This window comes from Phoenix dactylifera, chromosome 9 (assembly GCF_009389715.1).
Source record: "Phoenix dactylifera cultivar Barhee BC4 chromosome 9, palm_55x_up_171113_PBpolish2nd_filt_p, whole genome shotgun sequence".
NCBI classification, from domain to species: Eukaryota; Viridiplantae; Streptophyta; class Magnoliopsida; order Arecales; family Arecaceae; genus Phoenix; species Phoenix dactylifera.
Window position 1 is genome coordinate 7,178,845 of NC_052400.1, and position 72,089 is coordinate 7,250,933.

Here is a 72,089-nt window from a genome sequence, read left to right on the forward strand (position 1 = left end):
TACTGCAAATCATGTTCATGCCAGTCAGTTCGAGATACCACAGCATACGATGCCCTCCATACAAAGGATGACAACTCAGCATTAACTGCTTCAGTGGCATGCAGCATGGCCCTACTTTTCTATAATCTAGACTAATTGTATTGCCGTCATGCCCCTAGATCAGGTTGGTAGGGTAATTGTGCCCGACCGCTCAGGTCGGTTCAAGCTAGGAGCATCTAATGGTGAAGATCAAAAATGGTCAAATCTAGCTGGGGTTAGAGTATTGGGTCGGTCTATCACTCGGGTATCGAGGCAGTGCAAGGTGTCTACCCAAGGGTCAATTTGGATTTGAGCAAAAAGGAAGCAAGGGCTTTAACTAAGATCCCTAAGTATGGCTTAGAGAGAGAAAGAGGTTTAAAGAAAGAATCTCGGTCCAAGTCTTGGTCTAATCCTGATCACGGGCCCGATCCGAGTGGTTCGAGTCGACCATTAGGGAAAATGTCCAGATCTACTCGGTTAAGGAGAGTTGGGGACTATTTTTTATTTTATTTTTTTTCTCTTTGCCCAAGATGGGGTTGAACATGGCCTAAAATGAATGGACTCGGCCCACAATGGATAAACAAGGCCCAAAATGAATGAACACGTCTCACAATAATCATGGCCCACAATAGATGGACAGGGCCCAAAATGAATGAACTTGGCCCAAAATGAACACGACCCATAATGGATGAACAGAGCCCACAATGAATGATCACGGCCCAAAATGAGCATGGCCCACAATAAATGAATAGGGCCCAAAATTAACACGGCCCCAAAATAAACAGGGCCCAAAATGGGTACGGCCCACAATGGATGGACAAGGCCCAAAATGAATAACCACAGCCCACAATGGATGAATATGGCCCAAAATAAATGCAGTCCACAATGCATGAGCAGGGCTCAAGATGAATACGGCAAACAATGGATGAACAAGCCCAACACGACCCCAAATGAACATGCCCAATAATGAACAGGGCCCATAATAAATGAACAGGGCCCAAAATGGGTACGACCCACAATGGATGGACAGGGTCAAAAATGAATGAACACGAACCAAAATGAGCACGGCCCACAATAGATGAATAGGGCCTAAAATGAATAGACTCCGCCCACAATGAATAGCGATCTTGTGGCAGCAGCGACGACGCTTTCGATGGAAAGATGGATCTCGAAATAGGGGAAGCATGGGAAATCGAACAGCTAGAAAAAGGAGGAAGATCTGGGGTGGCGGAGCTCGACTGAGGTTGTGCGTGGCCACTGGAGGAGGGAGGGGAGGGAGAATTTATAGGAGGGCTTCTTGAAGGGATTAGGCAAGTGGCTCGTTCACCGCTGCGACTCTCACGGCAGTTGAGCGTAATCGGCGGCCGTTCAAGGAGTCCGCGGAGCTCCCACAAGTTCCCGAGGAAGAAAATCGCGATCGCCATCCTCTGTCCCTCATCTTCCTTCAACCATGGGCTAAAGTCGGCTGGGTCTGTCGATCTTAGTCCAATAAGGCCCATCAGGGTCCGGCAAGGCCCATTCAAGGCCTATTCTGACAATCAAAAAACTTGGCCTCATCCCATCTAGTTAATTAAAATCTTGTGATATTTTCGTTCTTACTTATCTTGGTAATTCTTAGCCTATTTGCCTTTTGGATGATTCAATTATTACACTTCTGCCTAGTTTCGTAGCCAACATAACGTCCTAATTGCAGTCCCACATCGGACAATAATAGAATTCCAACGTGGTATGATGCAGTCTCGGTTAGGAGCCCTGAGGGCCACAGGACTCGGCTTGGGACTCTGGTAGGAAATCGTCTTCCTGGTACAAATGCAAAAAAAAATTAAAAATTTGAAAAGATAATAATTTATTTTTACTATATATTGTTCTTCCTCAATTAAAATATATAGAAAAACTGCATACAGTCGATCAAAAAGCCATCGAATACACTTTATGGTTCCGGAGTCCGTAGTTGTCTTTTAGTTTTTTGTCAAAATTATAACCTTTACTCCCAATTTTGTGAACCTACGAGAACCTAATTATCGTGGTACTTCCCACACCGCATGGAAGGGATTGATGAATATTTTAAATTTTAGACACAGGATTCAAATTTATTATTTAAATAGTCAAACAAAGTGAAAATATTGTTATCATCCGAAGTGCATACATATTAGCCTCTCAATTTAAGATGTGTCTAGGAGTAGTGCTTTGAGATTTGTACAGTGAGTGATCTTTAACTATAGGCCATATGTTGAGGATTCTTTTAAGTTTTATGTAGAAGGAATGAAGGAGTTTAGAGTACTTTGATATCTATGTGAGGGGTGATCTTTAACTATAGGCCATATACTAAGAGTACTTTGAGATCTGCATGAAAGGATAAATGGAAAAATTTAGAGTATTTTGAGATATGTGCAATGAGTGATCTTTAACTATGTGCCATACACTAAAGATACTGTAAGATTTATGTAAATGGATGATTGTAGAGATTCAGAATGCTTTGAGATCTATATTGTTGGTGATCCTTAACTATGAGTCATATACTAATGATGCTTCAAGAACTGTGCATGTTAATAAATGAAGAAATTCGGTATGATCTATACTGTGGGTGATCCTTAATTATGAACCACATGCAAAGGATGCTTTGAGATCTATGCAATGAATGAATGAAGAAGCTTCGAGTGCTTTGGGATCTGTGTAGTAGGTGATCTTTAACTGTTGGCTATACACTAAGGGTGCTTTGAATTCTATACAAGCGGATAAATGAAAGGGTTCAAAATACTCCGATATCTGCATGATGGGTATTCCTTGACTATGAGACATATATTAAGGATGTTTTGAAATTAGTGCAAACATATGAATAAAAAAGTTTGAAGGGCTTTGAGAAGCCTTTGATGGCATTTCGATTGAGCTCCTTGAGCTTCTTTTAGAGGAGGAGTTTCGCATGGGTCTCGGCAATCTTGAGAACAAGCTAGGGTTTTGGGCTTCGTAGGGTAGGGGATCGCAAAGAGAGATTATGGTAGATTTATAGGATGGTCGAGGCCCTAAGTTTTCTAAGAGAAAATGAAGAACGTTGTTCCTATGATGATCTATACGTAGAGGCTTGTGAGTCACAATGGCGGAGATTCAAATTGGCATAGACTTTTGAGAGAGGAAGAACTTGTTGAGAATCATTGTTAGTTTTATTCTACAAGAATCCTCATCGTTTAGTAGTGATAAGTCTTATCCTTATCTTTTAGTAGTGATAAATCTTATCTTTTAGTGGGTGTTGAATTTAAGTAGAAATCAAAATGGTGAAAGAAATTTTTTTTTGTTTAGTTCTTTTGAGAGAGAAAGAACTTGTTAAGAATCATTGCTAGTTTTATTCTACAAGAATCCTTATCGTTTAGTAGTGATAAGTCTTATCCTTATCCTTTAGTAGTGATAAATCTTAACTTTTAGTGGGTGTTGAATTTGAATAGAAATCAAAATGGTGAAAGAATTTTTTTTGGTGGTAACCAAACATTAGAAGAAGTTGAATAGAAAAAGGCCATGCTGTATTTCATGTAAAAGCTCTGGGCAAGTTTTTTTTTTTGGTAAATAGCTCTGGACAATGTTTCAAAAAAGAAAAAGAGAGTTTTCTAACGTAGAATTGAAAACAATGTTCCTACAACAATCAAGATTGTGAGTCAGAATGGCCGAGATTCCAATTAACAAGGACTTGTGAGATTGGAAGAACTTTGAAGATTTATAGCAAAGTCATTGTATATTCCTTCATTCTTAGAAGAAATTATTAGATGGATTTGAACCAGTCCATATCCCAAGGCATGCGTACTATAGTTAACAGGATAAATTCTCACCTCTATTTTGATATTGAATTGTTTAAATACAAGGAAGGATGCTATGGCAAGTGGCTATTGGACTAGTCTGCTGGATCTAGTTCATGTAATAATATTTTGGTTGGCCTTGAGTGGATTGCCTTGTCCCAAGCCGGCAAGTAAGACCCATGAATGGAGTAGGAGGTTCTTATGGTAAGCTCATGGTCTTCACCATCCTCCTCCAACGGTCACGGCCTAAAGGACATAGAGAGGAAGTCTCTTCTAATAATGCCACTACTTTATAGTCTAAAAATATCCTCTCTTTCTGGGAAAATGGCAATAATCTTGTGGGAGATGTTTGACCATCCAAAAAACAGCAATAATCTGGAGGCCCTCATCTCCCACCTTAAGGCCTCCACCATGCATGTCCATCTGGGCCTCGCCGATGCCGAGTGCACCTGCCTTAAGGTCGAGTTTGGCTTCGCCTTCTTCTCCGATCTCCATGCCATCCTCACCCTCGGCCTCCCCAACTGGCACTCCCTCCCCCACCCTCGCGCCTCCCTTGACCTCCATCGAAACTATCTATAAGCAATGAGTTTCAATGTATTAGGTGTATCCGTTCTTTATTTGAAGATTTTATAACCAGAAAGAAAGACCTCTTTTTTGAAAGTGAATCAGGCATTTCTCAATCAGGCCTCCGATTCCAAAGAGTTGATTCGGCAACTTCCCTTTGCTTCCCTCACCTCCATCTTTCTCCCGCACCAACCTCTGACCCTGCTCCAGGGAAGAGGACCGCTGATAATACAAAGGAAAAGGGAGGCGGGGGGAGAGAGAGAGAGAGAGAGAGAGAGAGAGAGAGAGAGAGAGAGAGAGGAGGGTTTGGAAGGTTGAGGAAAATGAATATGAGAGAATGGTTGAGGTGGCGGGATTGCTGAGGTGGTAAGCAATTATTGGCCATATGAGTAGATTAACTCTAGGCAATACTCTATTTTACGGGCAGTTATAAACAAGTCAAGCTAAAGAAAGTTGCCTAGCTAGCTCAAACTTTCCTCTTTTTGTAACCAACTCAACCCTGACATAAATCATTTAATTTTGAATCAAACTCAAGCTATTCTCAAATAGCTTATTTAAAAGATCCAATAAGATCAAGAGGCCTCTCTAGGCTTTCGTGTATATACTTCAAGCTACTATTCACCATAATATCTCAATATTATAGCTTCTCTTTGAAAAAAAATGGAGTCTGTAGTTGAAATGTATACATGTAACTTGTATTGGTCTTTAACAACTATGATATGAAATAAGCTCTTATTTATTAATAATAGCTACAATAATATAAATATATTAATTGTTTATTTCAATTTAAATAAAATTACTTGGAGAATGAAGACCTATCAAACCAATTCCAAATAGTTAGGAAAAACCAGATGGTTGTGGCTATGTTTATATAAATGAGTCAGCTCAAGCATGAGCTTGCCAAACCTAATACTAGCTTGACTCGTTTTCAAGTCAAGCAGTCTAAATTTGAGTCCAACTTGAGTTGCTCAAAAACAGCTCACTGCTTGATAGTTTTAATCACGAACAACTATTAGAGATGTCTAGGATTCAAATCCTGAGTATCACTCAAAAGGGGGGAAAATGTCAAGACAATGCACTACAAAGAAGCAGCATCACAAGATCGTTCAAAATCTTACCTTCAGCAGGATTGTGCTCCTACTAATTTTTATATCATCTTTTTTACCTTTTTTTTTTCAAATCTATCAAAAATGGCTTGAACTGGCAGGTTGGTTGCAAGGAGGTTAATTTAGTTATCTTTTAGAAACTCCACATAAAATATGTGATAAATGTGGAAGAGGTTGAGTTTCTTGTTCAAGAAAAAAGGGCATGTCCTGCTTATTCTCAAAGCAGTTCATATCTCCCCTGGATGATTACAAGTTTCTATTTGGCATGCAAAAAGATTTTGACCGCTCTCATGCTGCATTAGATAAAAGGCAAGTGAATGAGTATAACACGTCTCCAATGCAGAATGAACTGAATACCTAGTACACTGTGATAAAATCTTAGAAGATGATTCATGCATTGCTGCATTTAGAGAGAGATTGATCTTACATGGAACTTGGTGACCTCTATTTGATGTTACCAAAAATTCTGTGGCATGACAAAAAGTCTGTTCGGCTGCCCGAGGCATTCAAATTCAATTTGGGCCAAGACTCAAGAGTACCCACCCCAATTAGGGCATGTTTCGTTAGAGGACATTAGACTCTAAAATGGGAACATGAATAAATGAGTCCAATTACAGGCATTTGGTATGGAGAGATTCTGATACCTATTTTGATTCCAAAAAGATTAGGGGATGCTCCAATCCTCCAAAACCAAATATCTACTCTTCCTTAACATCCAAATTTCATTTCGATTCTGATTCCAGTCATGAACTAAATATGTTGAAAAATATAGCCATTCCGATCCCTATTCTGATTTATTCTAATTTAGATTCTAGTGGCAAACCAAACACGTCCTTATTTGATTGGTCCGAAGAGAATCTCACCTGAATACCTAATGGCCCAATTTCAGAAGAAAAAGTGGGAACCGGCTCTAGCCAAGAGCCGAATAAACTGCTGTGATCTGGGCTTCTAAGCAGCCCACTTACACCAAACCAAGCAGGCCGAAAGCCATGTCACATACAACAGAGGTAAACAAGATTTCTACCAACGGATCATAAATGGAACTATATATCAAAAAATAAAGAAATGACGAAAAAACAATTATAAATGGAATTGATATTTAACCCAAAAACTGAAATTATACCGTTCTCCAGAATCAGTTGAGTGCTTTAGCTAGGCACTCCATGAACCTTTTCGTTCAAGCTGAGACGGATGCTAAAGTTGTGGAGAAAAGCCACGAGATGGTTCGACTGATCTGATTCCTACCTGAAGCGGGATTAAGATTTCATAGGCTATTTCGTATAGGTGACAATCAGTTTGCACATAATGTTTTCAGAGCAGATCTCCGCAAGATCACCAATCCCAACTTCCATTAGAATATTTTACTCAGACTCAGCCAACTAAATATAGTCTTCAACCACAATCTCTTTCCCCAAAGATAAGGGCAAATAGAAACATTTCTGTCAAATTCCCAGGTTTTCATCAATGAGCATACGTGGCCTTCTTTTGACTGAAGTTGACATGCTGTGGATTTGAAAACCACGTTTTCTCCAATTCCCCCACTATGTGCAGGTGATAGAAGACTTCGGCATCAGCATGCAGGATGCTTGGTTCCAGCACTGTAACAGGAAAAAGATCTTAGAGCATTAACTCGCAGCCCAGGAAAGAAGTGCAGATAGAACTGTCCTTCTATAGAAGGATGATTCACATTCTTTTGTTCCCCCTTGAGAACTTGCATAGACATCCAGAAAGGGAAAGAAAAGTGCACTTTATTGCAGATAATTTACCAGTATCTGTCCAGTATCAGCGGATGCCTTTCTGCATCTTGAACCTGGAGACAGGCTTGGACGGATATGACCCAGAAGCCTGCAAAACAACATTAGTTTCATGAGGATTTGAAGTAGCCATCCAGGGCACCTAGGTTTCAGTTAATTAGGTGTAATTCCTTTGCAAAGATCAGAGGCTAGACCAGTTCTGTTGTACTGGACAAGCTGTGCTGGAATTTAGCTGCTAGAATTTGTAGCGGAGGAATAGCAAGAAGAAAACTTCATGAAAGGAATAATAAATTTTTGTCACTAATAGTTCAAAGTGGTAAGAGGAACCAGAGTGCAACCATGGTCCAGGGAATACATGTAACACCTCATTGTAGGGGTCCCTGATTTTGTTACTGCAAAAGAAGTGGAGAATACACACAAGAAAAATATTGTGCAGTTGTCAGTGTACCTGTTCTGGGGTGGGGCTTTTGGCTGACTGGACGGGTGCGAGTCCATGACTATGTTCAACAATAGAGCCTGTAAATGCCTGCACATGGCAGTCGGTATACTCGTAATGAGATTTAAATCCTCAACATGAGTGGAAGAATTTAAGGCATAGAAGGGACAGGAGACACACCCTGTGACTACTTGAACCAATCTTAGAAGTTTGGCTTGCAGAATTTTCAGAAGAATCCTGCAAAATAGCTCCTGCATCAGTTGCCGGATTTGACCAGAAGAGATCACTGATGAAGATACAGATCTCAATAAAAGCAGAAACCAGAACTGGCACACAATACATATAAGCATGTTAAGAAGAAAATCATAGACTCCTATTGCTTCAATAAATTTAAAAATTTCCACGCAATCATGGAGATCATCCAGCGCAACACAAGTTCTTCCTACATTCATGCCAGCCATCTGTGCTGGCCTGTCATATGTACTCAAAAGGTCAAATGCCATTGTTACCAAAAAAAAAAGTCAAATACAATTCAATAAAAATCCACGAATCAATATAAACACTTGCCTCCAGCTTCGGGATAGAAGCTTTGTGAAGATTTTCCTTTCGCTCAGGTGGCAACGGAGACTTCTGCATACTGTCAGGCTGTTCTTTGTCACACTGAAAGGAACCAGCTGAAAGAAGAACATGACAGAAACCAGTCAAGAAGTTTCAAGAAGAAAATTTAATGTTAACATTATGTCGCTTTAGCCAACTGAAAAAATTATCTCAGCTGGTCAGCAACACTCTTCTCTTTGGGAAGTCCTGAGTTTAAGTCAGGATGGTGATGCTCACCATATTTCCCAATAAAACAAAGGAAAATGTTACTTTGATACCTGCACTGCTAGAATTTTTTACTTTCCTTTTTTCTTTTTAAGTGAGATTTGGGATAGATTCAAGAGAGATGACCATTTTAGGAGCCCTTAGAAATATAGGTGATCTACTTCTCTGGCATAAAGAGGACAGGCTAGATAAATGATTATTCTAAAGCTTGTTTATTACTTCTCTCTCTACTCTCATCTCCTCTTTCTATCATCTTCTTCTAACCCTGTTCATCTACCTCTTCCCCCTTCCGAGCCCTTCACTACTACATAACCAGCCATTTGCACAATTCTGCTGTCCATTGGGCCCTTGTGACCAGCAAAGCGAGGCACTACAATCAACTGAAACCTTCTGATTAACCTAGATTGAATCAACATCCACCAGTGCTACTTTTTCTTCCCCATCAACCAGCACCATGGTATCACTTCATACATCAAAACCTAGTCCTGGGGACTATATAATACAGCAATCAGAAAAACTTCTTTCAATACTTCAAATTACCTTGTACAGATTATAAACTTAAAAGAAAAAGCAAAATATCATGATAAGCAATCACTACATATCATTATGTTCAATCTGTTTACATATAAGTTTGATATGATGATATGCAAATTTCAGAATGCTGAACATAACATGACTCATATGACAAAAATGAATAGTTAATAAATTGCGTTCAACTCCCACCAATATAAACAGATTGTAAGACAAGTAATGTAGGGTATGCAGGATACTGTTGAACTAACCTTTGGTAGAAAATTGCATGCTTAAATCTGCAATCTGAATTCAAAAACATACACATAATAAGTTAATGCAATGAAAAATTTGGGACAAAATAGAAGTCATCAATGAGAGCCAAGCAGTAGAATTGGGCATTTCCTGACCTCTAAACTTTTGTATTGTGTTCGATGACTTATTTTTTATGTCATCATACATGGAAACCAACTCAATCACAACACACAAGATTCTGGACTGATCAATCACAAAAGCATGTCTTCAATTCAGGCAATCAAACCTTACCTTTGAAGCTTCATTTTTGTCATCATTAACATTACTCTGAAAACTATCCTCAGCATCTTCATCACTGCCAGATGCACTTCCATCTTCAATTTCTTCCTTTTCAAGTTCATCTAGCTTTGCCATAATTCGAGCATGCACCTCGTCTTCATCAGGCTTTCCTGAATTGTCTTCTTTGGAAGAGTCCAGAGGATTTGAAACTGATATGCCCGGAATCCAACAGAGCAAGAACTCAGAATTATCCCTTGCATATGCAGACCATTCATAACTAACCATATGCACATACTAACTTAACTTAAAACTTCCTTCACATCTTTTAGACATCTCTATACAGATAAAGTTTCCTTCTCATTTTTTTTTCATGTCCTGAATAAAATTTTGTGGAGTCACTAATTCAAAGTTTTTCACTTGACCAACTTATTACAGACTGATGGAGATACCTAGTCTGTACTGTTGTCATGTGCATACACACACATTAGTTGGTCATGTACTATATTCACATATAATAGAAAAAAGAACCATATCTTAGTATAATCACAAAAGCTTGGTGAGCACCTCAAAATAAACTACCAAATTACTGCAATATGCTTATCAAGTTACATGGCCAGAGAGTATGAGAACTTTATTTCAGATTAGTTACAAAGATTGGAAATATGACCTAGGACCTTGGATCATCAGCTGCCAATTTCCACCACTTAATCTGATAATGCACAACATTACCTTTGCTAGCTAACCTTGTTTAATTTTTACTGCATCGAGTTAAGCTATAAAAATTGCCAAAAAGGTTTCTCAATTCCAATACTGACATGGTTTTCCTGTTCAACACCTTAATAATAACTTTGATTTACAACTTAAATTAGAAGTGAAAATTTTTGACCTGACTCGTCAACCCCACCCACAAACGACCTGCGTTAGGCGGGTTTGGGTTTCACTCGTTTAACCTATTTTGACCCATTTAATAATTGGGTCGGGTCATGACCGACCCATTTAACCCATTTAAAACCAGCTTAACCCATTTCTGTCTCGTTTAACCGAACCCACTTAACCTGTTTAACCCGTTTAAATTGATTTAATCTATTAAAAACCCACTTGACCTATTTAACCAGATTTGAGCTGCTTAATAAACAGGTTATGCAGGTCGGGTCAGGTTATCTATTTAATAAGCAAGTCAGGTTTAGATCCAAATTTTTGACCTGTTTAATAGACACTTTGGGTGCGGGTTAACAAATTTTTTACCCAACCCGAGTCCAACCCGACTCTATCTAACCCGAACGCACCCGAATTGCCACCCCTCCTATATGTTGGATGATATTAACTTGAGAAAAATTTCTTGTGGACAACAAATAACAATTAAACTATCTTCTTTAGTTTTCCCGATCATCAGTTGTCAACATTGACTGTAATCTACTGTGTAAGATCTGTTATGAATTATGATCCTTCCCTACCTCCTGCCTCCAAATGCACTTTGAGCTCTAATTAGAGTGAAGTAATATTGCTAATAGCCAGCAAAATGCATCCATGTCTCTAGAATGTCAGGAATTTATTTCTACTTGGTTTGCTTGAAACATCAAATTAAACATCCTATGGCTCCTCTTTTCTCTCATTCTATTTTTAAGAACTTTTAAAGTTAATTGTTCCTACTAACTTTCCCTTGTTCTTGTACTGATTTGACTAGTGCTTTGAATTCAACTATTATGACTCTTTTATTTATGCTATGCATGGAGACTTAGTTTTCAAACTATTTAGGGTCTTTTCAGACCATCATGTCTCTTATTTTGAAGTTGTGTATCCTTTTTCGGCGTAATATTTCTTGTTTTCTAGTTATTTCTTCAACAAATTACCTTCAACCCGTGGTCCTTGAACTGTTACATAATCTCTTTCAGTGTGTACAGGTTTTTCACACAGTAATGCTCAACATTGTCTTTTTGAGCCATTAACCCTCTTCTTTCTTAAAATCTACCTTCTAAGATTCACATTGCCTTTCGGATGCAGAATATTTTTATCTATCTGGTATGTATGTTCAATTGGTTGAGTGCAATAGCATGCCAAGTTGGTCTGTCACTTTGCACTTCCATATCTTTAGACACAAGTTGCAGAGTCATCGTGATAATTACAACCAAAAAATTATTGCTTTTTCTTGCCTTACAACCAACTTTCAAGACACCTGGTTTCATTTGGCCTCCACTTTCACTTCAAGTATCAAAAAGAATATAGACAGACTTATTGCAACATTTAGCTGGTGAAGCTACATGTCTGTCCATACCATATCCAATGAACATCTGGATGGATATGAACCTCTCCCAGAGCTTGTAGTGTGGCCCAGGCTAGCACAGCCAAGTATTGAATATCAGATTGCGTGACAACAAACTAGTTTAGCCATAACTTTATGCTTGGCAATGAAGAAAGATATAAAATAAACTATTTTGACAAGGAAAAGCACCATTAAATCAATAATTTTAACAACATTGTGATCTGTTAATGCATCTTTGTCACTAGTTTGAGCCAATTCAAGGCCAGCTCATTCATGTGAAGCTGTGCCTCATCTTCAGTCTTCCATTATTAGATCAATAACTGAGGATATATGTGTTCATACTTTAGCAAGAAGCAACTACCATGTATATTGATCGAGATTCAAGTTCATGCCCTGATACATAGGAGGGCTGCAACTTAGAGACTCCTCTTATATTTACTATTACCTTTGTTGTCAATCTGCAGTATTTACCTTTTCTTTCTAGTTATCTTTAGTTTCTATTGAGTTATGCTGAATAAAGGGCTGACAGCAAACGATCACAGATCTTATTTGACAGCTTGATGGGAGGGGGTGGGGGTGGTAGGGTTTCTTGCTGTTATAAATGAGGGTACTGTTTGTGTGATAGACTTAAGACAGTTGATCAATGAAGATTGGTAATCTACAGAACATATCCTTGTTATTTTGTTCTGATCCCGTAAGAGGCATTAGACCTTCAAAACCTATGTGCAATAGGCCCCAAAGTGTGTGTAGTAGCTCTTCCCAGTGCCCTTCTTTGTATAGTCATAACCTGCTCTTTTTCTAATAGATCTTAATCATAGATATACCTTTATTCCTATAGCTCTTTCATGTCATATGAGTATCAGATTTACTCTAGAAAATCCCAACCAGCACCTGATTTTTGTTTTTGATTGCAAAAATGAATCTTTAATGCTAGATCAGAACATTCATCCATTACTTATTTTCCGTAAGAATATTACCTTTTGAGTTCATCTTTATGAACAATTGTGGTCAAACTTTAGCAAAAGAAAAAAAAACTGAGGTCAAAACATGAAATTCTGGCAAGCCCTTATATCAGACCTAGCATCCTAAGATCCTACCAGCTTTAATTTTGTGTTCCCCTCTTTTCTAATACAACATTCTTCCCACACCTGGTTCGAAAAGAGTTGATAATTGCTGGTTACATTATCCTAGCTTGTGAACTTCCACTTCATTTTGATCTAACTGGGAAAGTCACACGATCACTAACAGCAAGCCACAGGTGGCTCAGAAAGCAGGCACATACTGGGCTTGTCAACCTATTGAGCAGTTACAACAAATAAAATTGATTCTTTATTTTCTTATAAGTGGATGCTTTGCATGTTGCCTCAGCATATATTTGTCTGCTTGAAAGTTGATCTTTAAGGCCACATGCTAGCTGGCACAACATGCTTCAAGTCTAAATATTGCACCCACATGAACTCTATTTTGCCTAATCCTGATCATATGTGTCACCCTTACCTCTCTTGGAGCATGGTTCATACTCGAAATTTGCTATAACAATGACAACGAAACCAAATTTTCAATGGAAAAATGAAGCCAAATTTTCAATGGAAATGCAAACAGAATACAACAAAGAGGGAAGGAGCAAAATGAAAATGATGAAAAGAAAAGCACGCACGAAACCAAAATTCAAAACTCATAGGATCAACATAATTGAAGACTTAAACACTCAAAATAGATAGAAGAAAATAGACAAAAAGGTTAAGAAAGAGTGCCAATGTAAAAGGGGAGCTGCAGTTGCACAACAAAAAGGACCAAATTTGTCCCAATTTGGGTTCATATAATCTGGGATAAAGGCATTAGGAATGTAGGAAGAACAAAATGCCCTTAAGACGGATAAAAGCTTTTGAACAGTGACTTGGTTAAGATGAATAGGTCCAAATAACTCACATAATACTAATCTTAGAATCTCTAATTAACTGAAAAAACAAACATCTCAAGAGACCTATTTCAAGACACTATCTTATCACATGGAAAAGGAAAGCTTGATTCTAGTTGCTGACATCAGCTGAAAGTCAAACTTTAAATTTGAGCCCCTTAGAGAGATTATGAAAAGATTGAAGATTCCATACCTACAATGAACTGTTTGACAGATACTAAATGAAAAGTTGCGGGATCTAGCGAGTGGAACAAAAGAATAACAAGGAGTTTCAGGAATGCCTATAGATAATGAATAAAGGAAACCTCGACGCAAATGGTCATATCCATGTAAGACACCTTCAAAGGTTTAGTAAAGGTCAAGATAAAATATTCCAATTATCTGACAGTACACAAACACAACAATACTTCTAACACATGGTTAATGACAGCCGCAACTAGAAATTTATCACAAGTCATACCCTATTATTAAAGCATGTACACACAATATACGAAATTGTGGAATAGACACTACAACTAACAGTACTTTTAACACATGCAAACTAAACATTTCTAGATGATTGCTAAAACAAGTGCATTGCACATAAGCTAATACAGATGGCGAGAGAAGAAACAAATGAGCAATTGAGGCTTACAATATCTACCAGATTCAGACACATCTTTTGGAGCATCTTCAATGTATTCCTCCCTTATTTCTACAAGACCTTCCTGTTTGAGAGGAAATGAATGAATTTTCAAGCATACGAAATTAAACTACGATTCTACTCAAAAAAAAAAAAAAAAAAATCTAATGAGAGAAGAATGGGTCGAGTGGATGAATATGTACCAATGCTTCATATTCTCAACCAAAACCAAATGGCACAAACATACAAAATATTCGTTTTTTCCAAATGTAAAAGAATCACAAGCAAAACGACAGGACTGTTTCCTTTCCAAAAAAACTTCATAAACCGCAAGACTTACAGCAGCCTCGGTAGCCGTTGAATTGAAGAACTTAGACTCCGCTTCGAGATCCGACATCATCGCCTTCAAAAACTCAACCTGAGCTTCCAAAGCCTTTCCCCTCCTCTGCAGTATCTCAATCGTCTGCTTCGCTGTTCTGTCCGCATAATACCCCTCCCCTAATAGCACCTAAGATGCCACAAACAATTCACACCAAATATTAAAAATAAATACAGACCAAAAAAAAAGAATCGATTCTTGAATAGAACTGAAGAAAAGAAAACTAAAAAAATACCAGGAATTCATTCGTATGAATCAAACGGCCAGGGAAGAAGGCCGCGCTCCCAAATGGGACCTGCCGAGGGATTCAATCACCAAAAAGATCTCAAATTGGAGGTTGTGACGATGAAATCGATAGATTGGAAAGGAAAAGAGATCGAAAAGAGGAAAGAAAAGAGGAGCCTTCCATGATGTCATGGGAGAGCTCGTCAGGGAGCTTGCGGACGAGGTGGATGAGGGCGGAGTTGTCGGAGATGAAGCCACGGAGGCGGTCGAGCTCCTTCCGGCGGTCGGCAATGGCGTCCTCGACACGCAGCGCTGCCTTCTGGACCTCCTCGGGGGAGAAGAGGGAATCGAGGGAGGCGATGGTGCCCTTCGCTCCGTCTCCCATCGAGAAAATGGAGTCGGAGAAGAGAAGGAGATGGTCGGGAAGTCAGAGCTTTGCCGGGGGTTCATATTTGAGGGGTTAAGAGGCAAAGCCGCTCGCAGTCCCGGCTCGTTTTAGAGAAAGGGTCGGTCCCCGTTTGCGACGGGTTTTTTTCCTTTTTCTTTTTTTCTTTCGCACTAGCTGCGCCGGCTCGGTAGAAGAGTAGATGCATCGCAGGTCCATAAAATCTTTTCAAACTGTTAGACAAAAAAAAAAAAAAAAATTCAGTTGGCTGTCCTATTTATCCCAGTGTATATATACATGGCATGAAAGGTCTATACTCATCTGCCCCTTTTTTCGTATCCACTTGATCATCATGGCTGAGCCTCCCTCGAGAATTATACTCCCAGCCAGTAACATCCGTCTCGCATAGAAGATTTCCTCCCACGATACCCTGAGCTCCACCCGAAAAGCTGATACCTCAAAAGTGCATCGTCTTCCGCAGCAATCACCATGGAGTCATGGTTCCTGATCACAAAAACAGCTCCAACTTTGTCTCCACTAGAGGACATACTACCGTCAAAGTTTACCTTGAGATGGCCAAGGGATGGGAGGATCCTAAGAGATAAGGACAAACCCAGATGTGGTAACAGCTTCTGGAGTTATTTGATAGGATATTAAGTTATACCATCAGATTTTTTTAGAAAAATAAAAAAATTATTTGAAAGAAATTTTATTTTAAATTTTTTTCTTCAAACAATCTATTTAAAAATTATGTTTAATTTGATAAAAATTTTGTAGTGACCACAATATGCATAAATATTATACATTGTAATATTATAATAATATTATGATAATATCATACGACACAGCATTATATTGTCATAGTAATTAATAACACATTACTATATTATATCATATTATATTATAATATTATACTATAAATTATAATATTATTTTATATTATACAGTAATATTGTTATGTAATATTATATTACATTACATTATATTACATATATTAATATTATATTATGTAGTAATATTTTAATATATAATAAAACATTATTATTATATCATATCATATTGTTATATTATACAACATCATATTATATTACATTATGTTACAATAATAAAATACATAATATCGCATTATAATAATGTTATACTATATAATAATACTTTAATATATAATAATACATTAGTATATTGTATTATATGATATTATAATGTTATATTATATAGTATTTTCATATGATAATTATAATAATACTATATTATATTGTTTTGTTATGTTACGCCATAATTTTATATATTATATTATATTAATATTATACTTTGTAATAATATTTAATATATAATAGCATATAATATTACATTATATCGCACTATACTATACAATACTATGCAATATTGTTTATTATCATTTATCATACCAAAAGCACTTTTTCAATTTAATTACCAAACAAATGTCAAATTCTACAGTACTTTAGGAATATAGTTATGAAACAGTAAATAGCTTTTTGTAAAAGCTCTCGTAGCAAAAGTTCTACTTTGCAAAAGTTTTACTTCTAAAAGTTTTACTATCAACAACCACCTCAAATATGATCTCAAACTTCTAGACGATAATTTTGTCCAAACATAGCCACATTATGGAGTCAGAGTCGGGATCTTCTGTGGTTTGTATTTTGCACCACAAAAGTCTATCCATGCTTGGATGGCCCTTACTTTGCTTATCTATGGACTGCGACTCTTTTCTTAATCATCATGTTTGGCATCCTAATTCCCTACCACATCACCGATCTAGAAAATGGGTGGCTGTCATTCAACCTTTAACCCTTGTGTTTGGCATCCCAACATGATGCTTTCTATTCCTAGGATGAGTGTAAAGACTATGGGCTCGTTTGGTTCGCGGGAAAAGAAGGGGGGAAAGTGTGGTCAACGGAAAAGTAATGAGATGCCTCTTGTTTGGTTGGAGTTTTCAAAAGAGAGAGAAGGGAAAGTTATATTCCCATGGAAATGTGATTCCCACATTTCATGGAAAAGTCTTTCCCATGAGAAACATGGGAAAGTTACTTTCCCATGAGGCGGGAATCACTCTATTTTTACTTTTTCCCAAAAAGTCCCTTCAGCATTAAAGAAGCATTAAAGAGGCATTAAAAATCTAATTTTTATTAAGGGCATAATAGGAATTATATATAACTTTCCTAGGAAAGTGGATGGCCAACCAAACATAAGCATCTTGGAAATTTGTCACTTTCCCATGGTCAACCAAACATGCCAAAAATACTTTTCTAGGCATCCTCTTCTTAGGAATTTGTTTCTCAGGAATCATATTCCTAGGAAGGAAAATGCTTCCCGCGAACCAAACGAGCCCTATGTTCCAAGATGGGCAAAACATGATGGCTATTGTTGGGGAAAATATTAGGCACCTCAACCTCAAGGCAAACCTATCCTTTTTATCTCGAACATGAGCCGAGGAACAACCTTGGCCCTAGCTAAGTGAACCAAAGTGAACTACCTCAGCCTCGGCTGAGGAGCTAATCAACCAAGGAGCCATTAACTGAAAAGAACAATTAGCATGTATTGACAAGGACTAACAATCCTTGTAAGCGACAGCTCTGGCAGCCTACAGTCATGGCAACGCCACGGCCTGCGCCCCACCAATGCTGCCACCGCCCATACAGATTGGCACCAATGCCATGGTCGCATTAACAACTATTATTTGATTATCATTGCATGCCACATCAGGCCAGGTAACGATAAAATGGACTCTTCTATATAAAGGAGTAGGCCGGAGACGTTAGGTTCGCACACAATATTACTGATAGAGAGACCCTACTGAAATTCTCTTCCTTCCATGTTGTTGTCTCGTTATTCTAACTAAACATCTAAGGATCTCCTACTATATATCTTTCGACAAGCGAACTTCTTGTAGGCCATCTCTGGAGGAACCCAATATCAACATGTCAACTGGCCTGCTTAGCCCGCCTCTAGCCGACCTTAGGATCATTTGAGCTACACTCCCACCTCGGTCCAGATTCGACGATAACGGATTGGCGCTAAAGGAAGGGCACCAGCTCCCAGCAACATTAACATCCATCGAAGGGAGAGATAACCATCCCGAAGTTGTGAAGAACCTGCGGTGCATCGCGTGCTTTGCAATGCCACACTCCAACCTCCCATGGAAAATAGGAATAACCATATTTTATGGTATATTTAGTTCATGAAATCGAATTCAGAATAATAATAATAATAATAATAATAATAATTGGAATGAAAATGGCTGCGTTCGATTAAAGGAAACGGGTGAGGTGCGGATGATTAAAGGAAACTGGGCCGTTCCCAAATCCCCTCCTGTCGTGCGAAACCCTCCACCCTATTTCCTCGCTCTTGGGGGTTCACGGGACCGGCGGTCACCGGCGGACGGCGGAGAACGAGCACAGGTACTTGTTCTTCCAAATTTTTCTTCTTTTCCCCACCTCCCCCTCCCCTTTCACATCGCAACCTCCCCCTTCTCCGCCTCCCCTTCCCCTGATCCCTTCCCATGCCTCCATCTCCTCCTCCGCTTGCTTCCTTTCCCTCCTTCGACTCCCTCAATGAGTTCTCTATGGAGATTATGCTGCCTCCCGTTTTTTTTTTCTTGCTTAATTTGCTTCTGTTGCTATCTGGTCAATGAGATTAGCCTTGTCAATGGAAATCACCAACTGATCAATGTTTTGTGGACAGAAGTGGCTGAATCCTTTGCAAGTATTGAATTCAGTGCCCATATTGTGTTCTTAAAAAAACGTTGTTAGGTTGTTGCTAAGAGATTGTTGGTAGACTTGAACGGCTTATTTCTGGTGTTGATTGTTCCAGATCTAAAGAAACTTAAAGGCGAAAGGCTTCAATTGCTTTTCTTTTCTTCAAGCCATCCTTGCACTGGCTAATTTAATTGAATCTTTCATGTCCTTCCAGCTTTCAATTGTGGTATAATTAATTTAATGATAGTTATTTTCTATTAAAGCAATCCGTCCCCTTAAGTTTTTCCTCAATGAAGAGGAGTTCTCTCTCATTTAGCGTTCGAGGTCAATGGAAGAAGCTCTGGAGGTTATATGCCAAGTTGAGGAAGATTTCACATTATGATCTACAAGGAAATTTGCCACTTCAAACTTCCTCAATGATTTACATGTGCTACTTGTTACTCCCGGAGTTGAAGTAGATTGAAATTGAGCCACTTGGCTCGGGGATGCTTGTTGAGGGGGGGCTCCTCGACCCGAAGATGTAGCAGACTGCCAAGTGAACCCAAAAATGCAATTACTATAAAGGAAGTGTGGATGGCTTTTTGAGAAATTGGGGTGAGTACTTGAAAAGGATTGAAAACTTATAAGAATGAGTGCACCTTTAGATGTCACTTTGCACCTTTTTCATGGCTTTTGAGGGCACTACCAACAAGAATATCTAATGTGGATTTCTTAAAAGCCATGATAGACTCTAATGTTGCAGTATAAGTTTTCTCATATGCCAAGCCCTCTTGGTGATTTTGTCTGGTGCTTTCACTTCAAATTTTGAATCAAGTTCAATTTTGAAAACCTTGTTTTCCTAAGACAATAAAAAGGAAAAATGTTTGAAATTGAAGGAAGATGGAAGAGAAAGGAGAGAAGAATAACAAGAGCGAGCAAAATGTTTAGCTTTGTTACCAAGCATTAGCTTATTGCAATATCTCCTATGAATGATTCTGTGATGCACAAAAGGACTTAAAAATGCTTAACTTGGAGTTCTAAGTTAATTTAGTTGTTTGATATTCAAAATTTGAGAATAGGACAACAATGAAGAACAACTGGGATTCAAGGTTTGATTGATGAGGGAGGATGGTGGGAGTGAGATTATAAAAGATTTAATAACTTAATTTAAGGGTTTGTAAGTATCTTGTAACCAAATTCAGTAATTGAACGTCAAAGCTAATAAATAAATGAAATCAAATCATGTTTCTTGAAACAAATAATTCTGCTGAATTGAAGAGAAAGTGAGAAGAATTATATTTGCATAAATAAATAAAAGAGTAAGCACACCAATATTACAAATCACCAAAGATACATAAAATCAACAAATAACAAGGCATATGACATTAAAAAAGTAATATAGTTTGTTTTTATACTAGGGTAGAGGGTTAGCATTGGTGCAATGGTAAGGCTGCTCCATTGTGACTGAGAGGTAGCGGGTTCGAGACACAAAAACAACTTCTACACACACAGGGGTACGGCTGCATACATCTGATTCTTCCTGGACCTTGCAATGGTAGGAGCCTCATGCACTAGGCCATCCTTTTTTTATAGTAGAGTAACAATAATAATAAATAACTAAAGAAAATAAGGATCAAAGAGAGGAGGATTAGAAGGAAAAAGAATATAGTTGAGTAGAAAAGAAGAGAAGGGAGGAGGATCAGTCAGTCCTGTAATTCTGTAGAGATCCTGCCCTTTCTTCTGTAAGCCTATCCAATGGCAAAGTTTAAAAGTTGCTAAAAATTGGGACCTCTACCCTATCATATCCACTCAAACTTAGACTATGTATGTCCAAGTATCTAATTTAACTGGGATTTAGAGAAAGGAAAATGTGTCAATTAAACCTTGTCACTGTTAATGGAATTATAGTGTGAAGAGTACTCATAAACATTATTCTTTCTTTATTCTAAAGTTGTCCTTAGCACAATAGACTGACATTATGGACTTACAAACATGATAAGATATGAACCATCTTCACAAATGTGACTGCTTGTTGGATCTGGGCTCAGAACACCCTCCTATCATCCTCTTCGAGCAATGGGAAGCCTCCATTAGATAAAAAAACATATTTGAGATGTCTTTTGAGCTGGTTCTTTCCAATGTTTCTGGTCCTTGATCCATATCAATATTTGATCAATATGACATCAATTCTATTGACCAAATTGAATGAAGATGACATTCTTGATCTACACTCCAATTTGATAATTTTGAAGTTATCGTGCCTGGAGAGGGGGTGCAAATGGTCACTTCAATCGAAGTATGTTTGATGTAGATCAAAGGAGGGCAAAAAATGTGGAAGAATCAACTCAATGGAGCATTTAGATTGTCTTTCTAAGCAACAGAAGGCTCTGATTCTTTAATCTGGACAGGGAAGGTGTTTAATACCATACCGAGCAAAGGATTGCTAGTAGGAAGCCAATGGAAGTGAGCGAAGAAAGTTCAAATGTTATTGTGGTTTGAGTTTTAGTGTTTTAGTCTTTTGAAAAGGAATTTTTTAAGAAAAATCATATGATAGTTTATAATTTCAGTGAAAAGTTATCAATTATTTTCTCAATAGCTGCAAATCTTTATGTAGGGGGGGGAAGTATCGGGTTGAAACTTGAAGAGGTTGAGAATTATAAATTAAGCAATATACGCTTATGTACTGTATAAATAAGTAAAAGTCCTATTGAAATTTAGACATTTGAAAATATGTTTTCTGCATTTTAATATATGTATTTAAGCAAAAAAAAATTGATTGATATAAAATCTTGGAAATTAAAAGTTACCACTACTCTTGCTTAGATCCAACGTGCATGCTTGCTCTACTATGCCAATCAAGCAAGTTTTATGCACCATGTGCCATGAGCACTTCCTGATGAAGAATATTTAAAGGAAGTGGGTGGCAATTGGTAAGAAATGCTTCATATGCAACAATCTTTGGATCAATCCTCACCTTTTAATTAATTGACTTTTTATTTAAAGATCTTATCTTTTCCCTATTTCTTTCAATTGTCATGATAAAAATCAAAGCCTTTTTCATGGGAGAACAACAAAAAGCCAGCCAATTTTCTTTTGGCATAGATACTTTGACATAGTGCTAAGACATCATTTAATAAAATGGTAAATATTATCTTGAAAATGGCATGGTCGCCAAGAAGCTTAAAATTCAAAAAGGAAACAATTAGTATATTATCAAACAAAAAGAAATGCATGAAGCTAATGAGGCTCGAAGCGGACCATCTTTTCTTTTTCTTCTTTTTCTTTTTCCTTTTATTTTTTGAAACTTTTCGAGAAAAATGGTTGGAATGCTACAATCTGGGTACAAACTTGGGACCTACCCCAGCAGGATGGGGGTGCCAACCATGGTTTGCTATGCCAACTTGTATCACTCGGTGCTGAATATACCATACTATATTGTACCAATAAAGTACCAGTATAGTATCTAGATTTGATATTGGCACTAGGGCTAAACCAGCATGTATCGGGCAGAACATACCGGTTCTATCCACTTTCATGTTGTACTAACGCATACCATCTGATTTCAAGTGGTACAATGGCTGGGCATGAGAAAAGAATCTTCCGATCTTGTGTCAATATGGGGATGTATTGTACCATAGTGGGTGTGGAATGCTGTACTAGGCATACCATACTATATGCACCAGTAAGTACCAATACCAATACAGTGAATCTTGGTGACAATCCCCTTGTCTGGAAGAGGAACTTTTGGTACTTCTTTTTAAACAACACCATTCCCAGTTAGCATTATTCGGGTGAGACAACCTGCATTCAAAGTTATTTGGTTTGACTAGCCGGAATCATAGTCTTGAATCACAGACTAAATAGACTGGAATGTGAGGAAGAGAAGAAGGATCCACTTCATTGTAAAGTTAGGTGGAATTGATATGATTAGAAGAGCCAACCAATGGAGGGTTCTTTTGGGGGATGCAGGAAAATTTTGTTTGGGTTTTGGTTCTTTATATTATGCAAAATGATATGCTTAGAAGAGGAAAACAATGCAGATTTCTAGGAGGAAAATATTGTTTAGGTTTCAATTATGGGATATTACAAATAAAAAGATGTTGCACAAGCCACCTCATCTGGTTCTAGATGCTTAGGTGGGTATTCTATGTAACTGAATTTTCTTCTATTTTGCTTGATATCTTTTCACCATCCATACATCTATATGTGTGCATGCATGCATTCATAGATCCGTTGTTTCATTTATTGGCTAAGGTTTTTTGGAACTGCCATAACTATCAAAGATGTGCCGGAAAACAGGAAAAAAGTCCAAGTCAAGTACCTTGATGTCTTTAGGGAAAAATGGTTGTCTAGAATGTATCCCCTTCAAAACATTAGAGCTTAGAGCTCGGGTGGATTCATACTAGTTTAAGATCTTTCTTGCCTAGGGTTTAGTTTAGATGAAAAGCCAGTGTGAGGAAAATGAATCTTCTGTTTCTAAACCGGACAGCCTCAAAGATGGATTGGCTATCAAGTATCGATGATATGAAAGGATATGATATGGCAAGCATGTCATCTTCTTTGAGCATACTATAGAAAACCACAAAACATGTTTATCCATAGGGCTGGGGCATAAAATGTTGACAATCTGCTACTGCAGCTTTTGTTTATGCATATATATTCATTTGTTTATATCAAAAGATTAAATAAGGTAATTTATTTATGTGAATACACTGATGACAAAATTTTCCAAATTTTTTATGCATGAACACCAAGGGATGCATAGTTATGATCTGTTTAAAAGGTCACTGATTTTACCTGAATCATTCCCCCCTTGTTTTAATTATATCTGTAATACATTCTTATTTGATTCTTTTAAAGGAGAGTGCAATTTCAGTGTATATGATGTTGGATTGCTTTTCCAGTTTATTGTAGAACTATAATGGAAAGGCCCGGCTCAAATGATATATCATCTGCAAAAGCTGTGTTGCTGGGAGCTTTAGCATCTGGTGTTAATGTGTGTAAAATTTCTAAACCCTGATCAGCCATATCTTTTTAAATACTTTCATTCCAAACCATTGTCAGTGGCTTTAGTTCCTTATATATATATATATATATATATATATATATATATATATATATATATATATATATATATATATATATATATATATATATATAAACTGTTAGACTGTGAAGATATCTGATCTTCATTCTCTGTTGATTTCCAGGGTCCCACATGGCTTGCACTCAAAATTATATTTTTGCTGCTCGGAGTCTGTCTTACTGCCTTGCTTTCGCTAGCGTATTCATCAAGCGACTTCATTATTGCTGGCCATGTTCTTTTGCTTGTAATCATAGGTTCAATGCTTTTCATACTGCTGAATGGGTAATTATCACTCCCTTTTATATGTGAACTAGAATCTGGCATGTCCAATGCACATGTTATTTTATTTTTTTTAAAAATAAGAAAATACAAATAAATAATCAATATTAAAAAAGGACTGGAATCTTTGATCTTATGGTTAACATCCAATTGGAGAGAGGAGAAACATGTAGACAAAACGTGGGATAGGGTGAGGTGGGGCGAGGAAATGTTGGGGATAGAAAAAGTGGGGTAGGGAAACATGGAAGTAAGATGTCTTATGCATGGGGAGTTGGCATTGCATAGTAGAATAAATAGGCAAATTGGTGTCTAAAACTTGCCTTATATTTTAAATTCTTTTGGGTTATCAACCAAGATGATTTTGAGAATGCTACATATATTCATATTGTATGCTGAGTTTTTCAAAAATGTGGGATGTTTTACCATACCTAATAGTTATGAGAAATAATGCAATATAACAACAATGCTTTTGAGTAGTATCATTTCAATTTGCATTTGTGATGCTTCATTAAGGAGAAAAATTTGACTACGAGATTGTTGATGGTGTTTAAAATGACAACATAATTAAAATACTTCTTAACATCATAGTTTGGGAAAATAAAAGAAAATTCCTAAGTGAATAAGCAAAACTGGTGCATAAAACCTGCCTTATATTTTAAGTTATTTTGTGTTATAACATTTGCTGTATTGTGTTATAACCTGCCTAAAACCTTCTTAACATCATTGTTGAGCATTGCTGTATATATTTTCATGGACACTGTTTTTTTTAAAAAAATGGGATATTCTATTATACCTAAAAGTTGTGAGAAATGAACAGCATAGTATACCGGTAGTATCATTTCAGTTTGCGTTTATGATGCTTCGTTCAAGAGAATTTTGACCAGGAATCATAAGTTATGGTGATGTTTAAAATGATAAAACAATTAAAACACTTTTCTTGACCTCATATTTTGAGAAAATAAGAGGAATCATAAGTGATTAAGCGGACATGTTTAAAACCTGCCCTGTATTTGAAATTCTTTGTCCGTTATCTACCAATATGGTTTTGGGCAATGCTGCATATATTCACATGGACACTGAGTTTTTTAAAACACTTGGGATGTTGGGATATTTTGCTATACCTAGAAGTTGTGATAAACTAAAAGTGCAGTATAGCAACAAACTTTTGAGTAGCATCATTTTAGTTTGCATCTTGATGCTTTGTTGAATAGAAAATTTTGAGTGGGAGAATGATGGGGATGTATAAAATGATAGAACAACTAAAAAGCTTCGTAACCTCATATTTCAAGGACCAAAGAGAATTCCTAACCATAAAGAGAGCGGGAGCTAAGATTAATAACTAGAGGAACTAACTGGTAGGTTGAACTAATTGGTAGGTTATAAGCACACACACAAATACATACACACGTACGTACGCACGTTCATATGGACGTACCTACATATGTACGCACGTTCATATGGACGTACCTACATATGTACGCACGTTCATTTGGACATACCTACATACCTACCTACCTACCTACCTATCTACCTACCTATTGGTCGAACTTCAAAACTTCAAATCAGAATTGGTCAGTCTTGACTTGGATGATGGGGTCCCATATTCCGATCAGACTTCAAATCAGAATTGGTCAGTCCTGACTTGGGATGATTGGGTTCCACATTGATGATTCGAGTCATTGGATGTAATCAATTACATCTAACCTACTTACACAGAAAATTGTGATTGGAGATCCCTAGCCTATGCATCAAGTGGTCAAAAAAACATATATTGTTTCTTGTTATCTAAATTGTCCAATTTTTGACTACTAGATATATGTCTAAAGGTCTACAAATTACATGATTTTTAGTGCATAAGCAATTTACTCCCTACCTATTGGCCAGACTTCAAATCAGAAGTGGTTAGTCTTGACTTGGATGATAGGGTCCCATTTTGATGATTCGAGTCATTAGATGTGATCAACTCCAACTAAACTACTTACACGCAAAAATTATGTGATTGGACTTCAAATTAGAATTGGTCAGTCTTGACTTGGATGATGGGGCCCCACATTAATGATTCGAGCCATTGGATGTGATCAACGATATATAAACTACTTACACACACAAAAAAATATGTGATTGGAGATCTCTAGCCTATGCATCGAGTGGTCAAAAAACATGTATGGCTTCTTGTTATTTAAATTATCCAATTTTTGACCACTAGATGCATGTCTAGAAGTCTCCAAATTATATGATTTTTAGTGTGTAAGCAATTTAGAGGTAGCAGATTACACCCAACTAAGCATCGATGTGGGACCGCCATCGTCTAATCAGGACCTAATGGGATCTGAGTCGAAATCCAGTTGACCGGATTCTAGTGCACCGATATATATGTATATGCATATAAGTGTATTTTTGATAGCAGGACACTAGTAGGAACCCACATGAGAACATTCTCTCTAATTTTATCTGTTTCAGAGAGTTCTATGAAGGTCATAGCATGGAAAAGATATATTGAGTTGAGGTGGCATGTTATTCCTCTTGTGCTTTTACCTGGTTGTTTACCTCTTCCCATTTGGTTTTTTTCAGTAGTCACAACAATGCATTTTATAGTGAAACCATTCACCTGCATAATTATGTTTTGTGAGATCTTTCATTTATATTCCAATAATGCTTAATCTTCCCAGTTGCTGGCCCTTAGACAAAGAGCCATTAGTTTTTGCTCATTTCATTTGTTGAAGCTGAGGCTGCAGTCAGGTTAATGGGCTCCCTTTCCAATGGGGAAATTGTTATCTTTAATAAAAATGGTTGCTTACTTAGATATAAATGATAATAGGAAAAAGAATCAGAAGATAAATTAATAATCATTATAATTGGTGCCTTAGCTGAATAGATGCTTAAAAAATTATTTAGGTTTGCATCTATCATGCAGTGGTGGCTAAGGCAAGTGTGGAAGAAATATTAGCTCAGTTCTTTGTATTCCATATTCCAGAATAAAAAATTTACAGCTAAATTGTGATAATTTGTAAGATAATATTACACATTGATGCCTGCAATTTAGGTTAATTATAATGGTCTATCTTTTGTATACCTTCTTATGTTTTGTGTTCTGAAAGCATGTGCATATTAGTTGTTATTTTTAAGTAGTGGTGTTAAGATTTACCATATCATCCTCAATCTACTTCAATTAACCTGATCCAACTCGAGGTTGCAGAATTTTCATGACCATACAGTGCATGAACAAAAAGGTGCTTGAGGCTATGATTGAATATCTTGTCTGTGTCATGCAGAATGATCAGAGAAAACATAGTGTACTGTTCATGACTTCTGTTTTCTGAAGCTTCTAGATTCATACACATGTATCTCTCCCTTAAAATCGGCAAAGTTTTACTTTAAATTGAGTAATTTTGCATTTAATAATTCTAACTCAGCTGTGCAGAATCTTTTGCACTTTAGCAACTATATCGAAGCATCCGATCTCTCTCTCTCACTCACTCACTCGCTTGCTCGCTCTATTCGTTTTTCTTTTTTTTCCGTGTCCTGACAAATCAGCCAATAATCTGCTTTTGGTGACAACATTCTTGCAGCCTGTGTGTACTAAGATCTGCATGTTAGATGCATATGACTTCACTTTCCTGTTACGAAGTGCTATAATTTTTGTTAACTTTGCTAAGTAATTGACATGGAGCTAGTCTGTGTTAGGATGTCTGCAAAGTAATGATAATCTTTGTATCCTTACTTAAATAGATGGACCATCAACTAATCTTTTGCTGAATAAAGGCTTGAAGTACATTGTGGATCGACAGACCTGTAGTTAAATTATGGAATTTACAAGATATAGAATGATTATGGTAACTGGTGTTGGATGCCTCATATTTCAGCTTTTCTGAAAGCAAAGTGTATGAACTTTCTATTCGTTGGCTGAAGAGATATGCCAATCATTAGCTTTTACTTGAACCTCCTTGTACTCACTGCATCTCGGATTATATAATTACAATTTGCATTCTTCACTCTGTTCAGTAATGCTGTTACGTCCTCATCAGAGGCCAGGTTTTCTGCTTCATATTTATGCAAACCTTCGTCCGCTGGAAGAATCTAAATCATGTAACTGGCATCCACTTGTTTAATTGGAGATTAAAACCTTTTCTTTCCTTTGCCACTGGATCACATGGATAAAACGATGTGCTTTCCAAATCCGAATTCTGAATTGGCTAAACTTATGCAATAAATAAAAACTTTACAATGTTTCCTTAATCCTTACCTTTAACGATCTTTCTTTTTTGGCAGCTTTCTTGCACAGACTGGTCTGGTATCAGTTGAACAACAGATGAAGGAGATGGGTATGCTAAATAATGAAGGGAATGAGAAAGACAAAAGAAACTAACAGAGTAGGGCATCGTTATCGGAAAGAAGACATGATTACATTTTTTGACCCTTAGACAGATAGCTACAATTGATGAATACTGTCCAAGAGAGCCCAAGCACAGGTATGGACAGCATGTTTACATTATTGTGAAGCTAAACAAATTCAAAGACCCTTACTTTAATCACCTTTGGCTACCTTCTCCTTCGGCTTGCTCTTTTTGGTCTTCATGAAGCAGAAGCATGAGCAACATGGGCACTGAAACAAGAACTTCATTGCTTTGTTACAACTTGTCAGACGTACCAATTACAGATTTATATTCCAATGGAGTAGCCTCCTCCTTCCCCCACCCTGCTTTTTTAAAACTGCATATAGGGATTCCTTTCCTGTCACTTTAATAAAGAGGATGCCGCTCTAGGCAGGCATTGCCATAATTAAAAGTCGTCTATTCTTCTATTCTGCAGTTTTGTGGGTCTTGTTGACCACTTGGAAAAGTATATTCCTTGTTATTATTATTATACTTTTTTTTTAAAAAAAAGGTAAGATTTCTTGATGGCAAGCAAAGAAGGAAGAAATTTGATGCGCCTTTTATGTACCTAAATATTTTAGTGTAGAAGTGGCTATTAGTTCCTCCATACTGAAGGTATTAGACCACTTCTTTTTTTCTCCTCTAATGCAGAACTAAATGCAGCTTTATCGTTGAACATGGCATGTTTGAAAAGGTTATATCTTTCATGTGAAAGAATGATTGATCTTTTTACCATGTTCATCTGGCTTCCTAGATACCTAAACCACTATTGCACAATCGAGTAGTGGATTCTTGTAAAGGAAGAAGAATTTCGTGTAAAGAAAGATGAATTCTTCTTTAGTGCGAACGATACAACCTCCGTCCTATTTAAAAAAAGTAACTACTGTATGCAATGCAAGACAAAACTGATTAGAATTTCATTTCAAGGGTGACATTAACCTCAATGGTTCTCCAGAGATCAAATGATAGGTTTTTAAGTAATTGAAGTCACTGATTTCCCATGGATGCTAACCAAGGTGAGAAATAGGTTCCTTTGGGACTATGGTTACCACCATAACCGTGGTTAAGACACCGAGATTGACCTTTTTTTCTAATGATATGGACTGGTGTTGATGTGATAAATATTTTATTCAAACTTTTGTTTCTTCCTACTGTTGGCATGGTTGGATTACAATAAGGGGAGGCTAGAGTGGGAAAAAAAGGACTAGAAGATGAAACGGGACTGGTGGGGTGTGTCAAGATGCGCCTTCTTGTGCTGGGAGAGACCATGTGACACGATCCACTGATGTCTCACATAAACCTCGCAAAGGACACGACAGCCAACAATTGTTGGCCATCCTAAACACCGATAAAGGTGAGCAATCCACGCATTTGGGTGGCTTCTAATGTGTACCCCTTTTGTGGTGGCCTAGATTCCTCCATCCCCTACTTCTAGGGCTACAAGTTGGTGTGTTTGATTGCATTTCTATAGATGGAGTTCAATGCATTGGGTTCGGATTCTTTATGGTGCACATTTTGCATTGTAGAGTTGGGCAACTTTTGATGGCTGCTATATCAGCTAATTATAGAAATGAATGGCTATCAAATAGGATGCGGCAGATGATGTTGTGCTATGTGGCACATGCGATGCATGGCTTTTAGATGTTTGAGAGCCATCCGTCTTTATGATCAAATAATGTAGCAGCTTTCACAGCTTTTGGATATTTGGGAGCTGTCCGTCTTTATGATCAAATGATGTAGCAGCTTAGGGTCTCAATTTCAATTTATTTACCCATGACTGGGGTGTGGGATACACAAAAAAAGTCAGTCCAGGTTGGTAGAAAATTGTCCTTCTACCACCAGAATGCACTTGTGATACAAATCCCGAACTTTTTTTATCCTAAAGTGCACTGTAGTGCCCACCCACTTTTTCCCGGATGCTACGATCAACATACTGCGCTATCTTTCTACTAAGTAGACTTTTTAATTATAGGCCAACTCCAGCAAAACCGAAAAAAAAATCTAGGCTTATCAATTTTTGCTCTTGGAGCCCCCATCTATGATTCAAAAGAATATTTTATCAATTAAATAAAGCTCCTGTTTTCACTTTTAACATTTTGTTCTTCCATCTTATGTTTCAACTGCTAAAAAATTGAGAATGTCAATGAAATCTAAAAGCAAGCTTTTAGAAATCAGTATGCACTTTTTTTTAAACATCTTTGATGCATACATTAATATGTTCTTTTTTTTCTGCCTACCTTTCATTAGAGGAAGGCAAGGATGCTTTGAACTTTGTCCCTGGCATGCATGTCATATATATTAAATGTTTATATTTTAAAAGTTAGTAGTTGTACATATAGCCCTTGGCTCCGTACTTTCTGATTCCCATGCAGTCGAGCAAGTAAGTACCATTTTGAATATGTGTACACACACACACACCAACAGTATAGTTATTAGCACATAAACTTACATGACGTGTTCCATTTTGATTCTTTGAATTTAAGTGAGCACTTGATAGTTTAACGTCGCAAACTTCTAGGCCCTATGTAGACAAATCCTATAGGATCTGTAACCTAATAGGATGCCTGGGGAAGAAAGGCAGAGAGCATGAGCATGGGAGAAATAGAAGAAAGAAGTGGGGTTGTCGTGCTTGCTCAATCCTCGTGAGGAAGAAAACTTTTCGAGCTCATTTTTTTCATCCATAGATCATTTTTTTTCATTCCTAGGGCATCAGGCAGGCATGATCCTGCAGTCTCTCCTCCTTGCTCTTCTTCTCTATTTTAGGGCTTTTCCAGGCATGCCCTAAAAGTCTCCAAAACCTGATCCAGTTTTAGAATTGGTTTGAGTTGTAAGTTATATTGATTCTTTAGGGTCATCTAAAAATCATCACCAGCCTCTCCTTTCCTATCCAACTACATCCCTTCTCTCCACCCCATTGTTGTAACCAACAGTCAAAACATCTACGGAATATTTAGATGCTTGAATAAATACACTAATTAACCCTAACATATGCAATGTCCTATAATTGAATGATTATTTAGATGAATATTTTCCCTATGCATTAGAGTGGCATTTTCATCATATAAAATAAAATTTATTTTCAAAAGAAATAAGATATATTTTCCTCCACAAGAGGGTGAGGGAGGGTTCAGAGGAAAAAAAAAATATTTAACGATCCGGTCTTCCCAGCCTAAAGTCCCTGCTTGTGGGCCTGTTAGTCTGCATTAGATCTTTGTTTTTTATCCTACAAGATTAGGCTGGAAAAATGTTTGGTTGATATGGACCATGCCCAAATAGACTGTTCAATCCACAGATTCAACCCAATCCTTGTGGGTTACCCAAATAAATCCTCAATCAGAAAAACACAGCTTGTCCCAAAATGGCAGTTTCAGTTGGTTGGGCCAATTGACTCAATCTGCCTTCAGCTTTCCAGAGCACCGAGTATTCTAAACAATAATAATCAATGCAAGCACTAGCAATCAGCAGCAAAAACATACGCTGTCTCCAAAGGATGACATCCTCTAATTGTAGTTTGGTGGGAATGGAAATAAGAAATGAGCACCATGATGGCAACTCGGGATTGCTTGTGCTGCTCCACATGATCAGAGATCTATATTCTTACTCTTGTTTGCTGATTGATTCTCTCATTTAGACAAAGGAACAATGGAGTAAACTGCAATATCAAGATTAAAAGAACAGAGTAAGCAATTTAGGTGGTTTGAAAAGATAATCACCACAATGGGCTGAAGATCATCCACTAGTACAGTAGCATTTTCTAGCTTGATTAATAAGTAATAATGAGACAAGCCTTCCCCAAATGATGACAAAAAAGAAAGATATTTAAAATTTAATTACAATTGATAATTGACAAGAAAGAATAATCTAAATGGGAAGGCCAAAAAAATTTTGACACCAACATAGCCAGTACATCACTTTCATGTCAAAGTTGATACATGTTTGAAACACCCTATCAACTTATACAGCAAAAAAGCTATATGCTTAATGCTTCCAACATCTACTCCCCAACTGGACTCCAGAAATCATTTGAAGAGTCCGCATGGAGTTGAAAGATGTCCTGAATAATGCACTGAAATTCTGAGACAGCTCCCAATTTGTTGCACCTGGAGGAAAGCCAGTCCGAGACACCAATGTCATTGACCTGAATGTGGTAGAAAATTGGTAAGAAAATACAGCAGGCACCAAATGGAAGGTATAGAAGCAGAGTTTTAAAAAGGAGGTGAATTTGCATTTAGCACTAGGAAATGTTAATTTGTTATTTAGAGCTTGAATTGCACAGAGTGGAATAACTTCTACACAAGCAGATCACTTTTCTGCAAAAGAAAAACAATGCATGATGTCTAAGAATGATGAGTTATCTGAAGCAAAAAAGATTTATTAGTTTTTGTTATGTGAATCGATAACAACAGAAAAACGATACAATAAGTACCCATCCAAACACAATGCAATTAAAAAAGATAGGAAAAGAGACAATTCATCTACCTGAAAGAAGTTGCAATTGCTAGTGAAATAGACATGGTGAGAAATTTTAAAACAAAATGCATCAATGATATGATTGGAGAGAAAGACCATAGACACATTGTAGAATTGTGAGCACTTCCAAAATTGTTTCCTTAAGACATCTACAGAGAGGAATTAATTCCACCCGTCTGGGTGACAAATCTAGAGGCTATAATGATTCCCACAACAGAAACTAGGATTTGCAGAGAATTGACAACAACTCAACAAGGTTTTAGGTGATATAAGTGAGAATGGCAAATTAGATATATGTGAAACTTCCCAGTAAAACTTCAAGCTTACATGAAATAGTAGTTGAACAGATGATACCAAACATATGAAGGACCTATTTGGATGCCCCAACAAGATATCCACTAGATATATCATACCAGGTGGAGGCAGGGAAGAGGTTAGCTGGAGTGATAGCCATGGGAGAGTTTTTCCTGTTACAGAAACTGTCATCTGGTCTTCTAGTGATAAGATAAATCAATGTTTTATCGGATCCTCTTATCTCCGAAAACCAAGGACTAATCTTCTCCACTTCCACGTATTTTCTTCTCAGCATCCACTCGCACTTGTTTCCATCAGAATTTTCACTGGAGTGCATGGTTATCCATGTACAACCAAAGCAGATACCCAAATAGAGTCTGTCTATTGCATGAATCAACTTAAGCTCATGATGAAAGGATAGAAAATTTAACCCAGCTGTCATTCAAAAAAATTGTTGAACAGATTTCAAGTGAAGATGAAGTTCCTAAGCAATGATTTATTGATCCTGGGAAAGAAAAAATGGAGTACCAGAGAAAATATTTAGCACCCAACAAAAAAAAGTAGTATTTTGATTATATATCCCAATAATGATAAAGACATGTATAGAGTGCAGTGACAGATAAGTACTAGTATGATATGACTATGACGGTCTTACAGCGCTTACAAATATGTTATCATCTTATATTGGACTTCTTATGGATACATTATCTTTTAATGTTCAGGAGGGGTCCCTAGCTGCATGTTATAACATATGACACAGCTGATGAGAATAAGAAAAGCCACCCATCACAGAATATGGTTCAAGAGGACAACAGCGTATATGTATTTTCAACTCGACTCAAATGCACGGATTGCAACTGTAGTTGGACATATGCATGGACCTGATGAAATTGGAATTGGAGATAATTAAATTCGGCGCAGTGCACGGAGCTTCCATCACTAGGGGGTCTAGAGAGGGTCAAATATACATACCCTTAGTCCCATATGTAGAAAGGCTGTTTCTATGTTTCATAACCCGGGACACCCAAAGGATTGTTTTCTTATCATCACATCGTTGCAAAATACTATAGAAATTCAAAGAGAATTTATTGGACAAAAGGGGAATGGTAACATAAAATGACCATGGAAAAGACAGATATTCAGAGTAATTGTGCAGCAAACTGGAAAGGTTGAGGTTAAAAAATTAATAAATTGGAAGGAGGATTGAGTGTGGCATCAATCAGGGGCTGTGCTTTTGTCATCACTTTGTATTTTGGGGAAGGGAGCATTAGTATAGTACAATTTAATTAATGCTAACAATAATTTTTTTCTTTATAGACATACACGTTCTCTTTTTTACTTTTCTTCTTGTATAACTTTTTCGATGTTTTTTAAATAATTTCAAACAGGTGGTGCTACCCCTTAGACTTATTAATCTAAAATTAATTGGAATGATGCTATCAAGTTTTAATACTAGTCATCCAACTTGAACCTAGATCAGGCTAAACCCCTATTCAATCAGATCCACATATACCTACCTCTCTATTGATAATAATTTGCGAAGAAATAATTGTCATATGACTACTAACCCCTAAATAGAAGCATATCCTAGGAAGATCTTTTTAAGAAGTAGAAGCACCATCAAAATCAGATCTGGCTGCACTTTGGGGTTTATATGTCAAAATTATGATTTTCACCTTCTTAATTTAAAATTTTTAGTTGGTTAACACAAAAGGTTGAAAAGTCAAATAAAACATGAACTTGGAGGATTCTACTCATAGTAACAATTTTATTCCATGATTTTAGAGCTTCATGAAAAATTAATTGCACAACAAAACACCATGATGTAGGACAACCAATAACTGATGTCACACAAATATGATAAATCCCATATTTTATAATCATATTTTGCCATTTCTGAAAACATGTAAAACCATGAAATATCAGAGATTCTATTCACTCCAAAAGCACCATAAGGAACTTGCTCCTAACCTGACCAAACCAAATCTTAGATTACTAGAAACAAGGCTCTTCCACATCATCATCCCTAACTGTTAACTTCAAAATTACTATTATAAAATAAAGAAGCTTTCTACATAGTATGAAGACACCACAAAGGAACAGCAGAAAGCAAGGCAATAGATAAAACATATGATATGAAAATAAATCAAATGAACACTGCTGAAAGAATTGATCTAGATATCAACCCATCAAAATAGGGATAATGGACTGGCTAAAGATCCTAAAATAAAATCCACCTTTAAGAGAAATATTTTTGCTCCAAAAAGATAATGACCAGCGACCTAAAAAGAAACTAAGAACAAGAAATACTAAGAAAACATTTGAAGAAAAAATTAATTAACATAGCCACTTGTTAGTCTACTAGGCTCTTAGCTTGTCACTAGACGTAGGCAACATAAGGTATCAAAAGAAACACTACTTTGGACTTAAATTTTCTTCTCAAGCTCAATTCTCTTTAAGCGGTGAAAAAGTTTAATAAGAAAGTTGGCAATCATTACTCTGAGTATAAGGCATGGACAGAAATATCAAACACTAGGTAGCTTGAAAAAACTGATTATATTCTAAAAAGGTTGTGATTATTATCCGGCATAGGTTTCAGGAAACATAATATTTATGTTTCAATTATTAAAAAAAATACAGTAAACTTAACATTGGAGCAAGGCAGGAGAAAAATTAAACCTGCAAGCTTGAATTGACCATGATAACCTTCTCTCTATTAATATTTATAAATGTCACACATCATCTGGGCCCCGGGCTTCTACTTTAGAAGCCAAAGAATTAAACATGTAAAAATCCCATTCTCAAAAAACTATGGAAGGAATTAAGTTAATGCTTCTGTTAGCACTATTAAGAATGCTCACTGGAAAAAAACCTGATCTCCTTAAAAATAGGATCTTAATTGTAAGGTGTAAACTTCTTTTCCTGAAAGTTTCTGTGTAGCACCCCCCTGATTATATTTATTTCCTGGCAGCAGTACATGGGAGTTGCAGTCTTAATATCTTCCCATCATATACAATCACCAATAATCACCACAGGAACAGAAGCCATTCTTGAAATGATGAAAACGATGGGAATCTCTGACAATAATCTCCCGATCCACAAGCTTGGCAATCAACTTGATTGCTTGGTGGCAGTCCCCACACACCCTGAGGTTCTTAATGACCTGGATTGTTGTTCCTGGAGCTGTGTTAATGATTGCAAAAGCCACAGCAAGCTTCTCACTATGAACACGTAATACTGATTCTTTCTCTTCTTGTTCTACATCATGGAGAACAGATCCTGTATCTGGGACATAGCCAGCTTCCTGCATCCTAACAGTTAGCTTTTCCAAATAATTATAGATCTCCCTATGCTGGGGATGTTTCTTGTCCCCAACTAAGAATACATGAGTCCTACCCTTGAGCTCTACTAAACTGTACCCTGGTGGCTTTACCAGTCCTCTGTTCTTCATTAAAACCCTCATCTTCTCCACATTGTCCCACCTTCCAGCATCTGCATATATATTTGAAAGCAACACATAGTATCCACAGTTCTTTGGATCCAGTTCGAACAATTTCTTTGCAGAAATCTCTCCTAGCTCAACATTTTTATGAATCCTACATGCGCTGAGAAGAGCTCCCCAGACCACAAAATCAGGTTTGATTGTCATTTCCTTAATCAAACCATAGGCCTCATCGAGACAACCAGCACGACCAAGGAGATCCACGATACATCCATAATGCTCCATCCCTGGGTCAATACCAAATTCTTTCTTCATGGCATGAAACCAATGACGGCCTTCATCCACAAGCCCCGCATGGCTGCAGGCTGCTAGGACAGATACAAAGGTGATATGATTTGGCTTCACTCCAGATCTCCTCATCTCAGAGAAAACCTCAAGAGCTTCTCGGCCATGGCCATGCATGCCATAACCTGCTACCATGGCAGACCATGAGAGGATATTCCTTTTCTTCATACGGTTAAAGGCTTTCCTTGCCGTCTCTACTCTTCCACACTTGCAATACATGTCAACTACTGATGTTCCAACATACACATCTTCCTCCAAACCAATCCTTACCACCTGAGAAAAGCTCCAGTTGTAGAAAAATTAGATTTCCCAAGCAGTACATTTACAATGTCAGGAAATCTATAAGAAGTACAACAATACTGCATCACAAAAATATTGAAAACATTCAATGTAAGTGTTTAGATCTGCCTAAAGAGTAGTGGATACTTTATAGTATAAGCATAAGACAGATATGACCCAGCAACTACATGAGATGGTTAGACCATGTAAGTACTATACCCTGGAGTGGTTATTAAATTCAAGCCAGAAGCCAGGGTAAAAAAGAGGGAAACACCAGAGAAAAGTTGGATAAACTTAATAAGAAGGAGTACACAATCTACTTATCATTTTAAAGGACTTGGCTTTGGACAATGACCAATGTCAGATTAGAATCCATAAAGCCAACCTCCAAAATAGAATGATAGACATGTTGTTAAGATTTCAAATTGATATAGGATTATGCCTTGTACTTAATTATGTTTACTAAATCTATCTCAACATTTCAACATTATATATTGTGAAAGGACCATCTCTAAAACCATGATAAATAATTAGAAGGTGCAATCAGAGCTATTTAAGACAAATGATGATGCATCAACCAGCTAAGATACTTTTTGACAAAAATTTAAACAATGCCAGGAAATACAAAGGCAAATCACATTATATGTTGGGCTTGTTGAAAGGTACACCTATCTCCAGGAAGGGTAACTTTTGAACCCAGAGATTAAGAGTCTCTTACAACAAGGGCTGCAAATATATCAGGTTAGAGCAAGATTCTTCATAACTCAGCAGTGCCACATATTATTTTAGGCTTTGTGTTTGGAATTTCAGCCAAGGGATAACTCACTTTTTTTCACTAAATTAGTCATCTTATCCAAACTGAAAACAGTGTGAAGCTTGCCTACCTCCAAACACATCATGTAGATTCATTCACGTTGACTCCAATGAGTCTAGCTTCAATACCATCCATCTGACTCATTCACTAATACAATTCTGCTTCTACTGACAGAGCAAATTTTGTTCCTCTAATGAATTTGCACTTCCTTGCCATATCATGCTTTTCTTATTCATTCATTCAAGCTTTTTAACTTCTCACTTATATCCCCATGTTTTGCTCACAAGGATGGATAATGTCATAGCTTTTACGTAATCATGAATCAAACATGCAGCCCTTGTGATACCAAAAACTTATCAAACTAAAAGAGAAAACCAGAACATTCCAACTTTCATACTAACAGAACACAATTCATTCAGTAACATAAATAAGCTCTATATGCAAAGCATGAACAAATTTTCTTTCTTTTCAGAATTGCTCTATATAATCCTTGACATGTATTCTCTCTCTAAAATTTTCCTCTTCCCAGTTATCTCTTCATGTTTGTTTATAAATATTAATATTTTATAGAAAAGTTTCTTGTGAATTGAACGAACATCACAGTCACATCAAAATCTATTGAAACTAAAGAACCAGATCTGTTCAATTGGCAAAAGATGAACCCAAATTCAGAAGAAGCAAACCTATAAACCAGATAAAAAGTTTGGACTAAAAGTCATCAGCATTACCTGATTGTGAATGCACTTCCCAATCTGCAGTACCCCAGCATGCGCACAAGCAAATAACACTGCTGAGAGCGTAACTGCATTATACCTAACACCCCCACCACTCAACATCTTACAGTACAACTCCAGTGCTTCTGCTGACAGCCCATCCTGAGCATACAAAGCAATCATAGAATTCCATGACACCACGTCCCTCTCAGCCATTCCATCAAACATCTTCCGGCCCATCCCCAAATCACCACCTTTTGCATAGGCGTCCACCAAAGTATTCCCCACCCCGACATCCATCTCGAGCCCGACCTTCACTGCAAGCCCATGAACCCCTCCCGTGGCCTTCCTATCCAAAACACGGGAGCAGGCTGAGAGCGCCGCCACCGCCGCCACAGTGTCCAAGCTTAAAGCTCCCTCCTTTGCCAAGAATTCTTTGAATAGAGAAAATGCCTCGCGGGCGGCGCCGTTCCAGACGGAGCCGGCGATCATGGCAGTCCAGAGGACGGCGTTACGGTGGGGGGTCTCGTCGAAGGCGCGGCGGGCGTCGACAGGCTCGCGGCACTTGGAGTACATGTCGACGAGCGCGGAAGCGACGAAGAGGTCAGGGTGGAGGCCCAGGCGGAAGGCGAGGAGGTGGAGCTGGCGGCCGGAGCGGAGGGAGGATAGGGCAGCAGCAGCCTTGAGAGCGCAGGGGAAGGAGGAGCAGTCGGGGCGGAGGCGGAGGCGGCGCATGGAGGCGAAGGCGGCGAGGGCTTCGGCGGAGTCGCCGGAACGGGCGAGGTCGGCGATGGCGGCGTTCCATGAGGCGACGGAGGAGGACTCGACGACGCGGGCGAAGTGGGCGGCAAGGCTGGTCGAGGAGGTGGAGAAAGTTTTGGAGAGAGAGAGAGTACGAATGAGATTGGCGGGTGGAAACCTCATTCCATTTGATTTGGTTTTCAGAGGGCGCCTCACTCTCCTTTTAGCCGATCCAGCTTTCTTAGACGCGGACCCGGCAACCCATAAGGACCTCGGCGCGCAGGAAAAAAAAAAAAGAAAAAAAAAAAGAAGAAAAAAGAGAAGATGAAGGAGGAGGAAAGAAGTGGAGTTAGATGGCGTGCTTCTTATAGATATAATGTAGGCTTTGCGTTAACATAATTTTGCCAAAATAAATACTTATTTTCATTTTAATATACAAATAATATTTTTATTTTCTTATTAGTGACTTATATTAGATTTTATTGGAACATTGCATCATTGCTCTCGTATAAGAGCATGCTTATATGTGCATGATTTGGAGTACGTGTCCATTTGTTTCCTGTTTTTCTTAAGTAACATGTGTGCATTTGTTACGATATTCACGCGTTCATGTTTATAATTTGCGTATCTATTTGATGGTATGATAAGAGGGTCTACAATAAAGATCGAAAAAGAATACCTCGGCTTCGGCCTCTCGTCCCCGAGAGATCTTTAACTGCCTTTGGGAAGGCAGTGTTGAGTCGACCCCGTTTCTACTGTCCAAGAGATGGTGCAGAGATATCCCCACCCATTTAGACTTTAGAGTCATCTCCATTGGCAACAGAGGTCCAACTTTGAAAAAAAGATAGCTTGTCTTGCCGTTTCTCTCGCCGATCTAGCTTCAAACCTAAAAAGTCTGTCGTTTCTTTCGTTCCATATGTTCCAACAGCCGATTGCGATTAGGCTCTCGATTGCGGGGGTCAGCTTCTTGCCCAAATTTTTTCGCCTCCATGCATTCCACAAGTCTTGATACTGTAATGGAGGGGGTCAAACCTTGAGATTCTGAAGGAGGAGACCCCAAAGCTTTGAGCATAATGCTCCCAAGCATTCGATGATCAGTCGTTGCGCTGTGATTACTGCATAACGGGCAGGGGTTGGTCACCCTTAATTCTTTCTTTGCCAAGTCTCACCAGTAAGGATTTTATTATGATAGCAAGTCCAGTTAAAAATTTTGATCTTCGGGATCGGAAGCTTCCAGATTATTCTGCCGAAATATGAAATTACACTTCCGCATCAAAAATAAATAAATAAATAACACTGCCTTACTGAAGAAAAAATAACCACCTAGCCACCTGAAGATAAATTTCGGTGTCAATTTTTTCGAGGACGGAAGCAGAAGAGGAGTGGACTTTGTGATTCGAGACCACGAATCCAGGTTAGTAGTAGCTGGCAGTCGGCACAGCTTCGATGAGTCGGTAATTGGAGTAGAATTAAGAGCTGCATGGGAAGGCATCGCGCATGCTAGGCATTAGGTGCAGATAGTATCTGTAGGGAAAACTCTTCCTCACTTGGTGAGATCACAAACTAAATCAAATGTGGCAAGTTAAGTGTAAGTTTATCAATATAAAGTTTATGGAAGCTAGTCACCACAAATACCAATGCTAGACAAGCAAAATATATGGATTGATTCTAAGTGGCAAAACATCAAATACATAGAAGGCATACACAAGGGATACAAATTTTAACGTAGTTCAGCATATAGCCTACATCCACGGGTCATGCTCCGATCAAACTTCTACTATAATAAACAAATTATAGTGATTTCTACTCAAGTATCAACATATATCACTTGAGCTAACACAATCCAAAAAGAGAAGAAAACAAAGGGTTACCTCATAAGCATGAACAAGCCAACTCCAACACAAAATCTTCTAAACAACTTGTTGGAAGAAACTACACCCTTGAAAACACAAGCTTTAATGAGTATTAAGGGACATAGGAGTAGGACACACAAACCCTCCTCAAACCCTAGCCATTTTCCCTCACAAAGAGCTCTGATTTTCGTGCTTCTGTTTTTATCTAGAAAAAACAGCACCCAGGCTTTAAAGTTTGGGCTTAAAATGACTTAAGGAGCCCTCATGGGCTTGGACCAAAAGGAAAAGGCCCAAACCACATAACAGTATCTGCATAAAAGGTGACTCGGCCACGGTGATCGACTGGATTCAAGGACGGCACAATAGTGACGATCAGCACCCGCTGCTTCAGGATATCTGTAGAATTTTGGGAGGGCTTGACACTTTTTGAGTCACTCATATCTTTCAAAAAGCAAATAGCGTTACTGGTTTGGTTGCTTCTTTTGCTGCGCATCACTTAGAAGAGTTTTTTTGGGGAAGCCTTGATGTGGTTCCTCCTACGCTTTGTCAACTTCTTTTGTTGGATTGTTCTGAGTGTACTCACGCTCGTCTAGTGTGAGTCGTCGGTGTATCAAAAGAAGAAGAAGAAGAAGAAGAAGAAGAAGAGGAAAAGAGCTCCATTTTCAGGTTCTGTTGTCTGCATCATATGTTAAAATCACTACTTATCCTAATAGCTTAAGCTAATAGAATGAGATAGATTATTTATAGATTTTATATTTTCTTACACTCCCTCTCACATGTGGGCCGAGCTTCTCTTTTAATGGGTGAGCCCAACATGTCAATTTTTTTTAATAATGGAGTTAAAGAGTGCGGAGACAGAGTTCGAACTCAGGATCTATACTCTGCTAAAAATATCATCTGTTTCAAAAACTTAAGTTTGCCACCCCAAGAAGCTAGTTCATGGGAGAGAATGGCTCTTTAGAGTGAGAAACTCTGAGGAGAGAGAAAGGTTCTGTTCGTGCCCTAACAGCTAGTTCTTCGCCGGTGGTGCTCGGCGGAAGGGGGGCTCTACTGTAATTCTGGTGCTCGGCGAGCGTCTCCTCTGTCCGTTGTCAAGGGTTCGTGGGGGCAAGTGGGCTCTACTGCGACTCGAGGTTTTTTGTCTAACATTCTATGCGCACAAAGGGTTGCTCTTGTGTATTGCTCGTTTATTTCAGGGAGATCTAATGGATCCGACGAGGGGGAAGCAGCCGATGGTGGGGTCGATGGGCTCGGTAGGGGAGCAGGCATCGGGGTCGTCGGCGGTGGAAGCAAACAAAGGTAAAGTTTCGACGAAGCAGGCTGCGGCGTTGACGACGAGGACGTGGGCGGAGGTGCCAGCTCCAAGAAAAGGTATGACTTCGTGGAGAAAAAGAGAGCAACCAGTGGGCCGGGTGCGACCTGGGCCCTGGGTTACCCACCGGCTGACAGAGGCGGAGGTGGCTCGGTTGAGCCAACACTTCTCGTCGGTCATCGAGCTCCCGGAGGAGCCCATCGAGGCTGCCCGCCGGGAGTGGGATGGACTAACGCTGGTCGGTCGGAGCCTCGGCCGATGGGTGCCGGTCGAGTAGGTGGTCGAGGATGTGGCTGCCTGGTTGAAGAAAACAGGGGAGGTGGTGGCGATTACCCTCGCCAAATACCACTTTGCGTTGCGGCTCCGGTCGCCAAAGTTCCGGGACCGTGCCCTGTTGGAGGGGCCCTGGGTGGTGGCGGGGCAACTCTTAGCCATGGAGTCGTGGACTCTGGATTTCCTACCTAGGGAGTCCCTAGTAAAGACCGTGGTGGTCTGGCTCCGACTACCTGGGCTTCTCCCAGAGTACTGGTCGACTTCAACTATTCTTGATATTGCAGCCAAGGCAAGGCGGCCTATGGCCGTAGACGGAGTCACAGAGGAGCGACGAGCCATGGGCTTTGCTCGGGTTAAGGTGGCGATTGACGCTACCGAACCCCTCCTCCCTCATGTCTTGCATTCCACAAGACAGTATCTGCACGAACAGAACCTTTCTCTCTCCTAGCTTTTTGGGGCGGCAAACTTGGTCCAACACTAGCAAGACACTTGATTTTGCTACATGGAGCTTGATCCCCCCAGAGAAAATCTCTGCTGATTCTATTGATCCTTTGGATAACCACTGCTAGGAGTTGAAGGACATACATCCAATAAATCAAAACAGCTCTCAACATTGCATTCACCAACGTGAGTCGTCCAGCCATCGTTAGGGTCTCCTTTTTCCATCCACCTAATTTCTTCACCAGTTTTTCCAACTAAAAATTCCACTCAGCTTGATTGAGGACCGAGTGATGAAGGGGTATACCAAGGTAATGGATTGGCAGACTAGCAACCTTGTACCCAAACAGCTCTGAACAACCATGTGTATCCCTTCAGTGATGTTTAGACCTATGAGCTGCGACTCATGAAAGTTTGTTTTTAAGCCTGTAAGCACCTCATATGCATGTAAAATAAATTTGATCGTTTAAGATGACTATATGGGATTGCAGAAAATCAACTTGTCATCAGCAAACTGTAAGCACGGGCATTGACCAGTGACTTCAAAAAGTCCAATGCCGAAGATGAGGCCTTCAAAGCCTGCAATCTTCAGGATTCTATTGAGAGTGTCAGTGACGAGAATGAAGAGCAAGTGGGATAGGGGGTTACCTTGTTTCAACCCCCTTCGGTTTCGAAACCATCTTCCAGGAGAGTTATTGATAATGAGGGATGAACTCAGAATGGAGAAGGGAGGAGATCCAAGCAACCCATCGCTGGTTAAATCCTCTCTTCTGGAGAAGCTTGATAAGAAAGTCCCAAGAAATACTATCGAATGCCTTCTGAAAATTGATCTCATAAGCGTCCCTGTTCTCCTACTGAAGGCTATAATTTCTGATGCCATAATAAAACTGTGAGACACTAATGACCCGGCCTGATCCATTTTGACCGGCCCAGCCCCTTGACTTGGGCCTCACGTGTGTTGCACATGAGGGTGACAAAGAGAAAAACTCCAGCTAGAGTCTTCTTCCTCCCCGATCGTAACGAGGATAAGGTTCACCTCAATCCGAAGACCGGTCGGATGAGGCCGGGATCCTCTATTTAGAGACCTCCTCCTCCGAGTTCATCCAAGGTCGAGCCATCGAATTCCAACTTCTCCTTAGGTTCAAGTCTTCTTCTTCCTCGGTTTGTCATCAAAGAGTAGGACTGGAAGTGGGCTCGGGCCCGCCCGAAGCCCATCGGGTTGGGCCCCCTGCGGGCCAGGCTATGGGCTAGGCCTAATGCATTTCAGGCCGGGCTCGGGTATCTCATTGGCCTGGCCCGGGCCCGGCCCAGCCCAAGGCCACTTCCAACCCGAATCGCGTTGACCAAATGTGTTTGTCGAATCGCGGTTTAAGTTAAACACTTAAACGGTTAAACCCAGTCAGCCAGTTGGTTGTTGCCCGAGGGATTTGCAGAGGCGCAGGCAGAGTGGACGAGCGGTGGAGGCGACGAGGCGTGGAGCTAGGGTTTTGCTTCTCCTTGTCCGCTCGTCTTCAGTCGCCAGGCGTCACCGTCAACCGTCCAAGCTCGGCAAAGTGATGAAGAGGAGCCCCGACCACCCTATCGTCAGCGAAGCTAGGTTTTGAGGCACGGATGATCTTCTTCCTTTTGGTTGGGATTTGCAGAGGTGCAAAGCAGACGAGCAATGGAGGTGTGGAGCTAGGGTTTCTTCGCTTCTCCTTGTCGGCTCGTCGCCGGTTGCTAGTCGTCGTCGTTGACCGTGCAACCTCGGCGAAGTGGTGAAACCCTAGATCTGTGGGCTTGTCGACCGTCCAAATCTTGGATTGCACTCGAATTTTAGGTTTCAAATCTTGAAATTTATCTTTAGGTTCTTCAATTGCACTCGAATTTTAGGTTTCAAATGGGAACTTGGGAATCTTCACGGAAGAATTTGGATTTTGTTTCTCTCTGATCTCTTTGTCTGGACGCAAGAATTATGATCTCTTTGTCTGGAATTTTGGTTCTGGAGTCGGATGGTGGTGTTGTGTTAGTCTAGCATAGTATAAGGATTAAAAAAAAAAAATTTGTTTTGAAAAAAAAATTCTTGAATTCTTTGATGGATGAAACTATGAAAGCAATATGATACATGTGTCACTTTCTCTTTTTCCCCTTTTTTAATGTTTTATGTTAATTTTAGGGTTCATCTGTTGATTTTTAGAAGAAAGCAGGGGTGTTTTTTTATTCCCCCCTCCCCTGCCGCCCCCCTTCCGATAGAAGATTAAATTGGTGCTGCTTGGACTAAGTTCTCTATCTTGGTAATGTACAGAAATTATGAAGCCTTTATGTTGTATGTGGTAGCTGGAAAATGGGAAGGGATGAGCCAGCAATATGTTCGCTCATTTTGCTCAAAATTACTCCCATATAGTATTTGTTATTTTAGGTGGCTTTAATGTGTGTATGCATGTCCCGTGTAAATGTTGAATTAAAGGGCATCTTGTTTGACTTTACAAGGCCACTTGGGATTGAAAGTGAGTAATAGCAAAAACAAATTGCAAATGTTCAGAAGAGTGAAGAGAAGATTTGAGCATATCATTATCTTTATTAGTTCTGGTATACCTATTGCTGTTTAGGGTTATTCTAGCTTATTGTTGTGTGCATTAGCAGTTTAGTTCTATGTTTTCTTACTGGTATTTTTATTGAAGCATGACCATAAGAGTATTTTCTGGATTTTCGTACATATCTGAGGCTTTAACTGGAAAGATTTAAGCTCTTTCTTAAATAGGTTAAATTTAATGACATTTATTTTGTTATAGGTTAAATTTGTGATATTTATTTTGTTATTTAGGCAGATTATTTTTACTAATGTCTCATTCTAAAATGCGTGAAAATGAGATTGTTGAAGATTTAAGGAATGAAGATGATAGAAATAAAGATACTGTTGAAAATGATTGTGACAAATCTTCTAGAAAAAGATCTTGGGTATGGAATCACTTTATCGAGGAAAAAAATTCTGAAGGGTCAATAGCTAAGTGCAAATATTGTAAAAAAAATTTAAGTGGGAGCACTAAAGGAGGAACGAGTCATCTAAAACGCCATCTTGAAAATGTTTACAAGAAGTATCAAAAGAATCCGACTAATCAGTTGCTCTTAGTACCAAGTTCAAAAGATCCGATAAAGTCTTTCAAATTCAATCAAGAAGAGAGTAGAAAATTTTTTACAAAATTTATCATACGTGCTGAGCTTCCATTTCGTATTATTAAGCACATTGTTTTTCTGAATTTTATGAGATCTCTTCAGCCATTATTTAAAATTATGGGTCGTAAGACTGTAAAACATGATTGTATGGCTTTGTATCAAAAAGAGAGGAAAAAATTGCATGATGTATTCAAGAACCTAAGTTCTCGGGTTAGTTTCACTACTGATATTTGGACATCAAATCAGAAAATTGGTTACATTTCTTTCACAGCACATTATATTGATTCTGATTTTATTCTACATAAGAAGATTATTAGTTTCAAGAAACTCCTATACCCTCACACCAGCTTTGCAATTGAAGATGCTATAAGAAAATGTCTTGTTGAATGGGAATTGGATTGTAAAATATGTGCTATTACTTTGGATAATTGCACCACAAATGATGTTATAATGAGGAGGCTCCGAGATCACTTTTGTTATACAATGTTGTTTAGTGGGGAGTACAGTCATATTAGATGTTGTGCACATATATTAAATATTATGGTTCAGGATGGCATGAAAATCATTCATGAAGCTATTGAATGTATAAGAGAAATTGTTAGATATGTCTCTACATCCCCATCTCGAATACAAGCATTTAATGAAATTGTACAACATATGAGACTTTCTGCTAGAAAAGGACTCACTTTGGATGTTCCTACAAGGTGGAATTCTACTTATGAAATGTTGCATGATGCACTTGGTTATAAAGATGCTCTTATTAGATATGCAACTGAGCATTCATGTGTATGCCCCACCAATGATGAATGGAAAAAGGCTTCTATAATTCTTAAATTCTCAGAAGCCTTTCTTGATGCCACTAAAGTATTTTCTGGTTGTAAGTATCCTACATCCAATTTATACCTAAAAGAAGTTTGGAAAATTAAGGCTTTGTTGATGGATGAAAGTATCAATACTGATGAAACAGTGAAGCAATTAACAAATAAAATGCTAAAGAAGTTTAACAAATATTGGTCTCAGTGCAATAATTTGTTGGTAATTGCTTCTATTTTGGATCCCAGATCAAAGTTGATATTTGTAGAGTTTTGTTATCAAAAGGCATTTGAGTTGGAGGAGTGCAAGAAAAAGATTGATAATATTCGTGCTTGTCTTTTTAAATTGTATAATGAGTATGTAGATGCAACAAGAATGCAACCCTCTATGAGTTCAAGTGAGCGAACATCTAATTTTGGTAGACAAGGTGATATAAGTTCAGTTTCTTCCAAAAAAAAAATTGGTATAGATTTTGCTCAGTTTAGAAGTTAGAGTTCTTTAAAACGCCTAAAGAGATCTGAGTTAGATAGTTATTTGGATGATGATGTGCTTCCTGATTTGGAGAATAAGAAGTTTGACATCTTGGCTTGGTGGAAGAGCAATGCAACAGTCTATCCTATACTATCAAGAATGGCTCGAGATGTTCTAGCTATTCCAGTCTCCACTGTTTCATCTGAGTCGGCATTCAGCACTGGTGGTAGAGTTGTGGATCAGTATCAAAGCTCTTTGAGCCCATCTACTGTAGAAGCTTTAGTTTGTACCCAAGATTGGCTTCGTGAACAATATGATGAGGTATATAAATCTTTTAAATTTATCTAATATTTTTTATTTGCTTATTGTACTTATAATTTAAACATAATTTGATCCATGAATCTAAGAAATAGTGAGAATTCTTGATCTCTCTCAATATCTCTCTCAATTCGAAGATCCAGGATTTGAATTGATGTCGTTTCATTGATTCCTCCGGAAAATAACCCTCGATTAAGAAGTGAAGTGAGGCAGGAATCGCTGAGAGATAGATTCTACTGTTTGGTCAGGACGAATGAGTGGCTGAGCTCTGTTAGAAAGGAGTAACGAGATGATTGATTTGTGTGTTAACAATTGCAAATTGCTTGAGTTCTGTAACGTTAAATGTAGATGACGACACCCAGGAGTAGGCAAACCGGCAAAGCAACGAATATGGAACATGGGTATTTCATAATAATCTTTATTTTTTTTATTTATATCAAGTTACAAGTTTTCATATTTAATGTTGTTCATGTTCTAATTATTACTTTATTTAAAATATAGGTATTCACGACAATGGATGAATGAAGATGGAAGAAACTATTTGCTGAAAAATATTTTGTTTAGTTATTGCATTTCTACTAGCTTATAGTATTTCCGATGTTTGTTGTGGATAAAAATGTTATTATGTTCTTGAAAAATCCATGCCATCTTGGAAGCTGCATGTCATATTTGAAGCTATTTTTTCTTTTTTTCTTTTAGATAACATCATGTAGTTTGTCTTTCCTTTTCAAGCTATTATAGAGGGTTGACAGCATGTTGGAAGCTATTATGGGAACCAAATGGGCTCGAGCCGGGCTCGTGATTGGGTCGGGCTCCTGATCGGGCCGGGCGAACTTTAGCCCAATCGGGCAGCCCGATTGGGCTCAGGTCGGGCTTGGGCCGAGTTTCTGTAAAACTGTTCAGGCCTAAGCCTGGCCCGAAGCCCGAAAAATAATTTCGGGCCGGGCTTGGGTAGGGGTGTGGCCCGGCTCGGCCCGGCCCACTTCCAGCCCTACCAAAGAGAGAGAGCCATGGGATCCTCATCAGATCGAGGTAAGTATTCCTCGTCTTCTTCTCTTCCTCTCTTGGTGTTTTGGCCAAGAATTATCGTGGCTTTAAGCCAGCAGATCGCCGGAATTTGATTCAAAATAGGGTGCCCTATTTCGGCATGCGTTCTTTCGCCACCGTCGACCACCGGGGTTGGTCAAGCATGCCTCGTCGCCTCCTACCACCATCAGGGCTAGCCACCGCAACCTCCCTTGGGTTCGATCGATAAGGAAGAGGGCAGGTCCCTATTTAGAGAAGAGTAAGAGAGAGGCTCTCTCTCTTTCTCCTCTCTTCTCCCTCCTCTCTCTCTCTCTTTTCTTTCTTTTATTGGACTCTCTCTCTTTGTTGATTGATCGAGGTTAACCTATGCCATTGACGACCAAACTCAGATTCCTGATTGAACACGGACTGAGATTCTCTCTTTTCTCCATCATTTCTCTCTGTAAAATTTCTCTCTCTACCGGACTTTCTCTCTCGAGGGTAGTTGGATGTAGTAGAAACTCTTCACAATGATATAGTCATTGGTTGGCGTGTCAGCCCCCACCCTGGTCGTTGCTAATACTATTAGATTTGAACATTCATGATCTCTATTGAACCATCTGTTCCCTAATCTGAACATGATTCAATGAAATCATTTTGATCGGACCGATCCGGATGTTAGGCACTCCTGCTTAGTCAACCCTATGAGGATGTTAAAATTTAGATTTTTAATTTTTAAAATAATTATGATGAAATTTTGATGAAAAGTAAAATTTTGAAATATTAGGCCCTGAGAAGGATTTTCGGAATCAATTGGATCTATTAATTAGATTGTATTTGTAAGATAAGTAATGATCTGTCTTTTCTAGATTCTTCATTTATATAATATTATTCTTACATCGAATAAATAGTTAATGGATTTATATATGATTTATGAATTTTACGAGATAGTAATTTGAATGAAAAATAGATATGCACATTGGAATAATATTTTTCAGACTATTATTAAATTATCTACTGTTCTTATATCGTATATACATATTTTGATTGGATTATGATATATCTATTATTTTATAATAAAAATTTTGATGTGCATCAGATTTGAACTCTTAGACTATGTTCTAAATCCTGCCAATTGAAGATTATGCATTGGCAATTCTAGCCCCACTATAGGGTATAAATATAGTTTTTTGGCCCACTCCACTGGGTATAAGTGTGATTCTATTTCTAGCTTAGCCACAGGGTATAAGTGTGGCCATAGTTAAAGACCGTTGAGTTGAATGTGATTTGTTTCGAATCAGATTTATGATTATGTATATAGATATTTAAAAGATATAGATTTCAATGAATTTGTATTTTAAAACGAAATTGATTACGTTTTTATATTGATTCATCATAATTCGTATTTATATTTTATGTGATCATATGAATTGTCTAGTTAAGATATTTATCATTTACTAGGTTTTCTAGCTCATTATACAATTGCTTACTATTTTTACAGATATGAAGAATTAGCTCGACCCGAGGTTTTACAATATGGAAGAGCGACTAGAAGAACTGTGGCACAAGTTATCTTAAATTAGAGTTTATGTAAATTAATGCATTACCTTAGACTAATGTTGGAATTGTGAAACATTGTAAGTCCAGTTAGTTAATAAAATAAATATTATATATTATTGTAAAAATTATTCTGTTGCATATTTAATAATATCACGTTGAGATGCTTTGCATGTTCGTGGGGAGAACTCCTATGAGTATGCGGCGGTTGCCGCGATCCCTAGCTCACGATCTCGGATTGAAGGCATGACAAAAACTCTTAAAGATCAACCTATTTTGGGCTTGAGACTCCGATGCCGAACACCTAATAACATGTCTTAGTTGAATAGACAACGCTTTAGTGATAATCTTGATCACTCCATTTTCAAGGCTAATAAGTCTGTAGTCACTGATGGTTGCGCGAGTAGATTTCTTTGGTATCAGATGGATAAAGATATAGGTTAATCTGGATAAGTCCGTTGAGGAGTTGTAGAAGTCCACAATTACTTGCATGAGCTCAGGCTTAATAATGTCCCAATATTTCTGGTAGAAGGGTGCTGGAAATCCATGAGCTTTGTTCTTTGCTAGGCTAAAGACTGCAATTTTAATCTCGTCTTCAGTAAATGGTCGTGACAGCAGGCTTAAATGCAAAGGGTCATCAGGGTATCACAATAAAGCTTCACAATGACAACTATCTCTTAAGTCTGAAAAAAAAAAGGAGAGAATTACTATTCCACTGCATTTTCTGATATAAAAGAGCATTACACAATATTTTCTCTGAACTCTCATCAGATCTAGGGCCTGACTGGGGGCAACTTGCAGAAAGACTACAGTGAAGGTACACCATCGATGGGCTTGGGCTTAAGAAGGCACCAAGATTAGAAATGCCCCGTAGTCAGAAGTGGCCCAATGTATTTGGAGGCCTAAGGCGAACTCACTAAGAGAGACCTTTTTTCTTTCTATTTTGTCTTTGAGACCTTCTCTGCAGTGGGCCGGCCTAAGGCAAACTCACTAAAAGGGCCTTTTTTTTTCTGTTTTGTCTTTGAGGCCTTCCCTACGGTGGGCCTTCTTTAGGCCAAGGTCTTAGACAGCACCTCAGTCGCCTAAGAGTTGGGCCAGTCCTGGCGCAGTGGAGAAGTTTGACTTCTTAGAGCTTGACCTAAAATCTTTTGAACCTGAAAAAAGTAGGCCACACTTTTTGCCAAGCGACTTCATTTCAGCAGCTGTGAGGGAGTTCAAAAATAGAATATCCTGAGGGTGTAAGTTCGTTTCCTCAAGCTCAAGATTTTGAGCTTCTTCGCCCTATGTCTTGCACTTCTTTTGGTGCTGGGGGTGATGTGGTTTCAGTTTCTATGCGGTAATTAGGTGGTGGCTAACGGCATGGTGGGTTCTAGCTAGGATTGCCTAGGGTGGTTAAAAAACTGTCTTCTTGTTGCAATGGTTCATTACTTAGGGCATGAAGGATCTTTTTGAAGACTTGAGTACTAGGTATTTAAAGATGGCACCAAAAAATTGCTGTCTCAGGATCTCTCCCATCTCATTACCAAGTGCGAGGAGTTCATCAACATACCATCAACATACCAATTATAACAATCTAGTACCTTATCCAATGGCTTATTGAAACTTCTTCATCTTACATAAATATTCAAAATTTACCTAACAAATAATCAATATGGAACTAAACATGCGTCCTATTTTTGTCTATGCACTGTACTGTTGATGCAGGTTATGAGGCACTGCAGCATGCATACCTGAGCACGTTGGTGAACGATCAGTTTGCCGTGGCCACTCTTTTCCAACCGAACTTATTGACCTCCGCTTCGGTCGCCGGGAACCACCATCACTCCTTTGGAAGGTCGTTTTGTGAAGACGCCGAGATACAATAGTCCATACCTCCTTTTTAGTGGTCGCGGTGGTTTGATGAAGTGCACGGACTGACATGGGCGGGCATGGGGTACGGATTTGAGCGTGGGAAGAAGGGGTGGGTAAGGGTCTTTGCTTTGGCTTTGATAGGGGGATAGAGCTTGTTGGCCATGGCGAAAATGGTGGAAGAGATAACTAGGATCTCTATGGCGAATGGTTTTTCTCTCTCCTTAATATAAGAGTCTTTTTTTTTTTTTTTGGTGAGAAAATATGAGGGAGGGGGGAGGGACGAACCCACCCACGTAGCAGTCCTCACTGGGCCCTCCTTCACCAGAAAATATTCGATGCGGGTCGCAAATTTTCGCGTGCCCTCCCCAACCCGTGGGTTGTCTCACGTGTGAGTACGTCACTCCAACGCCACCTCGGTATCGGTGGACCAGATGGAGACTCTACCGAACAAACCAGACAGAGAGCATCCGGTCCCCACATTTAATCGACACCTGCACATTTCGAACCTGGGTCACTTCCGTAGAATCTTAGCCCCGTTCCAACCGTGCTACCACCTTGGTGACATATAAGAGTCTTCAAGGTCATGTATCCACAAGGTTAGGCATTTTCGATCAGCATAAACAGGACCTAAACACTGCCTCTCTATTAGCTTGTCTCTATAATTCTTCTCCTAAGCATATTTCTTCCCCTTTTTTCCTCACATTGTGTTGATAGCTGGGTTTCTGTTTGAGAGGTGGAAGCCATCAAAATATGTATTCTATATATTGTTTATGAAATATGGCATTTTTCAACAAAGATACTTCAATTTGAAATGAAGGAAACATTCATGAAGCTTCAATTCTGAATTCTATGCCCATGAGTAAAATGAAAATGATAATGCTTGTGGTCTAGAATCTAATTGTCTTTTTTTTATTATTTTTTTTAGAAAGGAGGTTGAGACAATCTGAACCTAATTTCAGTAAGACAATGTAGGTAGCAAAACAAGTGAGAGAAGGAAAAAGAGCTACATCACAAAGTCAATTAAAGATTAAAAATCGACCTATACTTCTAAAAGCTCTTAGAAAGGCACCATCCTTGTCCAGTCATTAAGAATAAAAATCAGGCAAATAGGCACTCTAGATTTATGTTCTAGGGGATGCAAACATGTAGGGGCATCTTCATATTAATCGATTGTGTCGAGGGGAAACTCCAAGGGATGGTAGCGGCTTTGTTTCCCTTCTACCTGGCAAGGGTCAAAAGGGACTTTTGAAAAAAAATGCATATGGATTCGAGAAGGGACATGGGTAAGAGTGTCAACATCCTTCACTAGTTCCAGTGTTGCCTTTTCTAGCCTTTGCTCTTTTTGTGTTGGGATTTTAGGTCTGCTGGCCTATCCTTCATCAATTGCTCAACCATTGGATTGAGACCGTTAAGGAGCTACAATCTTAGTATCTGTTACCATATTATTACATTATTGGTTTGGTGTGATATGTTCATTATGATGCGTATTGCATAACAAGATAGCTTGGTATCAATCTATACCAGGCGGTATAGATTGATACCAAGCTGAATTGGGTAGTTTTACTCAATTTGGACCAGTTCAAACTAGTATAGATATAGATCAGTTTTGATTAGTCTAGAGCAATTTATCAAACTAGAAAAAAGATCCGATTTGACATTGGTTCAATAAGACCTTGTCCACCTGGACTGGATTACCAGCTAATTAGCCCAACTGTGGGTTGGGCTAATGTTCTGCACATACTAGAAACAGTAGCAGACTCTAGATGGGAGTCTCTCCTTGCCAATTGGTCGCCCTGTTCCACTTCCTTATCATAGCCGAGTCCTCTTGGCGACTGCCTATGACTGCACGATGGAGCTTCGGCTGCTAGTGAGTGGATCGAGCTGCAATGAAACCAGTCCTCTGTTTCAGGCTGACCTTTATTCATCAATTCTCTTTCTATTTTTCTTTCGTCTACCCATCAACCATCTATGTTGGCGATGTTGTCGTAGCCTTTGTTGGAGATTGGACCTCTGGCTGATGCCGATCACCACCATCACTAGCCTTCCTTTACCCTCTAGTTCAAATGTCAACCCTCCCCTATTTTATTTCTTGCTTTCTCACTCTTTCCTTCTCTCTCTCTCTCTCCTTTCTCTCTCTTCTCTTCCTCTATCTTTCTCTCTCTACATGGTTCAGCTGACCCCAACAGGAGGTTCCCACTGTGGACCTCAGGTTGACCCCAATAGAGTGTCTAAATCAGCATTGTTGCAACTGCCTGCCATGTCAACCTCCAACCTAGCTTTCAGGCATCTCTAAAACCTATCATTGACGATCCCTCTCATAGCATCTTTGCCCCAATCGGATTCTTGCTTCGTCATCCACTAGTTGACTCACCTTGATCTGACCTCTGGGCTATCAGACATCGTTACTCAGCCAGTTGTGTCTTCCTTTTTCTTTATCTCATACTTTTCCACCATCGGTTGTAATCACTTTATAATTTTTTCTGATTTGGTTGTATAGTGACACATCATCCAAACAAGAAGTTGTGTAGGTAAAATCCTAACTTCATTATTTATTTAATTTTTGAATTGAGGCAAGATGGTAAAATCTCGGGTTAAGGATGATTTGAACATTAAACTCCGAAGTTAGGAAATTAGCCAACAATTTATTAATTGATATTGCTCATAGTTGATCAAGGATGAGTTGGATCTACATTAATTATAAATTAATTAGACATGTTAGATGCAAACTAGTAAATGTTATATCTAGATTTGTTGCCAATAGATGTAAAGACCTCTATACGAGATCACCTGTATGTATGTATGTGTATATGTATGTATATGCATCTCTCTGTGTGTATATATTTATTTATGTATTTATATATCATGTATCAATGAATTTGTTCTACATGGGATGTGATTATGGTTTGTTGCATGATCGCCTGTATACACACACAAATACATTGATGATTTTGTTTTTGAATGGAATATGTAATAACCTAGAATTTTTTGGGGGCTCGTGGGCCGGCCCGAAGTGGCCAAGCCTAGCCCGATCCCGCGCACCTAGCCCAACCTATGGGTTTGTGGGCTGGCCCGAATAGGCCAAGCCCAAACTCGTCACGTGCTTGGCACATGTGGCAGGGGAGGGAGACTCCCAATCGGAGTCTTTCTCTTTCCCTATTTCTATTTCCCTCCGATTCGATCGGAAGAGGGGTCTAGGGCAATCGAAACCTACCATGTTTGAGCCGATCTTCACCTACAAAAGGATCTCTTCCCTTCTTCTTTGGCATCAACCTTGGGAGCTCTTCCATTATGATTTTCTGACCCGACCTGCATCTGATCCGACTTGTTTATGTCCGACTCGACCCGATTACCACCCCTAGTCGTCGCCGACCATGGGCAGCTGTCCGCCGCTGAGCACCCTCCTCCCTTCAAGAAGAAGGAAGAAAGAGAGAGAGAGAGAGAGAGTCTCTCGGTCCTATTTTTCTCTTTTCTTAATTTCTCTTTCCTCTTTCTAGTGTCTCTCTCTTTCTATTGGTATTTTCTCTCTCTAACTTGATCCGAATAAATCTTTAGTTGAAAGGGTTGTTGGATGGTCTAGGGTTGCTATGTGATGGTGGATCCTTTACTGGATCAGTAGAGGGTTCTGGGTTATTGGATACCTCATATAAATTTTGATGTTGATTTAGTTCTGTAGAAGAATAATCTTTTGGACAAGAGAACATTGAGCAAGGTTCTATGCACACCTGTTTGTAGATCGCGGTGCGGGCAAATGATCAGTTTGTTTGAGTTGTCAGCAAAGAGATAAGAATTCTTATATACCGACCTGCATGATATAGATATTTTTGTACCTATATATGTATGTTATACTAATGATCCAGATAAGTAAGAAGCAAAAATAGTTTTATGATGGTGTTTGTATTAAATCATATTTTGATCAAATGTGCTTATGATTAATAGTATGATGGACGTATATACGAGTATAACTTATACTTGCATAATTGGACTAATGGATGTGGTGCTCTGGACTAATCATATTATATTGATTCATCACATGCAAAAAATGTGACCATAGTTAGTTTTAAGCCGATAATAAAAAGAAATTGACGTGTGAATATGAACTTGATTGAATGAATAAGGACTTTGGGCTTATCTCGTTATCATCGGTTTTGCCATCACATACTGGAAATGTGATACTGTGGCAAGCCCCGTCACAGGCTGAAAATGTGATACTTTGGCAGGCCCTGGTAAAGGCTAGAAATGCAATATCTTGGCAGGCTCCATCATAGGCTGAAAATGCGATACTATTAGTTGTCCTATCACAGGCTGAAAATGTGAAACTATTGGTTGCGCCGTCACGAGCTAGAAACGCGACCGAAATTTGGCTCAAAGTCGAAAAGATAATTGAACCGGATAAAGTTAAAAAAGAATGGAATGAAAAGCATTGAAAATACTATTAAAGAATTATGAGATATCATATAATATATCACTCTTGAGTAGTCAGATTTCTATTGATATTTGATGTATATATTTATACTGATTATTTAAGCATTATTCATAATCAATTTGTGATTTCATGAAGTGTGTAATGATTTCTTATGGTTTTTAAAGTTATATTATTATTATGTTAGTGTGGATATATGGAGATTCTTATTGGGCTGTAAAGCTTACATTACTTCTTTTTTTTCAAAGTCGCAAGATGCAAGTTTTGATGAGTTGGGCACGGAGTTCAAGTATCAGAGTTATCAACTAGTTAGTTTATTTTTCTTTGATAATGATGAACATTTGAAGATCATGTAACTGAACTAGTTTGATTATTTGGATATGACATATTTATTCATTTGGATTAATTGATTAATTGTGGAGTTATTAGATTTTTGTTCATCATAAGCTTTGCATGAACTTTAGGGCACTGCTCCAGGGCTCATATGGCTATATTACATGGTCGACCTAGGTGATGGGTTCAGGTTGTGATAGAATATGATACCAATTGCTTTGAGATTCGGTAAAGAATATAGCATTAGATTATTTTTTTTTGGTAAGAATAAAATTAAATAATTCGATGGTTTAGTAAGAAGGATTTTAGATTAGCCATGTTCTTATGGTTTGGCAATCACAAGCTAAAGCATAACACTATGATTTGTCATCACACGATGAGGCATAAGATCATGGATCATCCCTCATGGGTGAAAAAGTGACACTTTGGTTTGTTACTATAGGCTGAAGCATGAGATTAAGGTTCTCAAGTCATAATCTGAAGATTGATATTTTAGTTTGTCATTGCAAGCCAAAGTGTAGGAGTATGAATTGTGATCACAAGCCAAAGTGTAACAATTTTGATTGCTACTATGGACCAAAGCATGGGATTATGGATTGTCAATCACAAGTCGAAGTATGATTGTAGATAGTCTAAAGCTGAAAAGATAATTATTATCGACTCTAATCTTGCTAATCAGAAAATGGTAGGTAAACTATTATTTGATATATCAGTATTGAAAAAAATAATTATTTTGATGATATATGATATACTATTCATGACTAGAACGATTATCTAATGATATCTGGTGTGTGTGTGTGTATGCATGTATATATATACCGGTTTGTTTGAGCAGTGTTGGTTAATTGGTATATAATTTTATGATATTTGCATTTCAAGTATTGATTTTTTGCTATTTTCTATCTTTACTAATTTATATTGATATATGTATGTGTTGGGGGAATGCGGTTTCCCCCCCAGTACATGGGAACCTTGTCACCAGAAGACCGCATAACGGCCGACCTTAGACGGCCGAGGTCGGCGTCCGACCTCGGAACTTCCGACCCGGAGAGCTCCCGACCTCGGAAGTCCGTCCTCGCCGCCCACCTACCACGGCTGTACCCTTCCGAAGTCTGGCCGGGGGCCATACCCTACCACCGCCTCCAGCATTTAATACGCATGATCTCTGCAAACCCACGGTTCACTCAACAATTAATGCACATCTCCGACTCACTCAACAATTAATGCACATCTCCGACTCACTCAACAATTAATGCACATCTCCGACTCACTTAACAATTAATGCGCGTGGCTCCTATTATCTACGGATCCTCAGCTCTCCACGGCAAATCGGCTTAACAGGGTCCCGTCGGCCGTGACAACTCTCTGATCCCGGCCTCACCTCCGACATCAATGCAATGATTCACCTGATCACATGCTAACTCAAGCAACATGCTGAGTCGTACGACGGCATCGCCCTATCACATCACAGGTAATCCGACCCCCCTATAAAAATGGGACCCTTCCTTCCCGAGGGGGGTTGAACTAAGAAAACTTGAAGAAAAACAGATCTTCCTCCTCTCATCTTTAAAAAACAAAGCCCCCCTCTGACTTAAGCATCGGAGGGCCGGCGCCAGAAGACCCGGCCACCGGCTTTTTTGCAGGCACCCCTACGGAGGACGCCGCTCGCCGACGGATCACCACCCTCCTGAGCCCACCGGAGCTCCCCCTCCTCAGCCGACGACCGCCCCCGGGTCCAATTTCCAGCAACAGTTGGCGCTAGAGGAAGGGACCGTGTCGCGATCATGAAGTTGAGAAGTAAGGAAGCCTCCAACATTTTCCGACGTCCCCCGCAGAGTCCTGGACACTCCGTCCAGAATTCGCCTACTCCGGCTGACCCGGTTCCTCAGGTCCAGCCGGAACAATTCAACGCCCTGGTGCAGCAAGTCCAGGCCTTGGCCGCTGCCGTTCAAGGCCTGCAACGTGAGGAAGCCATACCTACGCTCCCCCCACAAGCCCAGATCCCGCCGGAGTTTCCTCCCAACGGCCCGATTTTTCAAGGCCAGAACCTTCATGGCTCTTCCAGGGCCAACAACGAAGGGCGGGTCTCCCCCCAGAGAGAGCTGCCGGAGGGAAGTCTCAACAGAAGACCCCAACTCTCCGAAGCTGAGTCGGCCCCGGACCACTATGAGCTGGAGCAGACCACGGTGACAATTCCCCGGATTGAGGAGCTCGACAGGTAAGTCGAGCACCTGGAGCGCCAGATTGAAGCGCTCCACAGCAAGAAGGCAAGACGGGAGGGGGATTTCGAATTCACCACCAAGTCTCCCTTCTCCCGCCAAATCGAGGACGAGTCGGTCCCCTCGAGGTTCAAGATGCCTCAAGTGGAGCCCTACAGCGGAACTACCGACCCCCTCGACCATTTGGAAAGCTACCGAGCTCTCATGGCACTGCAAGGATCCTCGGAGGCCGTGCTCTGCAAGGCGTTCCCGGCGACCCTCCGAGGGATAGCTCGACTTTGGTTTTCCGGGCTGAAGCCGAGCACGGTATCCTCTTTCGAGCAGCTCGGCAGGCAGTTCGCTACCAACTTTGCTGCCAGCCGACGCCAGCGGCGGACGTCGGACTCCCTCCTAGATATCAAACAGAAGGAGGGGGAATCCCTCAAGGAGTATCTCGACCGCTTCACCACCGCCACGTGGAAAGTCCGCGAGCTGGACCAATCAATAGCCATGTCGGCACTAAAAATTGGAGCTCGTTCCTACCGATTTCTCTTCTCTATCGAGAAAAGCTTCCTTGCCGACTTCACCGAGATGCTAGCCCGAGCTCGGAAGTATGCTAAGGCAGAGGAGGCTATCGCCTCCAGGCGGGGTGCAACTAAACCAACTTCAAAGAAACAGAAGAAACGCCGCGAGGAGCGCGGCCGCCAAAGAAGCCGATCCCCCCGCCGAGAGAAGAACCTCCCTCGGCTGAGAAGCCCGCCTCGACAGCAGGGACAGCCTTGACAGAAGACCCCGCCTCAGCCAAGGTCCCCACTGCGACCTCGGACGCACTCGGGGAGGTACGAGAACTACACTCCTATCAATGCACCCCGGGCCGAGATTTTGATGGAGATTGAAGGTCGGGACTTCTTCCGACCTCCGCCTCCTATGTGGGATACAGAAGTTCTCCGCAATCCCAGGAAGTATTGCCGCTTCCACCGAGACCGCGGGCACGACACGGAGGACTGTTTTCAGCTCCGAGATGAGATTGAGGCGCTTATTCGCCGCGGAGTACTCAATCGGTTCGTAAGGAACCGACATGAGGAAAGAAGGTCAGTGGGAAACGCCGCACCGTTCGAAAATTCGGATGACAACGGGCCTATCGCCGGCACCATCAATGTAATTGGAGGAGCCTCGGCTGAAGGATCAGCCCAAAAAGGAATCTCCCCGAAGCGCCCGCGCATTTCTAAAGTCATCTCGTTCTCGGACGAGGACTTGAAAGGGGTTGAGACCCCTCACGATGATGCTGTGGTCATCTCCATGATTGTAAACAAATTTGATGTAAAACGTGTCTTAGTTGACAATGGAAGTTCAGCCAATGTTTTGTACTACCACGCCTACCAAAAAATGGGATTACCGGGAGGCCAGCTTCGGAAAATTAATACCCGCTGGTCGGGTTCACCGGAGACTCGGTCCCAGTTGAGGGCGAGGTCAGCTTTCTTGTTACGGTCGGCCTCGCTCCCCAAGAAAGCACTGTGAGGACGGACTTTCTTGTGGTCCGTCTACCCTCAGCCTACAACGCTATCCTTGGGCGGCCAGGGCTAAATGCCCTCCGAGCCGTGGTCTCGACCCGCCACCTACTGATGCAATTCCCTACCAACCAAGGAGTAGGCGAGGTCCGCGGGAATCAGCTGGTTGCCAAGCAGTGCTACATGGCGACCCGCAGAGCAAAGCAACCAACTGAAGCGCCGAGTCGGCGAGAGTCATCAGCAGAGGCGCCAACACAGGCAACGGGCCCCTCGCTGCCCATAGAAACCCTGGACGCGAGGGACGACCTCTGGAAGAAGCAAGTAAAGCCCGGTGAGCTTCTCGTTCAAGTTTCTCTACGAGAAATTTTTTTCGAGCTAACTGTGCAGGTCGGCTCCGGCCTTGGCACTCGCGAGAGGGATCACCTCATTAGCTTTCTGCGGGACAATGCTGATGTCTTCGCCTGGTCTCCTGCCGACGTACCAGGAATTGACCCTGAGGTCATGGTCCACCGACTCCAAGTGAAGCCAACCTGCAGGCCTGTAAAGCAGAAAAAGAGGGGCTCTGCCCCGGAACGACAGCGAGCCGCAGCCGAGGAAGTAGATAAACTCCTTGAAGCCGGCTTCATCGGGAGGTTTCCTACCCAGACTGGCTCGACAACATAATCCTCGTAAAGAAGGCCAACGGAAAATGGCGCATATGCATGGACTACACTGACCTGAACAAGGCCTGCCCGAAGGATAGTTTCCCCCTTCCAAGCATCGACCAGCTCGTCGATTCCACCTCAGGATATCAATTGCTGACCTTCATGGACGCCTTCTCGGGATACAATCAAATCCGAATGGCGCCAGAAGACGAGGAGAAGACGGCCTTCATCACCGACAAGGGCACCTATTGTTACAAGGTAATGCCATTCGGGCTGAAGAATGCTGGAGCCACATACCAGAGGCTGATCAGCCAATTTTTTGAAGATCAGATCGGCTGAAATATGGAAGTCTATGTGGATGACATGCTAGTGAAGAGCCGAGCGGCGGAACACCATGTAGCTGACCTCAACGAAACATTCTCCAAGCTCAGGAAGTACCAAATGAAGCTCAACCCAGCGAAGTGTGCGTTCGGAGTTACCTCGGGCAAATTTCTGGATTTCATAGTGATCCAGCGTGGAGTTGAAGCCAACCCCGAGAAAATCCAAGCGCTGCAAGAGATGACGCCTCCGAGGAGTCAAAGAAGTGCAGCGGCTCACCGGGCGGGTCGCCGCCTTGGGGAGATTTGTCTTCCGGTCGGCTGAGCGCTGCCTCCCTTTCTTCAAGATCCTTAAGCGGCCAAAGGACTTTCTACACATCACTCAAATTAGTATTATTGCTAACAAATGATGATAGAAGTGCTGTATTAATATTATATTTTTGTGGGGTGCAGGTGATCATAAATTAAAGTTAAAATACGCATTGGGTCCAAAAAGATGCATCACCATATGTGACTAGCCAACCGTATGGGTCAGCCACATTTGCACACTAAAAGGAGTATTAGCAGACCAAGTTCAGCCTGATGGAGCAGTAGCCAAAGGGGCCTAGATTCATTATCCGGAAGGATCCAACGGTCCGTGGGATTCATAACAGCATGCCCATTATCTTCCAGCATCTCGTGCATCCCATGCTTCTGGATCCGTATCTCATCTAGATCCCAGTCTTCCGCGATCGGATCTCCTGGCTTCATTCACCGTCTATCTCTTATGGATTCACATGCAACCAATTCCCAGCATCCCGACCTCGAGATCCAGCCGTCCGTCAGCCAGCATTGGACTCCCCAGCGATTTCAGCGCCCTGTATCTTAGCTTCCTCCCGTGATCAGCTCGTTTCCGCTCATCCACGCGTTCATCCAAGTCCCAACAAGCCTTCCGCGATGCAAGCTCCCGAGCGCCTCTGTGCATCCATTTGAAGAAGATCAGGATCCCACACACCTCACGCGCTTCAGCTCCAACCGTCCGCATGTAGGTCGGCATCCCGTGATTTCAGCATCGGTGACTAAGCTTCCGCGCGAGCATCTCCGCATTCCAGCCGTCCGCGAAGCACTCCTCCACGTCCAGATCTCAAGCGTTGGATTCCTCAGTGATTTCAGCTCTTCCGTGATCCCAGCGTCCGCGTTCACAGCACATCCTGCGAGCCTCTTCCGCATCTCTTCCCCAGATCCTGCAGCCGTCCGTGGCGATTCACCCGCAATCACAGCCTCATCCAGCCGTCCCTCCGCATCTGAAGATGATCAGCATCCCGGGATTTCCGCGATCAGCTCTCATCCGAGCGTCGATCCCTCATCCAGCCGTCCACGTCCGAGCTTCCATGATTCCGCATCCAGGTATCTTGCAGCTGGCATGAGAGATCCATCAAGGGGGATATATAAGGTCTCTCTCGGTGGGGGAGGGGGGCTCATTCTTTCCCATTGAAAAAAAAACAGAGGAGGGCCTCTGCCATCCGAAAAGAAAAAAAAAAACAGAGGAGGGCCTCCCCTGTTTCTGAAAAGAAAAGAAAGAAAGGAAAAGGGGAGAATGAAAGGGGGACTCATTTTTAAAATGAGTGGCTGATTTCTTAGGAAGGGAGATGGAGGAACCTTTGATGTATTGCTCTTTGAAGTAAACTCTAAACTTTTGCCTTGAATGAATTATATTTACTGATATGTTTTTGATCCATGCATAGTTATTTCGTAGATAGCACTTTAATGGATTATGATTATTGATATATGGATTGCTTTAGTATTTGATTCGTCGTAGACGTAGAAAGCACGACGAATGCTTTGAAATTGAGTTCATATGTTCATGAAACATATACCATGATTAGATCTATCCTACAATTCATTTTTAATCAAGAACCATAGAGTTTATTTCTTGGATGCAATATCATCAAGGGGGATTCCAGATCCCTACCATCTTTATTTCATAGAACTTTGTTTATTGATATATTATTTTCTGCTTTTAATTTCTAAAAATTAAAACATCATTTTAATTCATAAATTTATTGAATTAATTAATCTGAAATTATACTAAGTAATCTCATATATATTTCGTTCCCTGAGGATTCGACCTCGGACTCCTTAATTTACTACTTGTGCGATTCTCCTGCACTTGGGAGAACAATTTTATTTTTGCATCAAGTTTTTGGCGCCATTGCCGGGGAACGGCTTAGTTATTAGTATAATTTTAGATTTAATTAGTACCCTATCAGTTAGATTGAACATTATAGTAAAACTAAAACTGAAAAAAAAAAAATTTCTGCTGTTTTTATTTCCTGCACAGTCTGCATCACACTCTGATATCTGCGTAATGCACCATCTGATTGGACTCAAATTTTGTCGGCTGGTGTAGGACACAAGTTTCTTTCATCTGAACGGTCTGATTGATATTCTGATATTTTTACGACCATTAAATTAATATACAACCTTGCTGCTGTCTGCTTTGAATTTTCTGTGTTTAATTTTTTTTAGAATCAGAATTTTATTATCATCATATCTCATTAACCCTTGTTGCTAATTGAAAATTGATAAGAACTTTAAGAAAAGATCAAGGGTAATCATTGAAAAAAAAAACAAACAAATAAATAAACTCTAAAATTTTGTATGCTAGGTTGGAATAGGGACAACACTGGACGCCTGAATCGACAAACATTTGACAATTCCTTAGATCATAATATTGAAAATCTTACGCAAAATCTCAGATCTGGTGAGATGGCTGATGATGTAGGAAGTCACCATGGTGATGAAGGTAGACCCCCAGTTATGACACTTCGACAATACTGACACCCTACTAGAACTAGTCAACCTTCATGCATGATTATTCCTGAAAATGTAGGACACTTTGAAATCAAACCAGGAGTAATTCAATTGCTGCCCAAGTATCATGGGATGGAATCCGAGAACCCTTATCTTCACCTTAAGGATTTTGAGAAAATTAGCATCACATTTAGAGTGCCAAATGTATCGGAAGATGTCCTTAAATTGACCTTGTTTCCTTTTTCTTTAAAGGATAAAGCCAAAACATGGCTGAACTCCTAGAGACCTAGATCGCTAGGAACATGGCATGATATGCAAAGAGAATTCTTGAAAAAATTCTTTCCCGCACAAAGGACTAACTTTTTGAAAAGGCACATTAGTAATTTCCAGCAAAAAGACCATGAAACATTTTATGAATGCTGGGAGAGATTTAAAGATTTGCTTCTCTCTTGTCCTCATCATGGGTTTGAAACATGGAGAACCATTAGTTTCTTTTACGAAGGGTTGTCTCCACAGTTGAAATAATTTATAGAGACTATGTGCAATGGTCTATTTCTGGAAAAGCAACCCGATGAGGCATGGGACTATTTAGACTCTCTCGCAGAGACTGCACAATTATGGGATACAGGGGATAGAGTGAATAAACCTTTGCCTAAGACTACTAGCATTCCACACGGGGGCCTTTACAACCTTAATACTCAGGATGATATTCAAGCTAAAATGGCAGCCCTTACTAGGAAGGTAGAGGAAATTGAACTTAGAAGGATTGAACCCGTCAAGACCGTAGAACATAACAGCGAGTGTTGTAGGATTTGCGAGATGCCTGGCCATCTCATCACTGATTGCCCCACAATACCCGCATTCAAGGAAGTCTTGCACGATCAGGCCAATGTTATGAATACCTATCAAAAATCTTTCAATAATCCTTTTTCGGGTACTTACAACCCTGGATGGAAGAACCATCCAAATTTCAGGTGGAGGAATGACTAACCTCAACAAGTATATAACCCAACTCCTCCACCTCCGCACCCTCATTATGCACATGCACCCCCTCAAAAATCCAGTCTCGAAGAAACTTTGCAATCTTTCATGCAAGGTCAAGCTAAAATCAATGATGAATTAAGAAATCAACTGACAATGCTGACCACTGCTTTAAGTGCTCAAGAGAAGGATAAGCTACCAGCTCAGCCACAACCTAACCCTCAAGTCTACGGCGGTAGCAATGCATCATCTTCAACTTCGCATAAAGAGCAAGCAAAGAGTATAATAACTTTGCGAAGTGGAAAGATTATTGACCGACCAGTCCCAGAACAAACACAAGTTATACCTGATTCTGACCCTCCCAAGACAAAAGAAAAGGATAATGAAGAAACCGAAGCACCAACATCTACTGAAAAAATTGAATGTCCTTTTTCTGCACCATTTCCACAAAGATTAAAGCCCTTGCAAAAGCTTGAACCAAACTCTGAAATTCTTGAGCTTTTTAAGCAAGTAAAAATCAATGTACCTCTTCTTGATGCAATCAAACAAGTGCCTTCCTATGCAAAATTTTTAAAAGATTTGTGCACTGTCAAGCGTCGTTTAAATGTCAAGAAGAAGGCATTTCTGGCTGAAAATGTAAGTGCAATTTTACAGCATAACATTCTTCCTAAATATAAGGATCCACGTTGCCCAACTATCTCGTGCATCATTGGCAATTTTAGGATTGAGCGAGCATTGCTAGATTTAGGAGCGAGTGTGAACTTGTTGCCATATACGGTATATGAGCAACTCGGTTTGGGTGAGTTGAAGCCAACAACTGTGACCTTACAATTAGCTGACAGGTCAGTGAAAGTCCCTAGAGGGATTATCGAAGATGTGTTGGTCCAAGTAGACAAGTTCTATTTTTCTGTTGATTTTATCATACTGGACACACATCCGGCTTCCAATTCACCATCTCAGATTCCGGTCATCTTAGAACGTCCATTCCTTGCAACTTCTAATGCATTGATCAATTGTAGGAATGGTGTCATGAAGCTTTCTTTTGGCAATATGACCTTGAAACTGAACGTCTTTAGTATAGGTAAACAACCCAGTGATCATGAAGAAAGTAAAGAAGTTGAATGGGTTGAAACCATTGCGGAAGAATATTTGTTAAAAGAAACATTTACTGAATCGGCCGACAATGGTTTGATAGATTGGTGTTCTGAAGGTACTGCTAATGATGAGGTCCCACCTGGTTTAGATAATTCGGATGTTATGATGGTCAATGGGTGGAGACCGCGAATAGAGGAATTTGAACAGTTGCCACCTCGAAAAGCAAAGATAGTACCATCCCATGAACAAACACCTAAGCTCGAGTTGAAACCTTTACCGAAGGAACTCAAGGCCTTTCTTGGATCCGATGACACATTTCCTATAATCATCTCATCTGATCTGGATCATGCCCAAGAAAGAAAATTACTTGGTGTTCTAAAGAATCATAAGGAAGCTTTAGGATGGTCTATTGCCGACTTGAAGGGGATTAGCCCTTTAATTTGCACGCACCGGATATATTTGGAGGACAATGCCAAAACCACAAGGCAAATGCAGCGTAGGCTGAATCCTACGATGAGAGATGTGGTTAAAACAGAAGTCCTCAAGTTGCTTGACGTGGGTATTATTTACCCAATTTTCGATAGCAAGTGGGTGAGTCCTACTCAAGTTGTGCCCAAGAAAGCAGGTCTGACGGTAGTCAAAAATGATCAGGGTGAACTAGTTCCAACTCGTGTTCCGACGAGTTGGCGCATGTGTGTTGATTACCGAAAATTGAATTTGGTCACTAGGAAAAATCACTTTCCCCTACCCTTCCTAGACCAAGTTTTGGAAAGAATTGCAGGACACAAATTCTATTGTTTTCTCGATGGCTATTCCGGGTACTACCAAATCGAAATTTCACCTGAGGATCAAGAGAAGACTACCTTCACTTGTCCTTTTGGCACATTCGCTTTCCGTCGGATGCCATTCGGGTTGTGTAATGCACCTGCAACATTCCAAAGATGTATGCTCAGCATTTTTGAAGAAATGAACGAGAAATTTTTAGAAGTGTTTATGGATGATTTCTTTGTTTTTGGCGATTCATTTGATGATTGCCTGTCACATTTACAAGCAGTCTTAGCTCGATGCATGGAAAAGAATCTGATACTAAATTGGGAGAAATGCCACTTTATGGTGCCAAAGAGAATTGTCCTAGGACATATTGTTTCATCAAAGGGCATGGAAGTTGATAGAGCCAAGATTGACTTAATCGCCAAGCTACCTGCACCCAAAACGGTTAGAGATGTTAGATCATTTTTGGGTCACGCAGGATTTTATAGGAGGTTCATCAAGGACTTTAGTGTCATAGCCCGACCATTATGTAACCTCCTATCCCTTGATACACCGTTCAATTGGACCAAAACCTGTCAAGAGGCATTCGAAAAATTGAAGGCTATGCTTAGCACTGCACCCATCGTACGACCACCTGATTGGTCATTACCTTTTGAGATCATGTGCGATGCTAGTGACTATGCAATAGGAGCTGTCCTAAGACAACGCAAGGATAATAAGCCATATGTCATCTACTATGCAAGCAAAACCTTAAATGATGCTCAAATGAATTACACCACCACCAAGAAGGAATTGCTTGCAGTAGTATTTGCATTAGACAAATTTCGCTCTTATATCCTTGGTGCTCCTATTGTTATCTTTACAGATCATGCAGCGCTAAAATATTTATTGGATAAGAAAGATGCCAAACCACGCTTAATACGATGGATACTTCTACTCCAAGAATTTGACATCACTATCAAAGATAAAAAGGGAGTAGAAAATGTAGTTGCTGACCATTTATCACGGCTAGTTTTTAATGATTCAATGCCACAGTTGCCCATCAAGGACTCGTTCCCTAAAGAGCAATTGTTTGCACTTTCTACTATGTCATGGTATGCTGATATTGTAAACTTTCTTGTCACGAACTGGATGCCGGAGCATTGGGGATCGAATGATAAGAATAATTTCTTACATGAAATAAGAAGTTATTATTATGATGCCCCCTATTTGTTCAAGTATTGCAATGATCAAATCTTTAGAAGATGCATTCCGGATCATGAGATACAAAGTGTACTCTCCTTTTGTCATGCCAGTGCTTGCGGAGGACACTTTGCATCTAAGAAAACAGCAGCTATGGTGTTACAATGTGGTTTTTATTGGCCTACACTATTTAAAGATGCCCACGAGTTCTGTAGGACATGTGACCCATGTCAACGTGTTGGAAGTCTAACTCGTAGGCAAATGATGCCTCTTCAGCCCATTACTGCTATTAAAATTTTTGACATGTGGGGCATCGATTTCATGGGCCCATTCCCACCATCTTTTGGATATGAGTACATTTTGGTTGGTGTTGAGTATGTGTCCAAATGGGTAGAAGCTGTATCTTGTCGAACAAATGACCACAAACTAGTTTTAAAATTTCTTAAAGAAAACATATTTTCTAGGTTTGGGATGCCCAAGGTTATAATTAGTGATGGGGGAAAACATTTCTGTAATAAACCTTTTGAGATTCTGTTACAAAAGTACGGTATCACTCATAGAATTGCAACTCCTTATCACCCGCAGACTAGTGGCCAAGTAGAGTTAGCCAATCGAGAGATTAAACGAATTTTAGAGAAAATGGTGAATCCATCACGCAAATACTGGTCTTTAAAACTTTCTGATGCATTGTGGGCTTACCGTACTGCTTATAAAACTATTCTTGGTATGTCCCCGTATCAGCTAGTCTATGGAAAAGCATGTCATCTACCTGTTGAAATAGAGCATAAATCGTATTGGGCCATTAGAAAATTAAACTTTGAACTGTCAGATGCTGGTTTAGCCAGAAAAATACAACTAAGTGAATTGAATGAAATTCGACGGGATGCGTATGACAATGCTAGACTTTGTAAAGAACGAATGAAAATTCGGCATGATAACTCAATTCTAAGAAAATCTTTTGAACCTGCACAAAAAGTTCTTTTGTATGACTCTCGCTTACATCTGTTTCCTGAAAAGTTACGATCAAGATGGACAGGTCCCTTCATTGTAAAAACTGTTTTTCCACACGTGGCAATTGAAATTGAGAATCCACAGGATGGCAAAATTTTTAAGGTTAATGGACACAGATTAAAATCTTTTCTTGAAAATTTTGCAGATGAAGAGGACTCCTGTCCCTTGGAGGAGCCTTCTTATGACTAAACATGACGGCCAAGGTATGTGTATATTAGTTAGAATTAAATTTTTTCTTTTATTTCTAGTTTTCTTCTTATTTTGTAGGTCTTCTTTTCTGAAAATCAACAGCTAAAGGTATTCTTCTTTTCTCTATTATTTTCTCTATTGTCTCTCATATATAGTTTTCTTGCATTTTTTTTACATTGAGGACAATGCAATGTTTAAGTTGGGGGGAGGGAAATATTTTGATCAAAAAAAAAAAAAACTTATTTTTGCATTTGATTTATTCTATTACTTTCTTTTCTGAGCAAATGCACATGTATTTTCATATTGAGTGTGTGCAACTATTAAGGCAAGGAACACATGCATACTATGACTGATCAGAGACCTATTATTAGATCCCCACACGTGTACTTAATGACAATAGGAAGGCCTCAGGAGTTCATATTTGTTAACTGCATTTTTGTTAGCCTTATCCATAAAAGAAGTATGAGTATCCTTGTTCGTACCATAAGGTTCAGGATTTGGTTTTCACATAAAGATAGAGGTTGAACATCCCGACTAGATTACTTAGGTGCCTTATGATCCGACTTTGGTTGACCTATAGTCACGATGCAGTCACATATATAATAAAAATATTTATATGCTTCAGTCTACCATTTCTTTTCTTGCATAATTATTATTCAAAATATATATATATATATATATATACTTATGATGACAATTCTGGCCTCGTGGCGTAGTCTGGTTTGAGTAATTAAGTCCGAGGGGTGTTTCACCTAATGTCTTGAGCCAACTGGATCGGGGGCCATTGACTGAAAGCTCGCTACATGGACCTTACTAGAGCCTAATGGGGTTGGATAGCTGTAGTTGTCATGTGTATTGAAAAAAAAATAAAAAAAAAATATATGAAATGAAATAAAAATAAGCATGAATGAGTTGGTTAGGCTGAACCTAGTGACATGTGGAAATGACTGGTTTGACTCCATTGTGTTGGACCTCTGTGTACCCGGGTTGTTTAGTTGGGATTGATAGCTCTTTCTTTACATGCGAACCATTCTTGACAAATTTAAACAACATGTGATATTCTGAAAATTTGATGGATCAGGTTCTAACAAATTGTAGAAAACATTTGTGAGCTTGAGTAGTGCACCTAAAACTCAGGCGGTGCCCGATTGTGGTGGAGGTATTAGTACTCTGAGAAGGTCATACGATTTGATGCACACTACATTTTTATATTTCCTTGCTTTGAGAGTTGCCATGCTTGAAAATATATATCAATTAATTACATGTATATTAGCTTAGGATTTATTTCATATTTTTATTAGAATCTCATGTCATATCATTCATGATGTTTGTGGGTAACATCCCTGAAAACCCTCACGAGACAACACTCGTCCACTAGGGTAACCTAGGGGTTTAACGGCTTGTTGCACGTGCTAAGTGCAATCGTGATTCCTACGAAAGTGAGTACTTATCTTAATTTTATGCAATTAGTTCTAATAAAACATCAAAGGATCAACCAACACCTTTTGCACTCTCATTTTATTATCTGCTCGTTAATTGCTAGAGACTAGCAATAAGCTAGTTGGGGGGTGTGATGAGAGCACAAAAGTGCAATCTACACATCACTCAAATTAATATTATTGCTAACAAATGATGATAGAAGTGCTATATTAATATTATATTTTTGTGGGGTGCAGGTGATCGTAAATTAAAGTTAAAATACGCATTGGGTCCAAAAAGATGCATCACCATATGTGACCAGCCAACCGTATGGGTCA

The 72,089-nt window shown here is 39.6% G+C and overlaps 3 protein-coding genes and 1 pseudogene across 10 annotated transcripts; 1 reads left to right on the plus strand and 3 right to left on the minus strand.

Moving 5' to 3' along the window:
- Nucleotides 1-6,550: 6,550 nt before the first annotated feature.
- LOC103724261 (unconventional prefoldin RPB5 interactor) lies at nt 6,551-15,426 on the minus strand. Of its 3 annotated transcripts, none has more exons than XM_008815465.4 (11): nt 15,112-15,426; nt 14,941-15,000; nt 14,667-14,834; nt 14,348-14,411; nt 9,539-9,735; nt 9,265-9,298; nt 8,228-8,334; nt 7,841-7,897; nt 7,673-7,750; nt 7,237-7,315; nt 6,551-7,068 (listed from the first exon to the last, which is right to left on the minus strand). In XM_008815465.4, the coding sequence occupies exons 1-10, from the start codon at nt 15,313-15,315 to the stop codon at nt 7,253-7,255; spliced, it is 1,032 nt and encodes a 343-aa protein (XP_008813687.1). In that variant the 5' UTR covers nt 15,316-15,426; the 3' UTR covers nt 6,551-7,068; nt 7,237-7,252. The 3 variants fall into 3 exon arrangements, with proteins under 3 accessions (XP_008813687.1, XP_026656230.1, XP_008813686.1); XM_026800429.2 differs by having other exon boundaries at nt 9,539-9,744; nt 14,339-14,411; XM_008815464.4 differs by having other exon boundaries at nt 14,339-14,411; nt 15,112-15,423.
- Nucleotides 15,427-18,584: 3,158 nt separating this feature from the next.
- Nucleotides 18,585-29,306, plus strand: LOC103724265. 3 transcript variants are annotated; one of them, XR_606797.4, is made up of 5 exons: nt 18,585-18,734; nt 23,915-24,006; nt 24,221-24,378; nt 28,645-28,844; nt 28,959-29,306. XR_606797.4 is itself a non-coding variant. In XM_008815474.4 (5 exons), exons 3-5 carry the CDS (start codon nt 23,932-23,934, stop codon nt 28,739-28,741), a joined length of 330 nt encoding a protein of 109 aa, XP_008813696.2. In that variant the 5' UTR covers nt 18,599-18,734; nt 19,348-19,625; nt 23,915-23,931; the 3' UTR covers nt 28,742-29,306. The 3 variants fall into 3 exon arrangements, 2 of the variants coding, with proteins under 2 accessions (XP_008813695.2, XP_008813696.2); XM_008815474.4 differs by adding an exon at nt 19,348-19,625 and having other exon boundaries at nt 18,599-18,734; nt 28,645-29,306; XM_008815473.4 differs by having other exon boundaries at nt 28,645-29,306.
- Nucleotides 29,307-32,394: 3,088 nt separating this feature from the next.
- Nucleotides 32,395-40,229, minus strand: LOC103724262 (pentatricopeptide repeat-containing protein At3g26782, mitochondrial). Of its 4 annotated transcripts, none has more exons than XR_003383118.2 (3): nt 39,121-40,229; nt 36,385-37,572; nt 32,395-32,886 (listed from the first exon to the last, which is right to left on the minus strand). XR_003383118.2 is itself a non-coding variant. In XM_026800428.2 (2 exons), the coding sequence occupies exons 1-2, from the start codon at nt 40,027-40,029 to the stop codon at nt 36,529-36,531; spliced, it is 1,953 nt and encodes a 650-aa protein (XP_026656229.2). In that variant the 5' UTR covers nt 40,030-40,229; the 3' UTR covers nt 36,205-36,528. The 4 variants fall into 4 exon arrangements, 1 of the variants encoding a protein (XP_026656229.2); XR_003383117.2 differs by having other exon boundaries at nt 32,415-32,886; nt 36,192-37,572; nt 39,121-40,195; XR_003383119.2 differs by having other exon boundaries at nt 32,764-32,886; nt 36,374-37,572.
- A 25,243-nt stretch (nt 40,230-65,472) lies between these two features.
- Nucleotides 65,473-65,570, minus strand: LOC120112070 (annotated as a pseudogene).
- Nucleotides 65,571-72,089: the final 6,519 nt, after the last annotated feature.

Coding starts and splice junctions, on each gene's coding strand:
- LOC103724261 (XM_026800429.2), bottom strand. CDS start 15,315: ATGGGAGACGGAGCGAAGGGCACCATCGCCTCCCTCGATTCCCTCTTC. Junction 15,001..15,111: donor AGCTCTCCCATGACATCATG/GAAGGCTCCTCT, acceptor ATCCCTCGGCAG/GTCCCATTTGGGAGCGCGGC. Junction 14,835..14,940: donor TTCATACGAATGAATTCCTG/GTATTTTTTTAG, acceptor GTGGCATCTTAG/GTGCTATTAGGGGAGGGGTA.
- LOC103724265 (XM_008815473.4), top strand. CDS start 23,932: ATGGAAAGGCCCGGCTCAAATGATATATCATCTGCAAAAGCTGTGTTG. Junction 24,007..24,220: donor CTTTAGCATCTGGTGTTAAT/GTGTGTAAAATT, acceptor GTTGATTTCCAG/GGTCCCACATGGCTTGCACT. Junction 24,379..28,644: donor CTTTTCATACTGCTGAATGG/GTAATTATCACT, acceptor CTTTTTTGGCAG/CTTTCTTGCACAGACTGGTC.
- LOC103724262 (XM_026800428.2), bottom strand. CDS start 40,029: ATGAGGTTTCCACCCGCCAATCTCATTCGTACTCTCTCTCTCTCCAAA. Junction 37,573..39,120: donor GGAAGTGCATTCACAATCAG/GTAATGCTGATG, acceptor AGCTTTTCTCAG/GTGGTAAGGATTGGTTTGGA.